The 72,089-nt window shown below is 39.7% G+C and overlaps 1 protein-coding gene across 1 annotated transcript; it reads left to right on the forward strand.

Moving 5' to 3' along the window:
* The first annotated feature begins 3,009 nt into the window (after positions 1-3,009).
* On the forward strand, positions 3,010-44,862 carry sdhaf3 (succinate dehydrogenase complex assembly factor 3). Its single transcript, XM_028461999.1, has 2 exons — positions 3,010-3,329; positions 44,120-44,862. The coding sequence occupies exons 1-2, from the start codon at positions 3,156-3,158 to the stop codon at positions 44,312-44,314; spliced, it is 369 nt and encodes a 122-aa protein (XP_028317800.1). The 5' UTR covers positions 3,010-3,155; the 3' UTR covers positions 44,315-44,862.
* The last annotated feature ends 27,227 nt before the right edge of the window (positions 44,863-72,089 follow it).

Raw genomic sequence — 72,089 nt, forward strand, 5'->3', positions numbered from 1 at the left:
ACATATTTCTAATAATATTAGTCCTTGATATTCTCGACTACTCTGATCTGGTGTGCGATGATTCATTTATTCTTTTCTTAGATCTTTTAAAAAGCCTTTGACTCAATTGAGCATGATTTCATATTTTTATCTCTTAACAAATTTGGGTTTAATCTCAATCGTGGCATATGTCAAGGCTGTCCAATCTCACCATACCTTTTTCATTTTATGTACCCAATTTCTGGCCTTATATATCCAACAATGTGCTCTTCAAGGTATAACCATTGCTGGCAGAGATATGTTGTCATTAGCCAACTTGCTGATGATACTACTTTATTCTTAAAAAATGCTAGTCAGGCAATAAATGTATTTTCTAAAGCTTCTGGCTTGTCACTAAATGTGAACAAATGCCAACTGTTGCCTCTTAAAGAATGCACTGAACCCAGTATATGTAATATCAAGGTTCAAAAGAAAGTCGCTTATTTGGGTCTTATCTGTAAGGATGAAACCACTAGGATGCTTTCAAATTTCCTACCAGTCATTAAAAAAACACAAACCAAGTTAAACCAGTGGCTGCAAAAGGGATTTAGCACTTAAAGGGAGAGTTTTACTTTCTAAAGCTGAAGGTTTATCTTGCTTGACCTACGCTGCTCTCTCTCTTCATGTTGATGGGAAAACCTGTAAGGATATCGACAGTATGCTTTTTAACTTCCTCTGGAAAAACCGCACACACTATATCAGGAAGGGTGTTGTAATGAATGATTATGTATCTGGTGGTCTTAATGTGTTAGATTTTACAACTCTAAATTATGCGTTTAAAATTAATTGGGCTAAACATGTCTTGAAAACCCAGTGTCCATTTGGAACTTTATTCCTCGATACATATTCTCAAAATTTGGTGGTTTGGAATTAATTTTAGGTTGCAATTACAATGTTGACAAAGTTCCTCTTAACTTATCTGAATTCCACAGGCAAGTTCTCTTATCAAACACAATTTTTCACCTCATAAATAGATATTATATGGAACAATAGGGATATTCTATACAAAAACAAATCACTTTATTTCTCTGACTGGGTAGAGAAACAGGTTATTTTAGTTGGACAGTTATTTAACAGCAATGGGCAACTTATGTCATATTCAGAAACTTTAAATACTTTCAATTTTCCAATCTCTCCAAAACAATATGCCATTCTGTTTGGTGCCATATCCATAAGTATTCAAATGCTATTTAAAAAACAACTTTTTGCCCCACCCTCTTTCTCTCCCTAGTCCTTTAGAGACAGAAATTGGTATAACCTGCTTTACTCATTCCAAAATCAGCAACAAGAAGATTCAGAATTTATTTCAGAAGGATGTAATTTCTATCCCATACATTAAATCATACTGGAACAGTTTTGTAGCTGATATAAACTGGAAAAAAAGTTTGGTCAATCCCCAATAAGTATCTGATCACCAACACGGTAAAAGAAGTGTCTTTTAAAATATTACATAAGTAATACCCAGCCAAACATTTTGTCATGGGCATGTGTGAGTGCAGACCCAAATGCAGGGACGGAGGTGGAGCTCAGGTGCATCATACCAAGATTTATTGTTCTCATAGGCATGGTCAGTCCAGGGAGGCAGAGGCAAACAAGAAAAAACAAAAAGCAAAACCAAGAACCATAGTCATAGCAAGAGTAATGTCCCAGCACTGAACTGCAGCAAAGCCTCCACCAAAATAAAACCCCATCGTGACACATTTCATGACCAAGTTTAAAAGAGACATTGATGTGAGTTGTTGTTTTTGTGGAACCGACCCGGAAACAGTGCAATACCGCTTCTGGTCCTGCTCACACTCAAGGACTTTCTGGAAAGACTTCAGTCAATTTATCATTATCCATCCTTTGCACTGAAATGGGAGGATATTGTCTTGTGTTTTTTTTAAAGAAAATATTCTGTCTGTGACACCAGTGGTCCTCAATCATAACACTTGGTTGATCACGCTACCATAGTCACTGCTCCTCCACTGACAGCTGTTTCCTTTTTTTGCTGACTCATTACATCCGTGCACTCTGTCAGTTTCAGGGGTGTCCAAACTTGGTCCTGAAGGGCCTGGGGTCCAACAGGTTTTCAATGTGTCCCTGCTCCAACACAGCTGGGAGACTCGTTAAGCAAAGCTGCTTCAGGATATCAGAAGTGTTGGAGCAGGGACACATTGAAATCCTGGTGGACCGTGTTTGGACACCCCTGGTATAGACATAGGAACTGCAGATGCATGAGGTGTGACCACACCCCCTCCCATTTGCACCCCTACAGCCCACAAGCCTTGAATCCCTACTTAATTATGCTTTAAAAAACATAAAAGAATCTGAATTAAAACCCAATTTTTCTGAATAATTAATATTAAATAATGAATGCATTTATCTATACATTCGATATGATTTGCCATCTTGTTTTAATAAATGAAGCAGGTGATTAATTATAGCTATAGTTAGTGTAGTGGTATTGTCCTAAAGATCTCATGTTCATCCATTCTAATGCTCTTATAAGTGATGCTGATATAAAATACATTTAATGAATTATGAAAAATAGAAAATGTTCTTTGCAATGTATTAATATAGAGCTGTATTACTGTTCTAAAATATGTGATTGCAAATTGTATAATATTGTATATTGTTTTCAAAAAAGGTTTTTTTTTTTTTTTTAACCCTTTTTTTTATTTATTTATTTTTAGCATTTTTTTTGCAATGGGGGGCCCTGAGAGTTTTTAATTTTTCTAAGGGGGGGGGGGTACAGCAGAAAAGGTTTGTAACCACTTGGAAGTCAAATCATAAAGACTCATAAGATAATATAGAAAGTAATTGCCATCATTTTTCCATAAAACAAAACATAAAGTTACGAGTATTTGCACATTGAGTGTTAAAAGCAGCTGCAGAAGGACATAAACTGGGCAATACAGCGTTAACTGGCTGTGCGCGCTCCCGCGGACCGCACTCATTTTCCAGCAGCTGATCACTTTTTGACACCACACCAGATTTGTGTGAACGTTGCTCAGGAAGCTCCGGTTCAGCAGGTGGCGGTATTGCAGCTGTTGTTGCGTTTACCATAAATTGTAATGAATATGTGTGAATATCCGGGATAAACAAAGGACACATGTTGAGTAACGCTTTACTGACGGTCATTACGTTTTAATGTGATGGCCTCATCTCACGTCTCCACAGTCCGTGCTCTGTACAAACGGATCCTGGTGTTGCACCGGTTCCTGCCAATAGACCTGCGGGCCCTCGGAGACCAGTACGTGAAGGACGAGTTTAGGAGACACATGCAAGCCTCACCGGAGGAGACCAGGGGCTTCATGGCTGAGTGGCAGGTGAACACACACACACACACACACACACACACACACACACACACACACACACACACACACACACACACACACACACACACACACACACACACACACACACACACACACACCAAATTGACATTCTCTGATGTCATAAATCTGGTTAATTTAATGGGTAAACATAAAATGGATCCCCGACTCCTTTCTGTAATATGTTTATCATCTGGTTCACTGATTACTTGTTCTTATTATGTCACTGCCTTTTATCTGTCCTTTTCAGTTCTGTCTGTACTTAGCTTTCATACTTTTTTTTCTCTTCTCTTTTTTAGAACTTTATTGTAAATTATGTTCACTTCTCCAGCAAGTGCCATACAGTGTTATTGTGCTTATGTGCCCTCATTTAACATGTATATATGTATTATTGCTGCATAATAAATAAATAAAAACTTTAGATCGACTGAGAGTATAGGCAGGGTGGACTGGATTGGATACAAGTGTCAGGTGACAGCAGTGAGAGCAGCAGTGGTTCCAATCAGGGGTACGTGTACACTTAGTGGTACCTGAACACATCTTACGAGTACACCATGGAAACATTTTGTCAATTTAATTTCTGACATTGTAAGACACATTTACATGCACACATGTACATTTTGATCATCTACTGACAATACATTGTGATACACTTCTTTAAATTAGATCAAAAGGTGAAGTTCCAAAATCTAAAGAACAGTAGTGGCCTAAAGGTTAAGGAAGTGGCCTTGTAACACTCTGGGACATTAAACAAGTGCCTTAACCCTAACTGCTCCCCAGCCAATACACCGTGGCTGCCCACTGCTCCTCATTGATTGGTTAAAAGCTGAGAACACATTTTGTGTATGTACCACTACCTGTACATATGTCACAAACATATATTTAAAGTGGCCAAAACATCAGAAATAGGGTGGATCAGGGGTGTCAAAACTAATTTCAGTTTGTTCTTAGATGGGCCACAGAATTTGGGCCCATCTCTATTTTTTTTTTATTTTTTTTAATTTATTGGCTGTTTTTTTAACATCAAAGTGTTTCTCATGTGCTATTTGTGCTTTTAGCCTCTTTTGAAAATTGAAATGCTTCCGTATTGAAGAAAGACCACAGTTTTAGCTTTTATATTTGTTCAATTAAATGTTAGCTAAAATTATCATCAGGAGGAGCTGTGATACCAGCATCAAATGTGGTGTGGTTGTCCAGATGATCCGTCTGCCCTTCTTCTAAAGCCAAACTGAAGAAAAATCCTAATAATATGAAACGCTTTCACCACATGGTGGCAGAGTAACATCAGTTGTACACGATCAAAGGGGGTTAAGTAAATTGTATTCCTATATATTTAAATCCTGCTTTGGTTATTAAATTAACTTTCAAAATTAGCTCTTTTAAAAAATGAATAAACAAATAAAAGAATGTTTTCAACTCAAAGCCCAAGTTTTTGTTCTACCTCCTCCTCCTATTCCAGTCAGGGGTAAAAATTAAAATTCATTTAACTGTCACTCTTTAACTTTTAAAAGTTTATCACAAAAAAAATAACACTTAATTTCATTGATCTCAGAATTTTTGCAACCATTTCTTGTATTTATATAAATTTTTTCAGGATATTCAGAGGAGTATATAATATGAAGCAGATCGGGCGCTAAAAAAAGTATCCAAAGTTAATTAAATTAAATTAAACTGGGCTGTAAGCCTATATTTGTCATGTATATATGTTGTTACACATATATATTGAAATTTGTCCTCTACAATTTAACCCATCCCTGGGGAGCAGTCGGCAGCCATTTTACGGCGCCTGGGGAGCTGTTCGGGGTTAAGGGACTTGCTCAACATCCCACAGTGATGGCCCAGGTGAGGCTTGAACCTGTTCCTCATCTACCAACTATTCGTACGCACTGTATGGTATTTGTAAATAAATAGATAAAACGCACAGTAAGGGGACAAAGACCAAAAACACTGTTGCTGCGGTAAAAGCAAAAAGTAAAAAATACAGGAATTGATGAGTGTTAATGCTTAAATTAGTGAGATTATAAACGGAGAATAAACAGACTCTCTCATCAGTTTCCCTTTCTCTTTTAACTTGTCTGTGGCTCTGATGCTGCATTCATACATATCAGCCTACATTATAAGGTGGAATATATTTATACTTTATGTTTTCTTACAGGACTGAGGCTCTTTGCATCACCCTAGCATACATGAATGAATGAATGAATGAATTTATTGGTCTGAAAGTTCCTGATGCACGTAGGCTTTATCAGCTGACTTATTTTACTTTATCAGTCCATCAGATAAAAATCTCTGTTTCCAATAGAGGGTTTTCACGGCACGTCATCAACCCGGAAGTCACCATTTTGGAGATAAGCAGCAGGTTTGCAAACAGCACACAAACGAGCAAATGCCGAATTTTAAGAGGAGATGATGAACTATTGCCGTGTTTTTGGCTGTACTAATTGGTCAGATAAAATCCGATATTCGTTTTCTGGCTGATATCAGACCGATATCAATATCAGATCGGGACACCCCTATTTTATTTTATTGGAATAAAGTTTGATGAAGTTGGAGGTGAACCAGTTTTTCATTTCTGAAAGGCAGTATGTAAGGGAGGGAATAAATAAAAGCGGAGGAGGAAATATGTATCACTCTCCATAGGAAGAACGTCTCTTCAACAGGTGGAAGAAAGAGCGCACAGGACCTTAACCTCACAGACAAAAAGCTGGAGGATCAGTGGGGAACCCCTCTGTGTTATATATGAAGACTGAGGATGCACACAGATGCACCATATGTACCAGAAACATGGTATTAAATTATATTTCCTTGTTTGAAATGATAAAAAAGAAGAGGTAATTAAACACCTTTGGTACTATACGTAATTCAAAATATTTAATTTCAAGTAAAACATATTTTTCATCAGTCCCAGGGTGTTTACTGGTCGATGGTACTGTGGCTGAGGCCGGCCCCTCCGCAGCACCTCGTCTTCCTTCCTCCCACAGCAACTCGTCCTCACGGGGGTCCTGCCTATAGGTCTCGCTGGTCTCCGTAGATCCTCTCCCTCTGAAGTCTCCCGTGTGCCACATCCTTCAGCAGTGCCAGATAAGTCACTGTGCGTCTTTACGCATTGTGTGCACATACCGTATTATAACAGCTACAAGTGTTGCAGCCAATTTATCAGCAGTTTTGGCAATGATCATGTCATTTTGATTACTAATATTAATGTAAAACTGTATTTGTAGGCGCGCATACGTCACTCACTCCCTGGGGTGTCGGTATAATTATTTCCTCTTTGTTTTTGCAAAGATATCCTTCATATATGATATGTATTGTGAAATGTGCAATATGTTCAATTATTTCACACAAACTCTATTAATTTCACAGAGCTGTCTTTAATTTCATCGTTCTCTGGTTGTGGTCGGAGTTTCCCGTTTCTCATGATTTTGTGCGTACAGCAGGGTCAGAGCTGCCATGGAGATGCGCACATTATCACGCTAGGTTTTTTTTATAAATCCAAACTTTGCTTATATATGGCTAGGAGTGTGACGATATCTCGATATGGCAATATATCACAATATTTTTTCTTTGCTCGCGCTAAGAATCAATTTATTTATTTATTTTTTTAATTTAAGATTTTTTTTCTATTATTTTCAAAACCTTTTCTGATTTTTACTAAACTTTGCAGGAAGGTCTTCACATAAATGCTGTCAATGTTTGTTGAAGGAACCAATATATTGTTTACTGGAATATTGCACTATTATAGTGTCACTGGTAAGAAAGACCCTATTTTTTGTTTACAGAAAGCAATATTGGAGATAGTTATTCGTTTACATTGGTATGTTGACACTTATTTACAGAAATGTTGCACTAAAATAGTGTCACTGTTCATAGGACACTTTTTCAATTTATTGTCTTTCAGAGATATAAAATAAAAACTGTATTTTTTCACATTTTCACATTTTTCACTTTTTTTTTGTTATGTCATAGATTATCGTAGATTGATTTCTGACCAATATATCGATAATTGCAGTATTGTCATATCGTGAGACAATCATTATCGTGAGCTGTGTATTGTGTATCGTATCGTGAGGTACCCACCCCTATATATGGTGTACGCTTTCTTTTGTACGTACGCTGTGTTTATAAATGAGGCCCCTGATCTGGCAACACTTTTACTTGTAAATGGTAAATGGACTTGATTTATATAGCGCTTTATCCCCACACTGAAGCAGTCTCAAAGCGCTTTACATATCAGCTCATTCACCCAGTCACTCTCACGTTCACACACCAGTTGGACAGGACTGCCATGCAAGGCGCTAGTCGACCACTGGGAACAACTTAGGGTTCAGTGTCTTGCCCAAGGACACTTCGACGCATAGTCAGGTACTGGGATCGAACTCCCAACCTCTCGATCAGAAGACGACCCACTACCACCTGAGCCACGGTCGCCCGTGACGCCCACTACCACCTGAGCCACGATCGCCCGTGGCATTTCCACATTTGTGAAGTCACAAATGTAGAAAATTTGAAAAGGACCAATTTTGTCTGTGTTATAAGACTTAAACAGACCACAAACACATGACTGGATGGTTTTATTTTATATTTTGTGTGCTGGTGGACACTGAAGTTACCTCATATGTGATCAAAAAAACTGTCCCTTTTAAAGCTAGAAATCAAGTTAATGCTAAAGCTAAGCTAGCGCAGCAAAGAGCCATTGGGCTGCTATTGCAAAGGGGAGGAATGGGTAAAGAAAACAAAGTGATTTAACAGGGACAAGTGAGTTGAGAATGCAGGTGAGGCCATAATTGTACTGTGAGACCAGTTCATCAGGGGAGGAAGAGGAGTCCGGAGTTCAACTGTTAATGCTGGAGCAGAGGGAGTTCATAATGATGTTTTTATAATTGCAAAAAAGATGACACGAGGTGGCTTGGTGATGGAGAGGCGGAGGGTGATGTTGAATGAGAGAAGGAAATGGTCGGTAATATGTAGTTTATCAGCTTTGACTGGACAAAAGAAAAGAAACTGGAGTTGCATGTGCCATGGCTTATCTTGCAGTATTGGAGGATTTGATGCACTCAGCAGGAGTGTGTATTCAAAGATGGTATTGATTTGTTCAGTAAGAGAACATTGGCTTCTCAGCAACTGTTTTATGCCGTTATTTGCAAATGTTGGCCATCCCAGTTGACCACATATGAGTGTTGACCATAGATTACTAATGCACCAAAATTCCAGCCACCAAAAATTTTCTAAACACTTTTATCACCAAAAAAAGTCGACTGAAACAGGATGTTGTGATGACGCACTCGCGCTTGTCTGGAAATGGACCAATTTATCCGTGGATTCACGGAGCGGCTGTATTTAAATACATCTGAGCACTGAAGCATTTTCTGAGCAGAGTTGACGGAGCACGTCAATGTGTTTGTTTCTTTATACAACGGTTCGATATGACCAAGTAATTTGATTGAACCACAGCCATTCCAAGAGTGCTGATATAGAGTAACAACAGCACTGGGACTTCTTACAACCTCTCACTCTGCTGTACAGCTGATCTGAATACCGTAAATTACCACTGTGTCCTCTCTACTTGTGGAGCAAATTTTCTTGGAGATGTACAAACTTCAATGCTTTGTTTGAATGAGTGAATATATTTATTTTGACTCTCTTTCAGCAACCCAGTCAGTTATAGGCCTTTCATTTTTTATTTTACATTGTGCATTCTTGGGATGTCAATGCTGATTAAAAATTTGTTGAAGGATTAATATTAATTTATACAATTGCAATGTTTTGATTTTAGTGAGGTTAGTACACAGTAAGAGCCATACATGCTATAATAATTTGCATAAAAATGTATTCTGGTGTTTCGTTTTTCAGCCTTGGTTTGGAAGATCTATGATCTTATAAAGGCCCCAGTAGTTATCACATTTTAACCACATTTGTTTCAAAATATACAACAGTTCCGACCAAGTAATTTGATTGGACAAGAGACATTCCATGAGTGCAGATATGGTAATAACAGCAATGGGACTTTTTACAGACACTCCGCTGTTCATGTGTTCTAATAACTGTTTGAAACAGCCTTGTCTCCTTTCTAGTTGTGGACCTATTTATTTTGGCAGTGCCAAATAAATTATTCCATGAACAAATCACATTTGTGTTGCTTAATACTTTTGACTAATAAAAGGTACTTGTAGAACTGTTGTTTAAAAGCAATATCACACAAGAGGGAGTGCTGAAATTGCACTGGTGTGATTCCGTCGTAGGCACGAGGCATTAACTTAATTGTTAATGAAATGCTTTATGTCCTGTGGGGTCGAAAAACCTTTAACCCTACACTGCATTAAGCAGGTTTAGGGATGTTTAGACGGAAGGATAATAATGAAATTTCCACAATGTAAATTACCATACTGTAGTATATTTTTATAATGCATTTAAGAATATAAGTATGACTTCAAAGGAATTGAAAAAGATAACTGGGTCATTGCAGTGCAGTTGCACACTTCTGGGAGGTGTTAAAGTGCCAATCTTCAAACAATTTTACTAATGAAGTGGATAGTGATTGCAGCTGGAATCCACAGAACTTTAATTGTCATTGGGGAGCAGACAGCAGACAGTCACTTTCATCATGTTTGCATCTAACTGAGCATTTTAAACCCATGACCTATTTTCACATTGTGACCACAGGACAAGCACATTTTTTAAAATTGAGAATTTAGCGTAACATCAACAAAGCTTACATCAGCGATGAGCTCACTTCTTGTTTGTGATAAGTTGACAGATGTTGTCAGGCTGGAGTCCCTATGGACAATGGTGTTTGCAGAAGAAACAATAGTGTGGTGAGAGTAAGAACCAGGGAGAGGAGAAGGTGAACAGGAAGAGGTGTCAAGTTGAAGGGAGCATCTGTAATGTACAGTGCATTTTGTTTTGCACTATTCTTTTGACATATTGCTCTTACAAAACACCTTTCCCCTTTAGACTGGCCACCAGGTGGATTAAACACAGGATGCAACCTACCTCAGCATGTCAGTTGTTGTGAGGCAGCAGGTTGGAGAGCCTGTAGGGAATAAGAATGGTAAATAGACGTGAGTTATATAGCCCGTTATAATCACAGAGGTAGTCCCAAAGCACTTCACAGTATCAGCTCATTCACACTCACATTCACAGAGTCGACTATTAAGAAACCGATGAGAGAAGCAGTATGAAAATGAGAGACCTTCTATGCTCTTTTCCCATTGATGGGACTTGGTCTCTGAATGACAAGCCCCAACTTCTAGGGTCTTTTCCAGGTCACAATTCGGACTCCACCCGGGAACAACGCACACATTTTTAGCATTGTCATCAGTGTATGAAACAGGGCACAAGATCCCTGTTTGAACCATTACACTAACTTGCAAAACTGCTAAATTCAATCAAATTTCATAATTTTCCTGATTTCAACATTTTGTCTGTATTTTTCAAGTCTCCTCAGACAATGTAGTAAAAACATAAATGGAGGAAGATGGAACATTTGTGTCTACTATTACTAAGAATATCACTGTATGATACGTAGGGATGGGCGATATAGACAATGACAATTATTCTGATCATTTCTGGTATTTATCACGGTAACGATAAAAAGCACATTAATAAATAAAACAATTCCCAACTTAAAGTGTAAACAGGTTCTTTACAAACACAAATTTGAATACATCAACATGAGACACATAAAAAGGCTACAATAGCTGCTGTCTCGAAGAGCTCAGGGGCTAATATTTTATATTTGTGCATGTGGGTCACGCTATTAGTCTTATTGTTTGCAGTTTATGCAATTTATTTCATCACTTAGAATTAAATTATTAGCGTTAGTGTTTTTACTGCTGCTGAATCTTGTTTATTGTATATTTTATAATGAGTTACATAAAGTTATGGTTGATAAATATCTCTCAAATTTCCTATGGTTAAACCAGATCAAGCTTGATGATTTAATCATTCAGGATATTTTGGTGTAATAATCACAATCGTTACATTACTGTCTCATGGGACCAGCTTCGTCTTCTGAACACGTGAAATATAATTAAAAAATATTGTGTTTCACAAGTTGGGATTGATCAATAGTGACATTAGTATTTATGCTAACATTTATTTCATGTTAGCTTTTATCCATACAAGTGTGAAATCTGACCTTAAACAAATCTGTGGCTCTTTGTAGTTTGATGACAGTAAGCCGTGTACTTTCTACCTGGTCTCTTCTTCCCTTAATGAAGTCGTTAGCTCTTAGCCCAGTCTTGTGTCAGTGGGTTAGCTTAGCTTAGTTAGCGTTAGTTAAGTTTCCAGTTCATAATTGTTTGCTGGCAGATACAGCTCTGTCACTGTGTTTGTGGGAACTTTGGGTGGATGGTTGTCTGGTCTTAACAAAGTAACACTGCACGGCAGCTTCAGGTAAGCCGTGTCAGTGCTCAATCCTTTCGCGGGCCTGATCGTTTCGGATCCTTACAATGTATGCGCGAAACCCGTCTACATCCGGGCTATTTAAAAACAATTAGAATTACATCCAAATATCACATCCCAGGAGCTCTGTCGTAAAGATTGCGAGTGAAGGAAGTGGCATAGTCTATGCGCATTTGTTGAAAGGATCCAAATTGATCAGGCCCGTGAAAGGATTTGACACTGACAAGCCAAAACGTGTATGTGTGTGTGGTAGTGCACCAAGCTCCCGTGAACATTGCTTAGCTCCAGAGAATAATAAGTTGTTGACAAACAAAACTTAGGGTGGAGCATGAGGGCTCTACACTAACTTTTCCAGTGGTGGCACAGAATTTGGTTGCACCCTTTTTGTCCTTTTTTTTTTGAGCAGCATAGCCACACATGCTGAAGAATAGTTGACTTAACTGACATACCATAGTTTTGTATGTAGTAAAGATTGACAATGACTCGAGATATATTTGCTACATGTTTTAATGTTTGTGTCAATATTAAGTTTTTTAATATTTCAATAAGAAATATTTAAGGTTTTTGGCTGAAATAACAGCTCATTTCTTTTATACAATTTTAAAAGAAGATGTAACTATTTTTTTTTCAAATAACAGCAAAGCACAATAACAGGTTACATGTATTCTGTTTTTTTATTTTGCAGAAAGGCTGTACTTTAATTAACTTAACAGTAACATAACCAACTTGGCATCTGCATTGCTTCACGCCATGGAATTCAGAGGGTCCACCTCTTATAGTGGGGTCTCCTAACCCTCTTCCTCTGTTCAGGGATCTGCAACCTTTACTCTACAAGGAACCATTTAATCTCATCTCACCTGGATTAAAGTCTTCCTGGAGCCGAAAAAACACCTTCTCAATGAAGACAATACAGTGAATTAAATTCTATACAGTAAAATTATATAGAATAATGTTTGATTTAATTTAATTTTATTCATATTGATCATGTAAATGGCAACTTAAAAACAGTTTAAAATAAAATGAAATAAATTGACATCAATAAATATAACAGTATCTTGCATCTTCATATTCTTATGCATTTTAGTTTACATGAACACAATGTTATATAAAGAATTTTTTTTTAGTTAATGTATTTTAAAGGCTACAAAAAGTAACTTAAATTTGATAACGCATGATCATGTGGTCAACACATGCTAATTGCTAATTTCTTGCCACACATAAAGCATGCATATTTAACTGGCACATTGGCAGTTAAATGAATCTGTTCCCACACAATTAAAATCTCTATTTTCTTCCAGAATAGTGTGTTTGTTGTTTTAGTTATACTAGTGCAGTGCCCGTCGGAAGTATGTATTCATGTGGGAGCATAAGGGGTATATTTGCGGGTGCAAAATGTGGGTGCAATTTTCCTGGTTTAATTCTATGTGCATGACTTCATCACTTTTATATTTTTTTGTATGGTGTATTTTTCTGTAACTTATGTTTTTTGGAGTCATGTGTATTTGTGTATCTTTCTGTTGTCTTTTTGTGCATAAATGTTTGCTTTTTTTTGTAATGTATGTTTTTTTGGAGTCGTGTATTTTTGAATAATTATTGCTTTCGTTGCTATTGTAGTGTGATTCAGGAGTAATTTTGTGTATTTTTTGTATAAATATTTAGTTTTGTGTATTTTGAGCCATTTTCATATTTTTGTTGTATTTTTCTGTAAATGTATGTTTTTTTGAAGTCGAGTACAGTGCTCATCGGAAGTATGTATTCATATAGTGGGCGCTTAAGAAGAGTTGTCAATTATGGGCATAATAATAACAACATACTCTGTAGCATTATAAAGGGGTATATTTGCAGGTGCAAAGTAAAATAGCATGTGCAATTTCCCTGGTTTAATTCTATGAGACATGCGCATGATAAATGTGGTTTTTTTTAAACTCATTTTTATATATTTTTTTGTTTGGTGTTTTTTTCTGTAATGTACAGTGCCCGTCGGAAGTATGCATTCATGTTTTGTGTATTTTGAGTCATTTTCATATTTTTTGTTGTCGTTTAGTGTGTGTGTGCCTGCCTAACTTTCACTAAACTTGTCTATTTTCAGTAGTTAGATGTAGTGGCAGGTGTGTTGTGAGTGAAGCTGCAGTAATCATCAAGTGGGATTCACTATGTAGCACCGTTTACTGATCTGACTCGACACTGCAGTCACTACCACCCAATGGACTGGTGTCGTGACACAGACTGTAACCGGACTAAATGGTGGTCCGTTGCACACACGTAGACGGTGATCGGTAGTGAAGCGCACCTGGTGTGTGTGTGTGTGTGTGTGACTCTCTATCTTGGACACAAATCTCCTCCGTTGGTTCTCTCTCACACACGCGGTGCTGAGAAATGTGCAGCTTTTAACAGAGCAGCCATTGCCGTGAATAAGTTCCGGGTGAGGTCTGTCCGGTCTAAATAGCGAACGGTCAAACTAACATGAAAATAAACGTTTCGAAATGTCATCACCAAATAAAGAACAGTAAAAAAAAGTATTTTTCCTCAAAAGAGAAAAGAGAAGTCCACGGGAGCTCATGCACGCACCGGAAGTGAGCTGTGCAGTGAAATAGATATAGATGGTGCGCTAGCGCCCCCTCACACCCTGAGGTCAAAAGTTGAATAGGTTTCATTTCGGGGCCATCCAGAAGTGAAATAAAATTAAAATAAACATTTTTGAAATGACCAAATTACTCCAAAATAACAGATACACACACTCGGGTATTAGGAACTCGTTGACCGAGTTTCAGGTCGAACTTGCACCGTCGGGGACATATTTGCTCCACACACACGCACACACATCCACACAGACCTCCCTTGCTTTTACAGGTAGATTACCATGGATTTAAAACATAAGGTTAGCCACAGGTGCAGGAAAGTTGATGGTCTGTAGATGTGAAGTAGGAAGGTGGCTGAGTCATTGCTCAATGTGATTTATTTTTAGGTTAACAAATTGTTATATCTTGATTTGATTTGTCATTAATTATTAGAAGCCTCTGTAACAAAATAAGGTCACCCATACGCACTCGCATGGATGCGACCAGATAAAATTTTCAGTGGCAGACACTGAAAAAATAGTCACATATGCGACCAATTTGGTCGCGGTCTTGAGCCCTGAGCAAGGTGTTAGGGGCATTCTTGGCTAAATTGTGGGTCAAATGGCCCTTTGATCTCGCTAATTTCCGACACGGGTTTTATTGTTTCTATCGTGGGATGACATATTCTTACCGCTGAGAATGTTTTTGACGATATATCTTAAACAATAATATATCGCTCATTCTTATTCGTTACCAAATAAGTTACCAAATAAGCCAACATTTTGTTATTGAAGTTGAGGAGAAATATTGCATGTCTTAAATAGTTCAATATACAATAGTAGCTGAAAACCCCCACAAAGATATTTACTCATTAGTGGGTACATGCTGAAAATATTGTTCTAAATGTTCGGCACTAAATAGTTGCCATTCATCCCTAGATAATTTAAACACTACATACTAAATGCCTGGTTGGAATTTATTTCCTGAAACCTTTCTGGATAATTTTCTCAATATACTGTTTGTGTAAAAAAGAGAATCAATGCAATTAACTTTGAAGTAACCTCTCAAAGAGAGGGGGAGCGAGCTTGTCTCGTATGGGACAATAATGATCATGATTTCATTAGTGAGCCAGTTATTGAGTGGTAACCTGGTGGTAAGTAGAGTAGCAATTTACTGCTTACAATAGATTAAAGTGTTTTACATGTCAGTCCATGTTCATTTTCACTAACACTTAAACGTCTCTCTACCCTGTTGGAGAACTGCATTGAACAAAACCATCTTATATACTGTACATTCACTGTTGAGTATTTTAATTAATGAGATGAGTCACAAAGGTCTACTACACTTACCAAAGGTTACCGCTCAATAACTGGCTCACTGATGAAATCTTGCTCTGTATTGTCCCGTCAGCCCAGCTGGCTCTCCCTCTCCTTGAGAGGGAATTCCATTATACAATCTTGAGTTCAGCTGAATAGAAGCAGCTGCTCTCATATCTCATTGACACTTTTGCAGCCCAGAGGATTTTTGAAGTGAATAGAACATGATAACCTGACTCAAAGTCGGCTCTCTTTCCGGGTGATGGTAAAAAAAACGCATGAACACTATTTGCAGAATTTGTTATTTCAAAATGTAGAGTTCAAGATAAAGCGGGTAGATTACCTTGAGCTTAGATTAGTAGACTATTATTTTTGTAGTCTACTAATCTATCGATTATTTTTTCGATTAGTTGACTAGTCACGATTTTTTTTCTGTTTTGGAAGCACATGTTTTGGACTGCTTTTAACGAACCTGCTGAAATTCTTCCACCTGTGAACGTGAGAGAGCATAGTCGAGCTGTGAGGAAACCTTCCTTATATCTTTTATAAGAGGGGCGGGGCCAACAGTGACAGTTGGTGACACCCAATAGTCCAAATGATGCCAAATAATGTGTCTCAGCCAATAGCAAAATGAAATTGTAATAGCCGGCGTTTAACCCATGGAGGGCAGTCACACTGACATTTTATAACAAAATTTGAATACTTTTACTAAAATATTAAACATTGGACTAGGATTAATCAGCAGCACTACCCAATACCCAAATACATATATATTCAGCAGAAATAAACTGGGTTTGGGGTTTAGTTACTATTTAAATATTCACCTTAAAGGCACACTGTGTAACTTTTGGCCAATAGGGGCACTAGACTGGTAACGTTAACGCAAGCGCCCTTAGTGGCCACAAGCGCCGCAGCACTGTCGCAAAAATCAACAAACAGTCAGTCTGGCCAGCCTCCCCTGTCTTTTGTTTGAGTATGCAGACAGTAGTTGACCTGTAACTTCGGGATAATAATTGGCTCTAAGGGCTGGGGTGCGAAGCATGGCTGGGCTCGCACCACGGCTAAAGTCTATGGGCTGAAGGAGCAGCCACCACCGCCGCCCTCCTCTCCCCGCCGCTGGAGTCCCGGCGCTCGGCCTTCCTTGCTGCGTCGGTGGCGCTCCCCCCCCACTCCCCGGCCTTGCCGCCGCGTCGTTGGCCCCCTTCGCCGAGGGTCAGCGCGGCGGCCGAGGTCAGGGCGGACGGGCGACTGGGTCGTGAGCCTAGCCCTGAGAGCCAATCCTTATCTCGAAGTTATGGATCTGCCGACTTCCCTTACAAAAGAATCCACGTTTAACTGAACTATTATAGGGCTCGAGTGTTCAGAATGTAATCCATTTATTTCACAGGCACTCATGGGAATTCTTGGCTTCAAACTAATCTGCCTTCTCACAGGCCATAAAGGTCCTCTTGAGAAATAAGAAATGATTATGATTATGATTATGATTAAAACCAAAAAAACTTTAGTGATGCACTAAAAATGTATTTATTCTTTGAAGCATTATATTAATTTATACAATTGCAATTTTTTTAATTTTAGTGAGGTTAGTATTCATTCTGAGCCAAAAATGCAATGGGACTAATAATTGACATAATTTATTTTGGTGTTTGGGTTTTCGGCCTTGGTTTTCCCTTTTTCGGTTTTCAGTTTTGGCCAAAAAAAATTATTGCAGCATTTTTTCAGGGTCTAATGCAACAAAGCGCAGCAGCAGCTGCAACAGCAACTATAGCAACTATATCAATGCGACATTGTTATGTTCCACATTGCACATGCAGAAAAGTAGAGGTGTGGCTTCTGGTAGATTGCAGAGGCAGGGGGAGGAACTGGAGCTGTTGAGGGCGGGACATTGAGACATCCTCTCAGAAACTCAGGATATAAGCAAAATGTGCACTTTTTTGTTAAATTTGCTGCTTATAAGGAATACAATAAATCCTTTGCCACTTGTATCATACTGAATTACTTATTTACTATTTACAATTTTGGTGAAAACTCTTTGCATCATGTTGAAACGCATCGTATCGCACAAAATCCCATTATATATAATTTGTAGAACTGAATCGCCATCAATATCAAAATTGTGTCAAACCGTGAACAGGGGTGAATCGTATCACCAGGGGATTCAATGTATCGCTAATATGTGTCGTTTCACTGGTCTTGAATTGAGGTGTGTATCGAATTGTTGTCAGTGATGGAGATTCACATGCTTACGATATACCCATAATACTAATGCACCAGCTACAACAGAAGAACCAGAGGAGAAGTCGTTGTTGTGCTTGCATGAGTGTTATTTTTAGTTAAAAAAAAAAAAAAAAAAAAAAAAACACCAGATGGAAAACACAAACCCAGTTGTGTGCAAATTGTGCAAAAAACATTTTGAGATCACCTGGGGCCTCATTTACAAAGACTTGCTTGAATTGAGCATACGTCTCAATCCAGAGACGAGGTAAACTTGAATCTGTGGGTAGGACTGGATCCACACTCCTATCCTTTGAACATCAGAATCAGCATTGATGTGAGCACATATATACCCCCTCCCTGTCCATGCAGTCATTTGCATAATTATGTAAATCAAATTGAAATGAGATCAGCACTGGGATTCCCCTCAGCGTGATCAGAAGAAGCTGTGGCTCTTACCATCAGTTACACAGGAAAGAATTTTTTAAATTATTAGACCGACAGCAGCATGTATGACGGAGATGATTCAACAGTGAAGATGCACAAAGTTCACTGAATATTTGACCGTGGGTGTGTTAAGAAGTGAGATTAAGGAAGAGACGGAAAATGCTATACTACTACTACTGCTAAAAAACAGCAAAATATGAAGTGTGCGTGTGTGTTCCTCTGTGAATCAGGCTCAGACAAAGCTGAGACTTTCAACATGGCTGCTCTTGGTTCAAAGGTGCGCAACGTTGGATTTGTTTGGACTGCAATGACACTGTTAAAAAATTATTTCATAAAATGTTATGACATTTTAGAACAGATGACATCACTGTGGATTGAGCCTCTGTCACGCGGCTCAGTTGGCCGGGTTAGAGGCAGCCTGTTTTGGTGCACCAGAGCCAATCACTCACTGGGCAGAGGGGCAGAGGGTGGACAGTGTCAGCCGGCGGCAGCCTGTCCTGGGTGGAGGTGATGCAGCAGCCCAGGGTGCCATCCACATGTGTGTATGTGTGACCCTCTCTACTTTGCTTTGCTTGTTGTTTTAAACACACTTCCAGGAGACAGAATAGATGGAGCATACAGTGCTGTTTAATCTGCAACATGGGACAACAAATAGGCAGCGTCTTAATATCAGTTGGTCACCAGTTCACTCCAGCATTAACTAAAAACAGAGTCACACATTAGCAAGTAAGTGTGCACAACACTGCCTGCATCTCAGCTAATTAGCGGTTAGCTTCCGTTAGCATTGATTAAGCTAATAGCTCAGTTTCCAAGTTCACTATTAACTATTAAAGAAACACAGCAACTTAAATTACATGCTAAATTTACCATAAACACTCTGTGATTAAACATCATGGTTTCAACATTCTCTATGCACTTTAAAACACGTTTTAACAGGAATGTGACTGGTGAACAGGAGACCAACTTACCACCAGCAGACGTCACACAGACTGCGCCAAATCAAACAATACGCAGCATTAACATCCGCTGGGATTTTCAAAATAAAACTACATAAATAATATTCGCGTCCCAAACTTTAACGGAATTTAATAACTCATTTACACCATTACATATGTGTGCATGTGTTTTATTCAGAAGTAAATGTGCATTAGGAATTAAGTGTTTTTAAGAAAGAAATAAAAAGTACACTTCCTTTTCCGTCTCCATCTCTGTGCCTGCCATGCTGTCGTCGCGTCTCAAAAACAGGAGCTGGTGAATCTTTTGCAGACAAGTTTCCCATTGTTTAAACCATATAACTGTCCGTGTAATTGCTCACTGTTGCGCTGTTTCACTATAGTCAGTATTGAACTCAACCCGTTCAATACTCCATCAGGAAAACTGCAGATTCTGCGTGGTAACGCATGGAAGTTAAGCTCTGACCACTCGGTTCGAAGGTAAACAGTGATTTTTGGTTTTTTTTTTTTAAAAAAAGACAGCCGAATTGTAGATAATACTTTAATTTACTTACTCACTCATGTAGGTTGGAGCTTTACATTTTGTTTTGCGCAGTTTTGTTTTTCTGATTGGGGATTTTGTTATCAGCGTCTCAAACATTTCATGGGAACACACACGGCATTTATTTATAATAAAAAATATACTAAATGAGTAAAATAAAACAAAAAACTAAACATTTATACAAAAAGTACACAAAATTACTCCTGAATCACACTACAATGCCAACCAAAAACAATTATACAAAAAATACACAAAAAGACAACTGAAAAAGAAAAAAAAATACACATAATGATAACTCCAAACAACATACATAACAGAAAAACACAACAAAAATATGAAAATGGCTCAAAATACACAAAACTAAATATTTACACAAAAAATACACAAAATGACCCCAGAATCACACTACAATGGCAACAAAAACAATAATTATACAAAAAAATGCACAAAAACACAACAGAAAGATACAAAAATACACATGACTCCAAAAAACATACATTACAGAAAAATACACCAAACAAAAAAAATATAAAAGTGAGTTAAAAAAAAAAAAACAAACAAATGTATCATGCACATGTCCCATAGAATTAAACCAGGAAAATTGCAGCCACATTTTGCAACGGCAAATATACCGCTTTATAACACGACGGAGTACAGAGTATGTACATCTCTTTTACCTCCAACCTTCAAACACACTCATTTGGCCATAATTGACAACTCTGCTTATGCTCCCACATAAATGCATACTTCCTACAGGCACTGTACTAGTTCAGTAAAATACAGAAAGTGCTTTTCCAACAAAAATAAACTTTTCTTTTATCGTGTGTGCGTGCGTGCGCGCACGTTCTCTGGCGCCGCCATATTTGTTTTGGTCGGACAACGCATCGGCGCGCATATTTTGCATCGACGTATTTTTTGCGTTGACGTCATCGATTTTGTCTGAGGAGTTTTTCCTCCTGTAAACCTCAAAGCATAAATACAAAGATCAGTGCCATGCTTAGATTTAAAGCTGAACTGGTTTGTCTGTGGTACCACAACATATTTAGATATCCGCTCTAAGAGAATACTCTGATGGACTTTTGAAACCACACTGGCTAAGCCAATAGGACTGTAGTTATCAAGGCTCCCATTCTTTCCAGCTTTGTCCTTAATAACAGGCACCAGGGGACAGCCAACATAGAGTCTGGTAGCAGACCAAGGGACATTAGACTGGTGAAACAAATAGCAGGGGGAATAATAACCTTTGGGGTAGCTAACTGGAGGTGCTCTGCATTGATTTGATCTGGTCAACTTCCCTTATTTTTTGAAAGCTACAATATTGCTTGAACCTCAGTGGCTGTAAACCCCTCATTATCACTATTTGCAATGTTTCACATATTGTATGGGTCGCCACAATGAAATCATGGTAATGCTGCCTCCAAACCTCAGCAATGTTGTGCATAGCAACACCGCTGCTCCTTTATTAAGAGCTCTGTCTATGGTTTTGTTACAGAGCAGTTTTTCAGCCAATGTGTTGGCTCCCATGACCTCATTTTTACTCACAATGCGGGCAGCGTATTTAAATCCAGCATTAGTGAGCTTTTTGTTATCCAGTAAAGGCCCCTGTCTCGGTCGACCTGCCTGATCCCAAGCCTTGAAAGCTACTTTTGCTGCTGCATAGCCACATTATTCTAGCCTGATTTAATGTTAAATGGCTTCTTAGAGCAAGTGAGGTATGAACTACTGGCCTCAAGCATAGCCCCTATGACTCCATTATACAAGGAACAGAGAGCTTTCCCATTAGATGTGTCATTACAGGTTACACTAGAGCCTAGGTTCCCAAAGTGGGGTATGGGTACCTCCAGGGGTACGCAATTTGTCATAGGGTGTACGAATATAAATTGTGCTTTGCGCTAGCCAAATGTGCTTGATGCCTTTTGCCACCACATACTTGTTTGAAGTAATTTTTCAGCTTTGACAAATATGAAAACAAAATATAGAACAATAATTTGTGTGGAGAACAATTTAAGACAAATTCAACATACATTGCAGAGTTCTGCATCCTCTTAAAGGTAGGGTAGGGAATTTTCGAAAGCTAGCATGATTTTGAATGTAGCTTTCCGGTTGGCTCCGCTTTCATCCTCCTCCCCCCTTCCCTCTGTGCTCCGTCCTTCACTCACGTGCACGGCTGCTGCTGCGCATCTAAACTCGTTGTTTGTATTGTGTAGGAACTTTGTCGTCTCATTCAGCAGTAAGTAAACACTAAACTTTCTCATTATATATGTTATAAAATGTGACTAAAAACTCTTTTTAAGTCCATCACCGGTGACACGCTTTGAGTGTGGGCTCGTGCATGCGAGGTGTTGAGAACAAGCATGGAGACAGGGAGACGTTATTGGTTAAAAAAAAACGTTAGTTTTTTCTATTTGTCGAAGTTGTTACAGGTTTACAGCTGCTACAGTTGACAGATTTTCTTTGTTCCTTTTCCAGAGCCCATAAGATCGTAATTCCTATCAGGACATTAAGAACATTTCAACCAAAAACTTAAAAAGTGTATCTGGAGAAAATCGCCTACCCTAGCTTCAACCTCATGCTTCTCACTGAAGTTGTAGCGAGTTGTATTTCATAGTTACAGCATGATTAATATGTTGTGTTACTACTGATATATGTTCAATCAACAAATGTTTTTCCTAAATAAGAGATTGTTTCTCACTGAAAATGCCAGTAGCCAAATAAAGTGAAAATTTTGAATAAGATTTTAAGTTTTATCGTGTGCTTACAAAATATTATATTCAAAAAAATATATATATTATTCCTCAACAGGATAGGTAAAATTCAGAGACAAATGTAGGGCTACATTATATATGACATTACATTATTATGTTTTTTAAGTGTGCAGGAGTAGGGGTAAATGGCTTCAGGTTAAAAAGGTGATTGTGGATTTTTGATTAAATAAAGCAAAAAGAAGAAGAGGAAAAAGTATATACAGCAGCTTTAAGTTGATCAAAACTCAATCAATAAACCTCCTCAGATTAAATAAACCATTGATCCTATATATGACATATAAATAATTAAAAATGAGCAGTCAGAATAATCCACCTCAGTTCATCAGTATCTACCTTTTAATTGTTGCTTACACATGGTTTTAAATTACAGTTTTATTTTTTTTTTACAAATATTTTTGTTTGAGTAGCGTTTTCTTTTTATTATTATTTATTTTGTTTATTCACAGGAATTAAAAACTATTTTTTTCTGAAAAATTATTGTTTTTCAACAGAATTTTCTTTAAATAACGTGGAAAACACAGATATTTGAACAAAAAAAATAGAATTTGGAAAAAAAAACCTAAATATAACAAGAGGTCCTCATTGGTGAGTTTAGACCAGTGTAGTTTAGCACCACAGGTCCCTTTGACCTCAGTGGATAGCTCAGGGAGACTATCACCATCAAGAATCTTAACAAATGGAACATGGTCAGCTAGAGATAAATCATACATAATTCATTGCAGAATATAATATGCATCAGCAGTAGAGATGCAATGGTTAAGCCAAGAAGTAGTGTGCCAGGCTTCACTTACAGTAATTGGTTGGACAATAACAAATTGCTATCTTCACATAATTGTTTCATATGCAGAGCGACTAGTGCATTTGTATCTGAGATGTCAGCATTCATATCACCAACAATGTACACACTTGTGCAAAGATTCTCATGAATAAATGAGTTAATACAAGCAAGACAGTTTAAATAAAAATCTTTGTGTTGTCCCTCAAAATGTGTATACACAATAATAAATAATAATTCCCAAAGACAGACAACGTAGTGGATTCACCAGCCCGTCATTAATAGTGTTCAGCTTTCCCAAGTCATGTTTGCTTAAAGGGGGGGTAGTATGTAAAATTGACTTTTTCAAGATTTTTATCATGTTACTATGTCATTTCCTCATTAAAAACATGCCTGGAGTGTTGCCTTGGCTCATTCATGTATGTTTGAGTAATCTTTAAAAACTCTTAACGGCAGCCATTTTAGGTGGAGTCCTCCTAGGAACCCCCCCACCTCCTGGAGACACCTCGGACCTTTTTTCACCAACCAAGTTACCGCCCACTGCTCCACAGCAGAGGCCCTCCCCCTCCTATGTTCTCTTCCTTAGTTCATGAAAATAAACTTTTTGAAATGTCATAACCTAATAAGGAACAGTAAAAAAGTATGTTTCCCAAAAAGAGAAGTCCACAGGAGCTCTGGCACACACCGGAAGTAAGCTGTGTAGTGAAATAGATACAGATGGTGCGCTAGCGCCCCCTCACACTCTGAGGTCAAAAGCTGAATAGGTTTCACTTCTGGGCCATCCAGAAGTGAAATAAAATTAAAATAAACATTTGGAAATGACCAAATTACTCCAAAATAACAGATGCACACACTCAGGGTATTTGGAAGCCGTTTCAGGTGGAACAGGCACCGCGTCAGGGGGAGCTATTCGCTCCACACACGCGCACACACAGACGTTTTTTTTCTTTTATAGATAGATAAATTACAATTTGTGCATTTTTGTTTAAAATAATCAATGACAACAATTAAACTTTGTACAACTTTTGTGGTAATGAAAATCTCACATTTAAAAGACATAAATCCAAAGAATAACAAGACAAGACCATTGTTCAGAGCAGCAGCTGTGAAAAGTCATATTGCAATGAAGAGATGTTTGTGCCAAACAAATAGATAAAATAGATCAGCAGCAGTTGGTGCATTTACAACACTGTTTAAATGTGAACATATTAGAAATGCTGAGGGTCAATCTTTTAGTGAGCTTGAGTTACAACCCCCCCAGATTTTAAGCCACCGGGAGAATGCGCATAAAGCCAGATTTGAATGGGAACGCCCACATTTCAGGGCCGCTCCACCCAGAGTGCATAACTGGGATCAAGGCGCGCAGTGACTGACTTAAGTACAGGGGGAGAATAGCGCGCAGCCAAAAACAGTGTAAACAGAGTAATTACTGCCGGTTCACTGAGAAATTATTAGAACTGACTTGAGTGATCTGCTGTTTTATATCCGTTGCTAACGCTAACCTCTGCAGCAGCAGCCGACAGGCGCGCAGCCAAATACACATGCATATGTCAATATATCGAGGCCGGAAAACTTCCGCGTTCATTTTCATTTATCTTGCGGTTAATTTATGTATTTATTGATTATCGACCCAGGCCTAAATTAGCGCTACATTACCTTGTTTCAGCGATGCTTGTTGAAACAGCATGCTGATGCTTTCGGTTCAGATGCTGCATCATTGAAGTCGTTCTGCTGTGGTATGCCAGGTATTGTTTGCAGTAAAGATCCTTACACTTATAGTGCGCATCATAGGAATGTAACAATGCTTTTTGTAATCGAGTACCGTCGTCCCTCGCTATAACGCGGTTCACCTTTTCGTGTTCTCTGTGTTTTGTGGATTATTTTTTACAGTGCAATTTTGGATGCATTTTTTTACAGCGTATGAATGCGCATTGCGTTCTGCGTTCTGCGTCCTGATTGGCTAATGCTGCGTTCACCTACCAGCAACACATCCAACTCAGTGAGTTTCACTGCCTGCTGAAGCGAGCAGCTGCACTCCTTTTTCTCCTCTCATAAACATAGACGACCAGTGAAAAAAGCCTGTGTGATTAGCGGCTAATTCTATGCTAGCTCAGTGCTACAGAAAGAACTTTTACCTGCTACTACCACCTCCTCACTGATTCACCTCCACGCCAAATCCTTCCTAGTCCATTCCCAGTTATAAAGGCCGTGTCACACAGCTCCAGGTGATCACACACAGCTTCTACTCCATGGTTGAATGGGTGAACAGACCGGTGTCAGTGTTGACAGCCTGATATCATCGTCAGCAAAGAATGCGTTCGGCATCAATGTCTGATTGCTAGCCGTGTGACTCTGAAGTGCTGTATGTTTGAAAACAGGTTTATGTTTTAAAATTTACAAAGGTTTGAACTTTGAGAGTTTTTGAACAAGAGAGAAATGTTAATTCCTGTCTGAGAAAAGTGTATAAAGTGTGTGGTGAGGGGTTTTACAGCCTTAAAACATGTAAAATAATAATATCAATCAATCAATCAATCAATCAATCAATCTTTATTTGTATAGCGCCAAATCATAACCAATGGTATCTCAAGGCACTTTACAGTAGAGCAGTCTTAAGGACGGACTCTTCATTTTATGGATACACACATATGCATATATACGTATATACACATACATATGTATCCCACACCCAACATGAATTCATCATGGCGGCAAGGAAAACCTTCTGTTAAGCAGCAGGAACCTTGTGTGGATCCCATTCCTATGATGAACAGCCATCCACGTTATGCTGTGTTGGGTGTGTGCAGAGAAAAGGGTGGAGACAGAGCCGCTGAGTCTCTGTAACTCCACACTGAGGATCCCACGGACCTGCAAGACAAAAGCCAGAAGGAGTACAGGAGCAAACACACAAGGGAAGAAGCAGACATAGAGGGAGTGTTTGAAAGAGGAATGGGACCCTCTCCGGTCCCTCTCTAACCTAAATGACCTCTCTCTTAACGCCCTCTCCAACCTCTCTCCAACCGAGCATGCCAGACCCCCCCCCACCCGGCAGTCTATGCCTATTGCATCTTAATTATGAGCTATGAGCTGGTTCCTAACTAAAAGCTTTATCAAAGAGGAATGTTTTGAGCCTAACCTTAAAGGTAGAGAGGGTGTCTGCCCCCCGAACCGTGGTTGGTAGATGGTTCCAGAGAAGTGGGGCCTGATAACTGAAAGCTCTTCCTCCTATACTACTTTTAGAGATGAATGGAACAACGAGTAGTCCAGCATTTTGAGAGCGTAGTGTTCTGGGGGGATTGTATGGCACTACAAGCTCCTTGAGATAGACTGGTGCCTGTCCATTTAGGGCTTTATAAGTGAGAAGAAGAATCTTGAATTCTATTCTATATTTTATGGGAAGCCAATGCAGAGAGGCTAATACAGGAGTAATGTGATCTCTTCTCCTAGTTTTAGTCAGTACACGTGCTGCAGCATTTTGAACCAGCTGAAGTGTCTTAAGCGACTTGCTCGGGCAGCCTGCTAAAAGAGAATTACAATAATCCAGTCTGGAGGTAACAAAAGCATGGACTAGTTTTTCGGCGTCGCCCTGAGACAGGATAGATCTGATTTTAGCAATGTTACGGAGATGAAAGAAGGCAGTTCTTGAAGTTTGTTTTATGTGAGAGTTGAAGGATAAGTCCTGATCAAATAGAACCCCAAGGTTTCTAACAGTTGTGCTTTGTGCCAGAGTAATGCCATCTAGGGCAGTTAGGTTAGCATAGGTTTCTCTAAGGTGTCGCGGGCCCAGTACAATGACCTCAGTCTTGTCTGAGTTGAGAAGAAGAAAATTTTGGTCCATCCAGGCCCTAATGTCCTTTAGACAGGCCTCAAGTTTAGATAGCTGATTTGTCTCACCTGGCTTCATTGATACATACAGTTGGGTATCATCAGCATAGCAGTGGAAGTTAACAGAGTATTTTCTCATAACATTACCAAGGGGGATCATATAGATACAGAAGAGGATTGGACCTAGCACAGAGCCCTGAGGAACCCCGTAGCTTACTTTAGTGTACACAGAAGACTTATTATTCACGTGTACAAACTGGTACCTATCAGATAGGTAGGACTTAAACCAGTTTAGGGCAGTCCCTGTGATTCCAAGTAATTTCTCTAATCTCTCTAGTAGAATATAGTGATCTATAGTGTCAAAAGCTGCACTAAGATCTAATAAAACCAGCACTGAGAGTCGTCCTTCATCTGAAGCCCAGAGTAGATCATTAGTTACTTTAACTAAAGCAGTCTCTGTGCTGTGTTGAGCTCTAAAGCCTGACTGGAAGTCCTCGAACAGGCTGTTGTTTTGAAGAAATTCACAGAGCTGAGCTGCCACAACTTTCTCAAGAATCTTTGAAATAAAAGGAAGATTAGATATAGGCCTGTAGTTTGCTAAAGTGCTGGAATCAAGAGTAGGTTTTTTGAGAAGGGGTTTGATTACAGCTACTTTAAAGGACTGTGGCACGTAGCCTATTGATAGGGATATATTTATTGTCTCCAACAAAGATGGGCAGACTAGGGGAATAACTTCTTTAAACAGCTTAGTTGGGATCGGATCTGAAAGGCAGGTTGATGGTTTGGAGGATGAAATAATAGAGTTAAGTTCCTGAAGTCCTATATGTGTGAAACAGTTTAGGTTAGGCCTATTTACATTTAATGGTACAGCAGGCCCAGGTGAAGGCAGGGAGTGGCTAATTTTATCTCTAATCTTGTGAATTTTATCGTTAAAAAATGTCATAAAGTCCTCACAGCTGAGGGCTAGAGGAATCATGGGCTCAATAGAGCTCTGACTTTGTGTTAGCCTGGCTACAGTGCTGAAAAGGTACCTCGGATTATTTTTATTTTCTTCAATTAGTGAGGAGTAGTATGTAGATCGACTATGTCGTAAGGCTGTCATGTATTTACTATGGCTTTCTTGCCAAAGTATCCGTGACTCCTCTGTTTTATTGGAGCGCCACATTCTCTCTAATTTACGGGTTGTTTGTTTGAGTGTGTGAGTTTCAGAGCTAAACCACGGAGCTTTCCTCTGACGTTTAATAGTTTTTTCCCTCAATGGGGCAATTGAGTCCAAGGTGGATTTTAGTAGACTAGCAGAGCTATCGACAAGCAGATCCAGTTGAGAGGGGTTATAATTAATATCATAGTTATTTATTGGATGGTGCACTGAGTTTAAGGCAGCAGGAATGGGCTCTTTAAATTTAGCCACAGCACTGTTGGATAGATTTCTACTTGTAACTATTTTATTGCACAGTGCGAGATCCTCTAGGATAATGTTAAAAGATATTAAAAAGTGATCTGATAGCAGAGGATTTTCAGGGTAGACTTTTAGTTCATTAATATCAAGGCCATATGTTAGAACAAGATCAAGAGTATGATTTAAACGATGAGTAGCTTCATTAATAGTTTGAAAAAAGCCAACTGAGTCTATTAGGGACATAAAGGCTGAGCTCAGGCTATCACTATCTTTGTCCACATGGATATTAAAATCTCCTACTATCAGTATTTTATCAGAACTGAGGACTAAGTTTGATATAAACTCAGAGAATTCTGATATAAATTCAGAATAAGGGCCTGGAGGACGGTAAATTATCGCAAATAAGACTGGCTGGCAGGTTTTTGATTCGATATGAGATAAATTTAGAACCAGGCTTTCAAAGGAAGTGTAATTGGCCTTTGGTTTAGGATAGATTAGGAGAGAGGAATGATAAATAGCTGCTACACCACCTCCACGGCCTATGTCTCGTGGCATATGAGTATTTAAATGACTGGGAGGAGTGGCTTCATTTAAACTAACATAGTCATCTTGATACAGCCATGTTTCAGTTAAACAGAATAAATCAAAGTTATTTTCTGAGATAAGGTCATTTACTAGTAGAGATTTGGATCTCAGTGATCTAATATTTAATAGAGCACATCTAATGGTTTTATGTTTTGGTGTTTCTAGATTTGAGATTTTAATTTTTTTCAGATTTTTATAATTGATAGCTCTTTTATTTGATTTTATGTTAAAATCATTGTGAAATATGGGTCGGGGGACTGACACCGTCTCCATAAAATAATATTCATCACCATCACAACAGTTGTCATGGCGATGAACACAGCTATCCTGATAGCAATGGGAGGGAAACTGTCCTAAGGCAAGCGCAGAGGGGCGTGGAGGACTCCACCTCTGTAACATGGTCTAATAATAATAAAGCTGACTACTTTGCGGATTTCGCCTATTGCAGGTTATTTTTAGAATGTAACCCCTGCGATAAACGAGGGACTACTGTAACTCGATGAATTGTTTCAGCCCTAGTGCCGGGACAATCGTGAAGGTTTTGAAACATGTTGGGACAACATTCATGTTGATGCAAAATGCAAAAACACATCCTAAATAGTGCATCCACAAAATAGTTTACTTTATGTCCATCTTAATGTTAAATTTTACATTTAAAAAAAAAAAAATGTGAGGGAAAAAAAATTGCATTTTACTGTTGCTTTTTGTGCATTTACAGTCTGCTTTTTAGAGTTTGACCACCATACAGTATGGGTTTGTTGTGATGTAGCAAAGAGGACCGTGCAAGGCTCCCTTCAGCTTTACTGCAGTGTGAAAGCTCCCACTGATGACACCTTTGGAGTTAGATAGCATCATAATTATAATAATTACAACAACTACTCTTAAAGCTGCCTCCATACCGTGTAGCAGTTCATGTAAGAAGACTTCTGCAAATGGGGTTTCCTCATTTACACACAGCTTGATGTTCTACAGCCGAGCACATACAGCTGGGCTGCTTTCTCATCATATTGGGTTCATATTAGAATGCTGGTTCAGCCCCAACCCAACACAGTTAAAATATAATTTTTTCCTCATACTAATGACACATTTACGTTTGTTTGTGTGGAAAGCAAGTGTGGGAACTCCTCAGATTAACGCATCGGCGTGCACGCACACTTTGTTCTGTAATATGTATCCATTTGAATAACATCAGACGTCTTTCACTACAGTGTAAACTACATTGTTTGCACGTTGTAGAGCACCAGCTGGATGAATCCTTCGAGCGAAATATCTGTCGGCAACCCCTGCTTAGAATTATCTGAGTATGAAGGGCAACCATTTTCAAAGTGAACTTCTCCAGAAGTCAAACTTTCACATGCTTTGGATATATGACCCACGAGCTAAGTATTTCCAAGCTGATGTCACAGTTAGACTGCTGGATTTCAGCAGCGGCGCTAGGCGGAAATGGAAAATACGATGGTAAATTAAATTAAATTATTCTTCATAGATGGCGTTAAAAACGTAAGATGTCAAAACTGGTGTCATGTGCCCTTTAAAAACTCTGTAAGCTGGTCAGCCCATACCTACATAGCCCACCCAGGCACTCCATCTGGACCAACTGCATTATTCACAGCGACTCCCTTCAGATGGTCCTCACCTGATGGACTCAAAGACCAGCATTTGCTTGTCATCAGCTTGGGTGAGGAGCTGATTTGTGGTTTTGTAATCTGTCAGTGCGTTGATGCCATTCAATGTGGTGGGGGAGTTATTGATACTGAAGTGTCATTCAATCTGTTCTTTACATTCTTGCTTAGCACTCCATACTTGCACTGTTGGTAGGTGTCATTCTGAAGATCTGTTGTCTGTGCAATGGTGTCAGAATGAGGGAGATAGGATCACTTCCTATGAGGTCGTCTTCAATGTTCCAGGAATAATTGTCTTCGCATTGTCGTTTATTTGTCCTCTCATGTGGCAAATGACACGTTCTTGTGGCATTTAAGCATGATCAGTTTAAAGTCAACATGATTCAAGTTCCCGGCTGCATTGACAAAGCTGTCTGGGGAGCGGATTCACTAAGATCTGAAATAAAGGGTGGTAAACCAGTTGCGTCCTTAAATCCTTTGGTGACGCAACTGCTGCGAGGAATTCACTAAGATTGCAGCAATGATTAGTGCGCGTACAGAAGTGCTGCAGACCGCCCGATTAAAATGAGCGTTTTGCTCATTCAATGTGGAGAGGTGAGGGGCACAGAAGCACACAATGACATTTGAGGAAGGTAAATTGGAGGCAGATGGACTTCTGTCTGCTGCACAAACAATTAATAATGACATCCATATAGGTCCGCGCACAGCATTCTCTGATCTGCTCCACAGCGGACACACACACACCGGACTCCACACGGGCTTAAGGCATCCCGCTTTTTCTCTCCCTCACACACACTTTACTTACACTTTATTTTCTCATTCAGTGGATGTTAATATTGACTATTATTTTATTTGAATTATTTTCTTATACTAGAAAGGTTAACTGGAGCCTTTTTTCCCATCTCCGCTGTGCTTTGTAGCGATGATCTCTGCGTGTGTGTTTGCACCTGCTTGTCAGCCATACTACTTTACTGTGCTAAAACAATCGCCGCAAATGGTTCCAGATTCGATGAATTGCTTTGCACCAACTACATTAATTTATTTGCATGTCCTCCTCCCATATTTTTGCTCGCCTTGTGAGCTTCGCTTACTATACATATACATCAGAGGGAAATGTGCTAAATGGATTCAGGGATACATACGTGCAGCAGCCTTAAACAATGTTGTCAATAAAAACCTGAGCACATCTGAACATTTTCTGGGTTCCTTTTGTTCTATTTATGTGTGCCTATCTGTCTATCTATCTGTCTGTCTATCATGTCTGATGTTTATTACATCATTCCTCTATAGATATATTGCACTGTTGGAGCGATTGCCACCGTTCCAAGATGGCCACCCTGTAGACACTGCTTTACTGGGCTGCAGCAGCAGACAAAAAAGAACATATGTATATATATATATATAATCTATACAATAAATAAATAAATTACTCAACTTATCATCTTAATTATCTTTATCTCACATATCCATGCACATACATACTGTATGTAGGCACATACAAAGACAATCTCAAGGTTATACCAACAAATAAAAAAAGAGTAAATAAATACCCACATAATTAAATAAATCATAAGCACCCAGTGATTGTTAAACACCCTCACTCTTATATATATATATATATATATATATATATATATATATATATATATATATATATATATATATATATATGATGATGATGATGATGTCTGGACATTCTTTTAACCCCACATTCAAACTGTTCCATAATTTAATTCCACATATAGGAACACAAAAGCTCCTTGTTGTGCTCTGAATTTTGCAATTTAATTTTACCCTTGAGCTATAACCCTGTTCACTTTTAGTGAATGTTTTTTTTATATATTTTGTTGGCAATTAATTGTTTTTTGCTTTGAATATAATTTGTGCTGTTTGTAGTCCCGCGAGATCTTTGAATTTTACTAGTTTTGATTGTAAGAAAAATGTATTGGTGTGATCTCTATATCCTTTCATATCAATGACCCAGATTGCTTTTTTTTGCAGAGGTATGAGTGAATGCATTGGAACATTTTGGTATAAAAGTGTAACACTGTCGTGGTAACATGTCTGCTCTCCTCTGGCAGGCTCCGCAGCATGTCAGTCATGGTTTGCTGTTAATATAATACACATAGTCTGTTTTAAATTAAATGTACATTGTAGGTACAGAGATATGGCAGAGTATTAGTAATAACTAGGCTGTAACAATTCATTTTAACAATGATTTGATTTGATTCACAATTCATTGTTGCCAATTTGATTCAAAGATGATATTGGTTAATTTAGATTCCATCTGTAATGATTCAGTGACTTGAAATCAATTCAGTAACTTTTTATCCAAAATAATAATTCAACCTGTTTGACTGTGAAATAAATACCTTGATACTGGACAGTACAGGTGAGGTTTTTTAGATTCTTGTTGTTTCTTGTAAGGGAATTGTCTATACATTTATTATGAACATACAGTAAGCAAAGAATATTTAATGACAAATGTTATCACATTTTATTTGAATAAAGTCCAACCAACACTTCAGTTTAAATTAACAGGATGTTAACTTTTCTGCTCTCATTTTCAATACTCATTATGTCCATCTATCCATCCATCCATCTTCTGCCCCTTATCCATAGTCAGGTCGTGGGGGCAGCGTCCTTAGCAGCGAGACCCAGACTTCCCTCTCCCCAGCCATTTTGTCTAGCTTTTCCTGGTAAATCCCGAGGCATTCCCAGGCCAGCGGGGAGAAATAGTCTCTCCAGCGTGTACTGGGTCTTACTTCGGGTCTCCTTCTGGGGGGACGTGCCCTGAACACTAGGGATGTAACGATTAATCGTAAGGCAGTTAAAAATCGATTCATATGTATTACGGTTCACATCGATGCTCTGAAATCGCAGTACTTTTTTTAAAACAGCAGAGGGCGCAATATATATATTTATCCTTCTCGTCCAAAAGTGTAGGCTGCGGGCGGAATCTGCTACTACTTTCTGTCTGGCCACTTTCTACTCTTAAACATGTTCATAAATAATTCCTTTAGCACCAAAAGAATATCGGTAATATTACGTGAATATCTGTAAAAGTTACGTTTTTCTATTAGCTCTGTCTGCTAGCATAGCATCTCTTCTTCACTGCAATAATATCTGCACGCCAACCGACCACTGGGTTACCAGCACCCTCTGCTGGTCCAAACAAATATCCGACGTAAATACAGTGCAGACTGTTTTTTTTTTTTAAAGTCCAATTGTTAAGGCACAAAATACATTTTCAGTTGCACTTTTAAAAAAGAAAAATAACTATTATGCAGTTTTGCATTGTTTACTATAGAACCAGAATTTAAATGAATAGGCTTCTTCTTCATTTGTACTATTCCTTTATTTATTTCATTCAACATTTATTTTTAAATTGCATTGTTTGGAATAGTTTATCAAGGGATTTTTTTGACAATGAAATAAAAAAGGAAAATAGTACAGTATTTTGTATCCCATTTTGTACAATAAATCGTGAGAGAATCGTATTGGGAATCAAATCGTATCGGGAGTTTAGTGAATCGTTACACCCTACTAAACACCTCACTAGGGAGGCTTCCGGAGAGCATCCTAATTAGGGGCCCGAGTCACCTCATCTGGCTCTTCTTGATGCGGAATAGCAGCAGTTCTACTCCGTGCCTCTCCCAGATGACTGAGCTTCTCACCCTCTCTCTAAGGGAGAGCCCAGCCACCCTATGGAGGAAACTGATCTTGGCCACTTGTACCTCTTTCTTTTGGTCATGACCACAGGTGAGGGTAGAAACAAAGATCAACCGGTAAATCCAGATGCCGCACCAATCCGCCAATCACTTGGTCCATCCTTCCCTTATTTGTGAACAAGACCCCTCCTCCACTCAATAAAAATACATATTAGGTTTACCTGACTCCTCTGCTTGCTTTTTCAATATAAAAATCATACAATATTAATATCAAAAATGAAATGCATCCAAGATCTTTTCACATTAAATATGCAGTGGTTGAACCTACTACTTTTCATTTTAACATGACAGTTATCATCAGGCTCCTGCAGACGCTAATGCTACTGCTACTGCTGCAGTGAACACTGCCAGTAGGGCCTGGCGATCGACAGTGGACACAGTGAGTGACTCCTTTAGAATCTCTGTGCAAAAGCCAAAGTGTTTCCACACACGGGACCCCAAGGGGATTTATCAATTGCTTGGTTTCCATTACAGATTTTCGCAAAATAAAAGCAATATTTAAAAATGTCGACAAAGTATAATTGCACTTTGAACGTGTTTCCATTGAAGGTGGTTTTGGGCAGGAGCCTAGTAACTCCCGTGAAATCTCATCCCGCGAGACTTCGCTGCAGAAAGACGGACGCTCAGAACCTCCTCATAACATTCTTTTGTTGTTTCACGTCTAATGTGGCAGTAAAAATTATAATGCTAAGAAATGTCCCGGTCTCCTCTCACATTTCCAACGGTAATAGAAACGCAGCTAGTGTCTCGCCCTCAGCTTCCCCGCCATGCTCTTTTGTTGTCTGCTGGCACATGATGTCTTTTCTCGTCATTTTCTTGTATTGATACAAATGATTGATTACCTTTTAAAACTATTTTAGAATGATTAGTTTCATCCGGAAAGCCAACTTGCCTTAGTAATAACAGAAAGCACGTTTTCTCCGTGATCATATTTTGTTTCGAGCTGCTTCATGTGTGGTGCAGCCATGAAAGCAAATAATAAAACAATGGCGCTCTTTGACTGTCTTGATTCTCTTCGACTTGATCCATTGTAGATGCAAAATTCAAGCCACTCCGCAAAAACTTGTAAAATGGTGGCAGGGTCAATTATAATTGCAATTGTGTAATTGATAATTAATTACAATTATGACATAATTATAATTGTAATCATAATTGAAAAAAATCTGTTGCTGTTGTAATTATAATTTAATTGTACTTGGCATTAAAAAATTCTATAAAAACTATCAATTGCAATTTAATTAAACTCGTACAGTGCCCGTCAGAAGTATGCATTAATGTGGGAGCTTAAGTAGAGTTAATTATGGCCAAATGAGTATGTGTTTGAAGGTTGGATGTACAAAGAGGTGTACATACTCTGTAATGTTATAAAGGGGTTTATTTTTTGGGTGCAAAATAAAACAGCATGTGTGATTTCCCTGGTTTAATTCTATGGGACATGAACATGATAAATGTGTTTGTTGTTTTTTTTTTACTCACTTTTATATTTTTTTTGTTTGGTGTAATGTCCTCTCTGTAATGTATGTTTTTTGGAATCATTATGTGTATTTGCGTATCTTTCTGTTGTGTTTTTGTGCATTTTTTGTATAATTATAGTTAGACTATGGAATGTATATGTGGCCAGAGATGCAAGAACCGACATGGCCTGCGGATCCACCAGGCCAAGATGAAGTGTGTGCAAAAGGAGTCAGAGTCACAGCGCGCAGGAACTACGCCTGGTGAGACGCCGGAGGAGCCTGGCCCGGAGTCACCCCACAGTGCCCGGAGCCTCCACGTGACGCTGGCACCAGATGTGCATGGGACATCAGAACATCGTCGGGTGAAGTGGCCCCAAGCTAGCAAGGAGAAGGAGTGGCTCCAATTCGATGAAGTTGCAGACACCATTCTTGAAGCAACTGTTAAAGGGGAGGCTGATCGACGCCTCAAGGCGATGACGACAATCATCATCAGCTTAGCAGCAGAGAAGTTTGGGCTAGCAGAGAAACGAACAGTAAAGCTCCCCTACATCATGAACAACAGAGCTAGCAAGATACATCAGCTCAGACAAGAACTAAAGAGATTAAAGCAGCAGTTCAAGGCAGCAAGTGAAGAGGAGAAGGAACCTCTTGCAGAGCTGCGCAGCATAATCCGCAAGAGGCTGATGACCTTGAGAAGGGCAGAGGGGCACAGGAGGAGGAGGAAAGAGAGGTCTAGGAAGCGAGCTGCCTTCCTTGCAAATCCGTTTGGGTTCACAAAGCAGCTGCTAGGGCAGAAGCGCAGTGGCCAACTTACCTGCTCCAAAGCTGAGGTTGACCACTACCTCAAGGAGACCTACAGCGATTCCTGCAGAGAGCAAGACCTGGGCCCCTGCAGGTCCCTAATTGATCCACCTGCACCAACTTGGGATTTCAACGGGAAGGAGCCCGCTTGGAAGGAGATTCAGGAAGTGGTCAAAAGGGCCAGAGCGAGCTCTGCTCCGGGGCCCAGTGGAGTACCTTATAAGGTGTATAAGAACTGCCCCAGGCTACTCCACAGGCTTTGGAAGATCCTGAAGGTAATCTGGAGGAAGGGCAAAGTGGCTGACCAGTGGAGACAGGCAGAGGGTGTGTGGATCCCGAAGGAGGAAAAGTCACAGAACCTCAACCAGTTCCGAGCCATCTCGCTGCTAAGTGTTGAAGGGAAGATCTTCTTCAGCCTCGTCTCTAGGCGACTGACAGACTTCCTCCTGAAAAACTCCTACATCGACACCTCGGTCCAGAAAGGAGAGATCCCTAAGGTTTCCGGGTGTCTGGAGCACACAGGTGTGGTTACCCAGCTCATCAGGGAAGCCAGAGAGAACAAGGGCGACCTGGCTGTGTTGTGGCTGGACCTTGCAAATGCCTATGGATCCATACCCCACAAGCTGGTCGAAGAGGCACTAAACAGGCACCACGTCCCAAAGAAGGTCAAAGATCTGATCCTGGACTACTATTCCAACTTTAGCCTGAGAGTCTCCTCTGGATCAACAACTTCAGACTGGCACAAACTCGGAAAGGGAATCATCACCGGATGCACAATTTCTGTCATCCTCTTTGCACTGTCCATGAACATGCTGGTTAAGTCTGCGGAAGTTCAGTGCAGGGGGCCCCTCAGTAAGTCCGGAGTCCGACAGCCACCAATCCGAGCCTTCATGGATGACTTGACGGTGACAACGACATCTGTCCCAGGCTGCAGGTGGATTCTAAGTGGCCTTGAGGAGTTGATCTCGTGGGCTCGTATGAGCTTTAAGCCAGCTAAGTCTAGGTCCTTCGTGCTGAAGAAAGGGAAGGTCACTGGCAAGTTTAGTTTCTCCCTTGGCACCACCAAGATTCCATCACTAACAGAGAAACCAGTGAAGAGCCTGGGAAAGGTGTTCAACTGTAGCCTGAGAGACGCAGCTTCCACACAATCAACGAATCAGGAGCTGGAGACCTGGTTGGCCGCGGTGGACAAGTCTGGCCTCCTTGGAAAGTTCAAGGCCTGGATTTACCAGCATGGCATTCTCCCTCGGATCCTCTGGCCCCTCTTGGTCTATGATTTCCCCATTTCAACAGTGGAAGGCTTCGAGATGAGGGTCAGCAGGTTTCTCCGCAGGTGGCTAGGACTGCCGCGAAGCCTGAGCAGCATTGCCCTATATGGGCAAAGCAACAAGCTGAAGCTCCCTATGAGCAGCCTAAGTGAAGAGTTCATGGTGACCCGGTCCAGGGAGCTGCTTCAATACCGGGAGTCTAGTGACCCAAAGGTTGCCCAGGCTGGGATTGAGGTCCGGACGGGATGGAAGTGGAGAGCTGCTGTGGCCGTGGACGTTGCGGAGTCTAGGGTACGGCAGAGGGTACTGGTGGGCAAAGTGGCACAAGGAAGAGCTGGCCTGGGTAGTGGTAGAACTCACTTTAATAAAGCAAAGAAGAGAGAGAGGAGGGCGCTGATCCTCGAGGAGGTGCGAGCAGGACTAGAGGAGAAGCGGGCCAGCCAGATGGTGGGAATGCAGCAGCAGGGAGCCTGGATGAGATGGGAGCAAGCGCTGGAGCGTAAAATCACATGGACCGAGCTGTGGAAAGCTGAGCCCCACCGAATCAAATTCTTGATCCAGGCGGTTTATGACGTGCTGCCTAGCCCATCCAACCTTTGCATCTGGGGGAAGGCAGAGACACCGGCTTGCCCCCTCTGCCAGAGGAGAGGAACCTTGGAGCACATCCTCAGCTGCTGTTCGAAAGCCCTAGATGAAGGGCGCTACCGCTGGAGACACGACCAGGTCCTTAAGGCAATAGCTAATTCCATCTGCTGCGGGATTAGCCACAGCAAGAGCCTTCGCCCAGTGAAGAAGAGCATCACTTTCGTCAGAGCTGGGGAGAAGGTTGCAGTGACCACCCAAAATACCTCCCCTGGCCTGTTGGCAACGGCGCGTGATTGGGTGCTAAAGGTTGACCTGGGGAAGCAACTAAAGTTCCCCGAAGAGGTCGCAAAAACAACTTTGAGGCCAGACATTGTGATTACTTCAGTAGCCACCAAGCAGGTAGTTCTTCTGGAGCTTACTGTGCCGTGGGAGGACCGAATGGAGGAGGCCCATGAGAGGAAGAGGGCTAAGTACTCCGAGCTAGTGGAGGAGTGCAGGAGCAATGGTTGGCGGGCAAGATGCCAACCCATCGAAGTAGGATGCAGAGGATTTGCGGGCCAGTCTCTCTGCAGGGCCTACAAGATGCTGGGTATTGCTGGAGCCAGCCAGCGAAAGGCCATCAAGTTGGCTACAGATGCTGCAGAAGTGGCATCAAGGTGGCTGTGGATCAGAAGAGGAGAGGAGTGGCTCGTAGGGTAGCGCTACCTGGGCACAAGCTGGGGCTTGATCAACCCCAGTTGGGTCGCCTGGAGGAGGGGGTCTGATTGTTGAAAGACCCGAAACCCCCTGTGATCCCAGGTTACATCACTGATGATGTGTCCAGGGGCACCACAAGGTGTATCTGAGAACTTTGTTGCCATTGTAGTGTGATTCTGGAGTCATTTTGTGTAATTTTGTTCATTTCTGTTATTTTGTGTATTTTTTGTATAAATATTTAGTTTTGTGCATTTCTGTTGTCATTTTAGTGTATTTTTTGGATAAGTATTTAGTTTAGTGTATTTTGAGTCATTTTCATATTTTTGTTGTCGTTTGGTGTATTTTTTTTGTAATATATGTTTTTTTCTCTCTTGCACGCGCTGCAGAGAAATGTGTAGCTTTCAACACAGCAGCCATTGCCGTCAATCACTTCCGGGTGAGGTCTGTCCGGTCTAAATAGCGTACGGTCAAACTAACGTTTTGATCACCAAATAAGAAAAGGGGTTTATTTTCGGGTGAAAAATAAAACAGCGTGTGCGAATTCCATGGTTTAGTTCTATGGGACATGAACATGATAAATGTGTTTGTTTTTGTTTTTTTTTACTCACTTTTATTTTTTTTGTTTGGTGTATTTTTCTGTAATGTACTGTATGTTTTTTTTTGGAGTCATTATGTGTATTTGTGTATCTTTCTGTTGTGCTTTTGTGCATTTTTTGTATAATTATAGTTATTTGTTGCCATTTTAGTGTGATTGTGTTGTCATTTTGTGTATTTTTTGTATAAATATTTAGTTTTGTGTATTTTGAGTCATTTTCATATTTTTGTTGTATTTTTCTGTAATGTATGTTTTTTGGAGTCATGTGTATTTTTTATTCTTTCAGTTGTCTTTTTGTGAATTTTTTTGTGTTTTATTTTACTCATTTAAGTATATTTAAATAAATAAATAAATACTGTGTGTGTGTGTTCCGTGAAATGTTTGAGACGCTGACAACCAAACTCCATAGACATTGTAGCGCCAATCAGAAAAGTAACAAAACTGCGCAAAACAAAACGTAAAGCTCCATACTACATGAGTGAGTAAGTAAATTTAAGTATTATCGACAATTTGGCTGCCTTTTTAAAAAAAACCTTCGAACCGAGTGGTCAGAGCTTAACTTCCAGGCACGGCATGACGCAGAATCTGCAGTTTTCCAGATGGAGTATTGAACAGTTTGAGTTCAATACTGACTCTAGTGAAACAGCGCGTTATTGAGCAACAGTTATATGGTTTAAACAATGGGAAACGTGTCTGCAAAAGACTCACCAGTGGCTGACGGTTTCAAATGATCTATTCAGACTATCTCGCTCTCTGTCATTCGTGTGTTTACACTCTGTGTCTGCTTGGCTGTGTGCACAGCGATTGGCTCTGGCCGCACACGTGACTCTTGCTCGGTTGAGGAACTGTGCAGTGAAATAGATATAGACGGTGCGCTAGCGCTCCCTCACACCCTGAGGTCAAAAGTTGAATAGGTTTCATTTCAGGGCCGTCCAGAAGTGAAATAAAATTAAAATAAACATTTTGAAATGACCAAATTACTTCAAAATAACAGATACACACACTTGGGGTATTTGGAACCTGTTGATCGAGTTTCAGGTCGAACTCGCCGGGGAGATATTTGTTCCGCACGCACGAATGCACACACACAGACCTCCCTTGCTTTTTAGTTTGATGCAAAATTGGGGAACTATGTTCTATAGCTTACATACATACGTAGTTAATAATTATTAGAATATGTTTCATATCAACTTTTTCTACTACCTGTCACTTCTCTTTAGGATTAGTTTACTGTTTAAAAGAATTAAAATCGAGTGTTGTACTGACAGAATAACAAGCCTAACAAGATAACCAAGCGATGAGAAAATGTTTAGATGATAGATAATATTTTTTACTATATTTTACAGCTGATTTAAGACATTAGTCAAAATGGACTCCTTATCATTATAATGCTAGCAGAAAGCAAGACACACAAAACACAAGAGGAAGGTTATGTTTTCTGGACTTATTTATTAAAGGCTCAGTAATTGTGATCAATTGTAATTGAATTTCAGTAATTAAGAATGTAATTGTATTCGACATTCAGGAGGAAAATATTTGTAATTTTAATTGTATTTGAAAAAAATGAGTCACCTCAATCATAATTGAATTGTAATTTAAATTGGTTTGAAGCGGCCCAATCACAGTCCTTGCAGTCCGCATCGCGTTGTCAGGATTTTTAAGAGGCGTACATCAAGGCGCAGAGGGCTCCTCGTAGCTACGGTGTTCACGTGACAGAATAGCATGATTTAGGCTTAAGTCACTAAGCAGACCCTTCAGATGCCTTCTTTGTCTTCACAATTCAAAGGTCTGTTGTGAAGTGTGCTCAATATTTCTGGGAATATTGTCACGTTACGAACATGCACACGGGAGAAAGAGAGGGACAGAGGGGTAAAGTACATGGGCAGAAAAGGCAGAGACGATAATCAATTATTCGCACGTAAATTAAAATTAACTTGTCATATGGCAGCTCTGGATTTACATGAGCTTTTAAAGCAGAACTAAGTAAATTTTTCACCTTAATAAATCCTTCTCATAGTCCCTGTGAGGATAATACAAGTGATTGGGGGGTCTTTCATCCCCCCCTGCTGCCTCTGGCCAGAAAACCGCACTTGCAACTTTCCCTGCCTCCGACCCGGTGGCAAGACGTACTGCTTTACGGCAGCCCAATTCAAACTAATGCTAGATTATGACCAGCTCTGTGGCTGCACACGGTTGTCCACAAATTCACTTTTCTCAAACTTATATCATGGTGGAGCCAGCAACAAAAAGGCAGAGAAGACTTTTGTTTCGAGGAACGGAGCAACTCCATGCAGTGACAGCTCAGCAGAAATCATGCTGCACACACACTTGCAACCCAGCGCTCATCAGGCAGCACACACACAAATATCCATCCATCTATTCATCCATGAATCCAACTTGTCTCTCTTCCTCATGCTGTTCACATGGTCACAAGGAACTATATGTGTGAAAGTACCCTTATTGTCACTGTTGTAATAGAATTTGTGATCATTTCTACCGTCTTGGGAGAGCAAAGGTGCGCATGTAGCTGTAGGGTGGGGCAGGCGGCGGTGGGTGCAGAGTTTTTACGACAGTGACACAACCAAAGGGGACTTTTAAGGGGAGAGCTAAGCTCAAGTTACTTAGTTCTGATTTAATGTTTTGACTACCGTTCACCATTTTAGTTCTGTATAAGAGGTTAATGGTGTCTAAGTGCCCTCTTAAAAAAATAAAGATCCGTGGATGTAGAGATTTGAACCATTATAGAGGCAAAGTTGGGACAGATCAGAGCTGATCTCAAAAACTTGTTTTTAGCCAAAATAGGTAAAGTGATTTACAGAGCAAACACAGTCTCAAAAAATACACAGTGGTTCTTGCTTGTGGTTGTGATCAACCACACTTTATTAATGGATCAGACAAAAGCTTAAAGCAGCTATCCGGAGTTTCTGAGAGAATGTCTCAATATCCCGCCCTCAACAGCTCTACTTCCTTCCCTGCCTTTACCAATCTACCAGAAGCTACGCCTCTACGTTTGTGCACATTGCATAACATAACAATGTTGCATAACTACAATAACTACACATTTATTGTTAGAGTGCCATAACTTTTAATTAAAACATGTCCATGAGAAATGTCACGAATTCCTGGTCCGTTCGGAATCCTTTTAAAAGCAGCAAGTCCCTCCACCTTTGAAAAGCAGCTCAAAGATAAATTCTGTTGCGGTTACGAAGATGTTGATCCACAAGCTTTGTACCTGGACTTTTCTTTTGTCTTTTAGTAGAAGCTTTATAGATTGGCAATCGTGGAATGGGTAACTGGAGTTTCGGAGTGCTCCTCCATGACGCTATGCTGCTCAGTGATACCTGGTTGCCGAAGTCGAAGCCTATTGGCTGGGCGAAGTCGGCACTTTCTTGCATTTGTATAGGGGTCTATGGACGAAGGCGGGACTTATATACATTAATGTATTTGAATGACCACCGGCAGTAGACCATAGTAAAAGACTATATAGGTATTTTTTTTCATATTTCAAAAGAATGATTCAAAAACATAGATTTCTCAGAAACTCTGGATGTCAACTTTAACTTCTATCAATGATGGAAGTCAGCAGATAGAAAGAGGAGGAACTGCTTATGATCCAAAGTCGATTACCTCATGACTGAAGCAGCATAGTGGTAATGATGTGAACATAGATGGCTAAATAATAAAGACGAGACTTGTTCTGTAATATTTACTGATGATGTAAAACCTAACAAAAACATTTTTTCAGCAAAATGCTCTCCTCATGCACATGGAAATACATAGAACTCTGGACAGAGCTTTACAGTGCAAATGGACAATGCACCAAAGCTTAGTGGGGAAAAAATTAGCACAACTCAAAAATCTGACTGAAATGAAATGCAAATGGCTAAGGAACCTGCAGAAAGTGACAACAGCTCCAGCAAATGCAGATTTTTATGGGCTCTATACTTTGTTCTGCTTTGTATTTGTAGCTCTTTTACAGTGTTGAATGATAGTGTGTTTTGTAGGTGAAGTAGTAGTAGTGTAAATGTTTGTACTACTGTACAAATTACATAATGTTTCTTGTTTTCCTTTAAAAGGTTTTCAAACTGAGCCTATACGTCTTGAAATAAATTGCACAGGTCTCACTCTGTCATGTGTTTAATGATTCTGAATAGAGGAATGGATGTGGAACTCCAGGTACTAAATGCTGCTTGTAATCTGGTCATGTGCTGATTTCATGTCATGTCTTGTTTTTTCTACCCACCCTCACAGAACTACAAAGTCACCCTGCAGACTCAAGTCCTGGATTCAGTTGGGAAGCAGATCAGCTCAGTAAAGTTTGGGGCCAACCTGTCAGAGGAAAAACTCCGACACTTCCAGGATGAACATATCGGACAGCTGTATGAACTTATGCTGGAGTCCACCAAACCCAACAGACAGTTTGACATCCAAGATGATAGCAAGTAATGCTGATGGCTCAGAGATGGAGAGAAAAATGTATACCTCATAGTATTTAATCTCTAAGCTCTCAACACAACGTGGTACTCAAATGCCAAGCAGAGGCTTTGATATCTGAATATGTTAAAATGCAGTATATTTTTTTCTGTGTGCTTGTATTCATCCTGTCTGATGTGATTATCAAATTGGGTTATCGTGCCCTTTCTGACAGTGCGTTAAAGTGGCACTAATTACCTTCTTTTCTCAACTTTTTCTTTGCCTGACAGTCGCAACTTCATGGATGTGAGAGGCAGTGAGCTGCGTTTCCTCCTTTAGGGCTCACATCAGCAAAGCATTCAGCCTCACTGGTGATAGTGCCATTTTTAAGAGTAAAGATCTCATTATCTGTGCATATATGAACAATGGAGTTCAACCATAGCACAAAAGCCACAAAATGCGTGGGAGTTGAGTAGAAAAGGCCAGAATGTTTGAGCTGTTAAGACTCCCATCCGTTGTGGTTGATGCCCAATGAATTTACAGACTGATAATGTTCTGTGGCAATAAATGCACTGCAGCAATGTTCTGATTACTGACAGTTGTTGTTTTAATTCTGCACATGTTTTCCACACACAACTGATGTGAATTGTGCACACATTCCACTTAAAAGACCATTTCATAACTCAATACATAAAATTAGAGAACCCGGAACTAAAAATGAACTATTTGATCCAGAAGAAATTAATGAAATATTCAGAAATTACTACAAATCTTTATATTCAGAGGGAAAACAAGTTGATGAAATGGAAATAAAGAAATATCTATCTGCTCTTGATCTCCCTTCATTGGGAACTTTGCAAAACAATAAATTATTAGCCCCTATAACACTAAAGGAAATACATAGAGCCATCACACATTTGCAAAATAACAAAACCCCCGGGAGTGATGGTTTTCCAAATGAGTGGTATAAAATCTTTAAGGAGACCCTTGGACCGGTTATGTTGAAATCCTTCAATTGGACACTAGATAAGGCAGAAATTCCACCATCTTGGAAAGAGGCTACCATCTCTGTTATTCCCAAGGAGGGTAAAAACAAGGAATACTGTGAATCTTACCGCCCAATATCAATGTTGAATGTTGACTATAAAATATTTACATCAATTTTATCAAAAAGAATAGAACACTTTCTACCTGATTTAATAGACGAAGACCAGGCAGGCTTTATTAAAGGGTGCCAAACTCAAGATAATATAAGACGAACTTTAAATATAATAGAACATATTAACAAAGAGCAAATCAGTGCAGCAGTGATGAGTCTAGACGCTGAAAAAGCCTTCGATAAAGTGAGCTGGAAATTTTTAAGCAACGTACTAGAAAGAATGGGCTTCAACACCAAATTCAACAAGTGCATTCAGGCGCTGTATAGTGAACCAACTGCTAGAATTAAAATCAACGGACACCTTACAAATAATTTTAGACTGTATAGAGGTACTCGCCAGGGTTGTTGCTTAAGTCCTACTCTTTTCGCAATATTCATAGAGCCCCTGGCCCAGGCCATTAGACAACATAAAGATATAAATGGAATCAATTTAGCTAAAGAGGAACACAAAATTGGACTTTTTGCTGATGATGTAATTTTATACCTTCAAAACCCTAATGAGACACTCCCTAAAGTGATGGAAACGTTAAATGATTTCGGCTCTCTCTCAGGTTACTCTCTAAATATCTCTAAAACACAAATACTCTCAATCAACACGTCTATAAAGAAGGCGATAAGGAAAGAATACAGACTGAAAAAAGAAACAAACTCAATTAAATATCTGGGAACTTGGATTACACAAGACACAAACAAACTTTATGAAACAAACTACACTAAAATAAATGACAAAATACAAAATGACTTATCATAATGGACGGCACTATCCTTAGATTTCAGCGTTAGAATTGAAACTATAAAAATGGACGTGCTGCCAAGGTTATTGTTTCTTTTTTCAGCATTACCAATCAAGATACCAGAATCTCAATTTATAGCCTGGAATAAACAAATCTCAAAATTTATTTGGGCAAGAAAGAAACCAAGGGTTAAATTCACAACTTTACATCTGAACAAAGATAGAGGCGGACTGTCACTACCAAACCTGAAGGAGTATTATTTAGCTGCTCAGATGAGATATATTGTCTGCTGGTGTTCTCCAGATTATCAGGCTAAATGGAAACAAATTGAGTTAAACACGGGCCAATCCCAACCACAAACCCTGATAGGTGAGACAGAAATAAAATTAATGGGTGCTAATGGTATTGTAGAACACACACTAAAATTATGGAAAATGATAAGGAAAAAATATAACTTGAAAAATGACTCTAAACTACTAATCTGGCCTTCCCAAACACTTCGATTCACAACAGCAAAAATAGATGATACTTTTAATAAAGGGAGAGCTAAAGGGATAACTGCGTTATGCACAATGATGGAAGATAAAACACATAAAACATTAAAATCATTTGACAAACTTAAAAAAGAATTTGATTTAGAAAATGGCGATTTCTATAGATATCTACAGACAAGAAATTTTTTTGATACTGAAATCAGAAAAGAGCTTTCAGCAGGAAACGAATTAGTAGAAATCATAATACAAGCATACATGATGAATCCATGTTGGGTGTGGGATACATATGTATGTGTATATACGTATATATGCATATGTGTGTATCCATAAAATGAAGAGTCCGTCCTTAAGACTGCTCTACTGTAAAGTGCCTTGAGATACCATTGGTTATGATTTGGCGCTATACAAATAAAGATTGATTGATTGATACAAAGCCACTCCCTTTAAGATAGTCTCAAAACTGTATAAAAGCCTAAAACAAAATGGATCCAACACTTTTTATATAAAACAAAAGTGGGAAAGGGAGTTAAATATGACGATATCTGTGGATGAGTGGTACAGCATGTGCGATACGCAGCACACCTCCACCAGCTCAAGGAGATGGCGGGAATTCGGCTGGAAGAACTTGGTACGTTTCTTTATAACACCACAAATTTTAAAGAGAACACTGAAATGTGAACAGCTGTGCTGGAGGGGCTGTGGGCAAGCAGATGCTGACCACTCACACATCTTCTGGTTATGTCCAAAAATAAAAGCATTTTGGAGGGAAGTTATACAAGTATAATGGGAGATGTACTGTGTTGTACCTGTGGACCCTGTCGTTTACCTTGGCCTTGTACCGGTTGAAGTCATCTCCAAAATCGATATCTATCTTTTTAAAATAATGACAATTGCAGCGAGAAAGAACATTACCAAAAACTGGATGAAAGTTGACCCACCCCACGGAAGGGGGTAAGAAGAGGCTTTTCTCAGTCGAGGAAGCGAAACAATTCATCGCTTCCTTTTGGCCGGATAATGATTGACTATATTTTATTTACCCACCTACTACTTCCTAAGAAATGTTGCTTGCTGTGCCTTGTTTACTGAATGCAATGGTGGGTTGCTACACCGGCAATGGGCCTTACGCGGATAACACGCTAAAGGAGCTGGCAGCCCTTCATGACTGAGGTATCACTGCTGCTTGTTCTGTTCCAGCGGGATCCGTTTTACCTGTTCTGCATTGAGGATTATTTGCACTGAGGGGTTTTTACAGCCTTAAATATTGTTTACGTTGACCTTTTGGCCAAACATTCTTGTTATTTTTCATATATTATTGTTATTCAGTTTACCTAGTTCAGTGACAATGCCGTCAGTAACCTCTTTCTTTTTTCTCCCTTCCTTTGGTTGCTTTCCTCCTTTTCCCCTCACATCCACATTTTGAAAGCTATTGTGTTAATGTTTAAACTGAATACTATTGCTTCCAATCGTTATTTGGTCTTTTCTGTCACAGTTTTCCTTTTGTTACTGTCCCGCATACTAATACTTTTTAATTAAGAGGGACTTTGTTTATATAGTTATTATTTTTTTTTTTTTTTCCACAATCGGGTAAGCGAGATTTTTGACTCGCCAGATGCTCGGAAGTCTTGAGCTATGTTGCTCGGATATGGTTTGTATCGAGATTTGAGTGTTGATTTGGCCTTAATCAGGTGTGTGTGTCTCATCTCTTTGTTGTTGGTGTGTGTGTGTGTGTTTATATTTTATTTCTTCTTTCACATCCTTCACAGAAGTGGGGCAACGGAGCACACATCATCACTATTATCTTTACTTTTGGGTGTCTATCTCCATGACTCAGCCAGGTAACGGACTCCGCTTGATCTCCTGGAACACAAAAGGCATGAACAGGCCCACCAAAATAAATAAGGTACTAACGCGTATAAAAGGACTCAAAGGAGACATAGTTTTTCTACAGGAGACCCACCTCAAGTCATCGGAGGTCTCCCGGGCCAAGAGGTCATGGATGAGTCACATATTTCATTCAAGATTTTCAGATAGGTCGAGGGGGGCGGCTATCATTATTTCTAAAAATGTCATGTTTGATCACTCTTCAACTATTTCTGACACGGATGGACGCTATGTTATTGTGACAGGCATGCTGCAGAACCTCCCAGTTATTCTAGCTTGTATCTATGCACCAACATGGGATGATGATAAATTCTTTTCTATTTTTTTTTCTAAAATCCCTAATTTAGATAATCACCATTTACTGATTGGAGGTGACTTCAATTTAGTGCAGAATGTCAGTTTAGACAAATCCCACCCTGGCAATCTCTCACTTTCTAAAGCAGCCAGCAGGCTACAATTTCACGCGACACAGTTAGGTCTCTCAGACCCCTGGAGATTTAGAAACCCTGATGTTAAAATGTACTCTTTCTTCTCACATGTTCATCACACCTTCTCAAGGATAGACTTTTTTCTAATTGATAACAAATTACTGCACCAAATTAGTGACTGTAAATATCATCCTATAGCAGTGTCTGACCATGCTCCCACCTCCTTAGACATTAATTTTCCCACTCCCAGGCTCTCCCCAGGCCCCTGGAAATTCCCCTCCCAGAATTTGACTGATAAAGAATTTAAACATTTCATGAGTGAGCAAATCAAATCCTACCTTGAGTTCAATGATACAACGGCTGTTTCCGATGCAACGCTATGGGAGGCCCTTAAGGCTGTAATCCAAGGCCAGATAATTTCATATATTTCTCGGTTGAGAAGAGGTGAGAGGGCAAGATTACAGGCAATTGAGGTTGAGTTAGGGAATATCGATACACTCTACGCATCTTCCCCCACCCCAGACATGTACAATAAACGGGTCTTATTGCAGGCAGAATATGATATTCTGACCTCACATAGAGCAGAAAAACAGCTGAGGCAAACAAAACAACTCTTCTTTGAGCATGGCGACAGGGCGGGGAAACTTTTGGCCCATCAGGCTAGGGCTGTGGAGGCCTCTAGGCTGATAACTAAAATCACAGCGCCCTCAGGGAGCGTGGTGCCCAACCCGATTGATATTAATTCAGCTTTCCGTGAATACTACTCCAAACTCTATGCTTCTGAATGCAGTTCGGATCTGTCTCTGTCTTCCAGCCCTCTCTCATCACTTTATTACCCTAAAATCAACGACTCAGTGGCAGAGGAAATGGGTCGTGTCATCTCCCCCATAGAGATTCAAACTGCCATCCAATCGATGCAAAGTGGAAAGTCACCAGGCCCAGATGGTTTTGGGATCGAATTCTATAAAACCTTTTCTACCCTGCTAGTCCCTATACTAACCAGAGTTTATAATGAATCTTTTTCCACAGGTAAATTACCCGACACCTTCTCACAGGCTTCAATATCACTACTGCTTAAAAAAAATAGGGACCCGACTTGCTGCGGCAGCTACAGACCAATCTCTTCGTTAAATGTGGACTTTAAAATACTGTCCAAAGTTTTAGCTACTCGTCTCCAGCGAGTGATGACAAGTGTCATCTCACCAGATCAGACAGGTTTCACTCAGGGCAGACACTCATATTCTAACACTAGGAGGCTTTTTAATGTTCTGTATGCAACCCCATCACACTCTCCAGAGATAATTGTATCGTTAGATGCAGAGAAGGCCTTCGATAGGGTGGAGTGGAATTATCTTTTTTATATTTTGGGCAAATTCGGGTTTCATCCTAACTTTATCTCCTGGATTCGGCTCCTCTACGCATCCCCATGTGCTTTTGTTCGAACTAACAGCACCTTTTCTCAACCTTTTCTGCTTCAACGGTGAACACGCCAAGGGTGTCCCCTTTCTCCCCTGTTATTTAACTTAGCCATAGAGCCCTTAGCCATTTGGCTCCGTAGCGACGACAAATTTGAGGGTATTATCCGGCACGGCCTGATACATAAATTGTCATTATACGCAGACGATCTCCTCTTATACGTCTCCAACCCTCTCTCTTCCCTTCGTGCAGTACTTGACATTTTAAATTGTTTCGGAAAGCTATCTGGCTATAAACTTAATTTACAAAAGAGTGAACTACTACCTGTTAATCCTTCAGCCAGAGCCCTCTCACTGACGTCCTTTCCCTTTAAAATAGCCGTGGACGGCTTCAAATATTTGGGCATATTTATTTCCACTTCTTTTAAAAGCCTTTTTATTGAGAATTTCCAACCACAACTCGAGAGGTGCAAACTGGATATCTCCCGGTGGGCTTCACTCCCCTTGTCTGTTGCTGGTCGCATTAATCTGATTAAAATGGTGGTGTTACCCAAATTTCTGTATCTTTTTCAACATGTTCCTCTCCTGATTAACAAAGCCTTCTTTACTAAGCTGGATCAAATACTCAGTGCCTTTATTTGGGGTGGCAAGCCCGCCCGTATTAAGAGATCGACGCTCCAGTTAGCGAAATCAGAAGGTGGCTTTGCCCTGCCAAATTTCCGCACGTTTTATTGGGCCTGCAATATTGTGAAACTGCCATATTGGCTATGTGTTCACTCCATTCCCGAATCCCCAGCATGGGCCCTAATGGAAGTCTCTTCACTCAGGTGCTCTCCTGCCTCAGTGGTCTGCTCACAACTACCCACCCAGACCTCCAACACTGCGGACAACCCAGTGGCCCTACACACCATTAAGATCTGGCTTCAATTTCGTAAATACTATGGCCTGCATAGAGCCTCATTGCATGTACCTATTCTGAATAACTCTGCATTTCCTCCCTCTCTCACAGACTCTGTTTACCGTGTTTGGTCAACTAAAGGCCTTGTAACCCTTGACAACCTGTACGAAAGGGTTGTCGTACAGGTTCACTCTCCGCTAAATTTAATTTACCCAACAGCCACCTTTTTCGTTATTTCCAGATTAGACATTTTGTGCAGCGGTTGTTCCCCCATTTCCCCAATCGACCTCCCGAATCTGAAATTGACCAGTTTCTTCTCCTCTCACCGAACCATAAGCGAATCATCTCGGTTGTCTCAGGCAAAATTAACTCTCTTAACCCTTCACCTGTGATCTCTCTTAGAGAGTCCTGAGGAAGCGATCTGGGTATCTCTATTTCAACTGAGCAGTGGAACAAGATTCTCTACCTAACGCAGTCCTCGTCCATCTGTGCCAGACATGGTTTATTACAATGTAAGGTCCTTCATAAAGCACACTACACCAATGACAGACTAGCTAAGATATTCCCAGGTAAAAGCAACGCATGCAATAGATGCAACCAAACCCCAGCCAACCATGTACATATGTTTTGGACCTGTCCTAGGCTGACCAAATTTTGGTCAGACATATTCAAAACCCTCAGCCAAATTCTTGCTGCCCCTGTCCCCCCTGATCCTCCTGACTTGTCTTCTACAGCGAAACGTCTTATAGCTTTTGCGACTCTCCTGGCCAGACGTGCCATTCTTCTTCAATGGAAGCAAGCCACCCCCCCATCACACAATAGGTGGATCCGGGAGGTCTTAGCCTGTGTCCGTCTTGAGAAGTTACGATATTCTTTAAAGGGATCTCCCGAAGCCTTTTGGGAGATCTGGAATCCCTTGCTGAGTCATGTGAAAAATATTGACCTAACCCCTGAAGTTAGTGATGTGACCCTTTGAGGTGTCTCTCTTTGCCCCTTTTTCCATTATTTTGTGGTGTGTGGTTTATTTTATTTTATTTATTTATTTTTTAAATGTATTTATTTTTTCCCTCTTTTCTTAATTTCTTTTTTTTTTGTGTGTCTGTGTGTGTGTGTGTGTGTGTGTGTGTGTGTGTGTGTGTGTGTGTGTGTGTGTGTGTGTGTGTGTGTGTGTGTGTGTGTGTGTGGTGCTGTGTTCTGGTGGCCAATAGGGGGTGGGGTGGGGGGCTTGGGCCCAAGGGGATTAAACTACAGACACTTTACCTTATCGTTTAGACATTGTGTCAGGCTGTCAGTATTTTGCTTTCACCAACATTTTGCCTTGACTCCTGTAATTTTGTTTGGCTCCAATTGTAAGTGTTTTTTTTTCTTTGTCACCTTGCTGTGATGCCTATTTTTTGTCTGTTGAAAAATCTAATAAACACATTTTGGAAAGTTGACCCACCAACAGTGACTCAATGGACAAATACACTGGAGGAAATATACGTAATGGAGAAATGGACTCATTATCTAAGAAACCAGTCGAGACATTTTGGGAAACGCTGGACAAAATGGATCGATTACAGGATAAAGGACTGAATCTTCACAAGGAGCACTACCCCCCTAATTTATTTATTTTCTTTTTCTTTATCTATTTAAAATTATTATTATTATTATTATTATTATTATTATTATTATTATTATTTTTATTTATTTATTTATTTATTTTTCTTACTTGTTGTCCATGTAATATAAAATTGTAAATAAAAAGTATACAAAAAAAAAAAAAAAGACCATTTCATAATAGGTGATGTTTTTTTTTTTATCATGGATAAATTCTTACTATTTAAAATAAAGTTAAATACAACTACATTTGTATTTGTTAATATGTGCTTTAAATCAATGAATGTTCTTGATCTTACATACAGCTAGCCATTTTCTGTAGTGTAGTACCAGGCTTTTAAATGGCTCCCAGTGATGATAGCATTAAAATTACTGGTTTAACATTTCTGCTCCTCCACTTACCTCTTCAGGTAGGTTGTACGTTGGTTCAGGTTGAGTCAGCTGTACGCCCTTTACGGAAAATAGCTTATTAAATCACTAAAGATCAGTATTTCTTTGCACCTGTTGAAGTGTGCACATTGCTGCTGTTATTTTAGTTAACAACAAACACAGAACAACGTCGCCACCAGCTACATCAAACACAAGAAATAAACAAAATTGCTTCATACCAATGAACATTAAATACATCAATCTGTCAATGAGTTTCACTTCCCCTTTAAACTTGAGATGTTAAAGCACATCGGAAAGCAAAAACAAATCCTGAGCACCAAGCGCTCAGTCTCTTAATGAAATTAATGATTTATATCTGGTGTGAAGAGCCTTGGGTGTAATTAATATAGAAATAAGTGCACTACTCTAATTTTTTTGACATGACCTCCATCACTTCCCTATTGTGCCTGGTAATGACTAGAACACATTTCTTTCAGTGGATGAAGTTTGGGTAGGCCACTGAAGACCTGAGGTTGAATTAAAGGTGACATTTTTACCTGTTATACTTGACGGTCATGGATGGAATTTGCATTTTCACAACAAAATCCAAGAATATCTACTGAATTTTCTTTAGCTTATTTACACAAATATAACTGAAACAAGTTTCTTGCCTAATTTCAAGAACTATTTTGCAATGGTCATACATGCTTTAATGATTCACCTGTTGTGTATCCACTAAAATGATACTGGACTCTGAAGGTACAAAAGCTTCAGAGTCCTTTCCCATAACATTACATTAAATGCACAGTAAATCATGAGGGTGGCAGCGTCAAGCTCTTTGAGAGCTTCTCAGAAGCAAATGACTCACTAGATGTGTAGGAAGGAAACGGAATCATAAAAGTGCTCCTCAATACACAGCCGATTACAAAAACGGATTGGCTAAAAGACAATGATCCTTTAGTTTGTATTAACTTGAATTATTTTGAAATACAATAACTGTTTGAAACCTTGTTTTTTTTTTGGTTTTTTTTTCCACTTGTCTGCACATGCTGTCAAAGGTCAACACTACAAGAAGTCCAATCATTTTGAGACAGCAATGCATGTTTTGTTATTGCAGTCAAATAAATTAATTTATTTTATTGCTTTATTGTGACCATCACCAGCCCTCCCTAAGGAAAGGTAAGAAACATTTTATTATAGGGAGGATATAAAAAGGGAGAGCAGTGTTACACCTAGGTGAAGGGGTGGTGGGCGACGGGGAAGGGAACAGGGAGCAGGGAGGAGAGACTCAAGGCAGGAAATAGAAAGGGTGGGGAAGAATTGATTATTTTAAAGTGAGAGTGAGATGTGAAATTGTAGTAGAACATATTGTGCTTATTACAGTATGTTGTGTAATCAAGCCAGTATGCTGACAAGTGTGAAGCTTAGGCATAATTGTGGTGGCTGTGGACAGAGGGCTGCTCGGCAGCTCGGCAGCCACCGCCCCCCACACACACATTCGAGAAAGCCCCAAGGAGCCGAGCACCCAGCGCACTCCCTATCCCCTGAGTGAATGTGTGTGTTTAGTGAATGTATGAAGTGCTATTAGAAAAGATGGATGGAGGGGAGCGGTGCTCCCCATCCAGCCTATGTGTATATATGTGTATGTGGTGCAATAGCTCCGGAGGGTGGAAGTGGTGGTCCCACCCTTCGGGGGGTGGTGTGTTGAGGTGTAACTAAAATTGGAAGGATTAGTACCCACCAGAGGTGGGAGTGCCACCCCCGCGCCACTACTTAGTAGCACAGGCGGCCTCCTCCACCCCTAGCTCCACCATCCAGCCACCCAAGGGTTGGATATATGTGTGTGGTGCACCAAGTGGGTGAGCCAGACCAGCTGGGAGTGAGTGAAGTGTCCATGTAGGAGGCCTGTCTGGTATGAGCCCGGCCCGTCCACATGGAGGGCCACCGGAGAGGGTAGATGGGCAGCACAGCCGGAGACCCACCCCGCAGCACCTCCCAATCCATGCCGGAGCACACAGAGCACGGTGAGACCCCCCACGCCCCAGGCTCAGCCAGGCACCAGCCACATCCCCCAGCGGTCCAGGGTGCGACCCTCGCTGCCCGCCGGCCCAGATCGTCCCGCCCCTCCAAAGCAAGGAGTAACCGAGCAGGAGAGAGGCCAGTGCCCGCACCAGGGCCAGCACAGGCCCACACAGCACCACGATACAACACCCTCCACAGGGAGGTGGCCCCGGCCCTTTCGAAGAGAGAGAGTGCCACCAACCGCCCAAGCAGGACCATCCCGCCAGCCACAAACCGATAGGCAGGCGAACCTAAGCACTACCAGCCAGGCACCGCCACCCCACATCAATGCCGCCAGCAGAGGCCACCCCCAATCACCCACGCACCGACACGAGACACCCCCCGATGCCAGCACAGCCCTGAGGACAGCGGGCTGTGCTGGCCAGCCCCACCCTGCCCAAGGCAGCGCGGCGCCACACTGAACTGCGGCCAGACGGCAGGGGAGCGCACCCCGAGACGCCCAACCCAAAGACCTATCCCCGGGACACCCCCACCCCGACACGGCGACCACGCTGCCCAGCGCCAGCAGACCAACCACCCCCGACACGGATCCACCAGGCCAGGAGACACAGGCCACGCCCCCACATACACCCACCCAGCACGACCCCATGTCATGTTGTACATGAGGTCCCTGGACACTTTAGTTTATAGATATTCTTTCATTTCACAATTAGAGTATTAGGGGTTTCTTCTCACAGAGGAGATAAAATGCACAGCACTGCATTGTGCTATTACTAGATAACTCAACTTTATCTCACAATGTTGTGATTTTGAATGCTTTGTTTTGTATGTGTAAAACATGTGTTCCATTTCTCCTGCTTATTGCTGGCAATAAATACATTTAAATGGATTTCTTTTCAACCCAACAGAGCAGCGCGGGGATTCGTTAATATAACTTTCCCTCACTCTCACCAACTGTAAAGAAAACAGAGTTTGCTTCCTGGGTACAGATCTGTGGACCTTTGCATTTTATATTGATGTATTATCATACCTGATATAGAATGATACAGATCATATAAATCATGCTTGATTTCACAGCTTAAGTTTTTCATAACAACGTCACAGGAGGAACAGAATGAAGAGATGTCCGAATAACATGACATCTTACTTTAAAACAAAAATGAAGTGAATGCACATGTCGGTTCTTTATCGCTTTATTGAATATGAAGATATCTAAACTGATGACTGAAAAAGTAAATGTGCAAATATCTGAAAAATTCTAATGAAATGACAGCTTTTTAAGCAATACCAACATAAACTATTTTATAGCACATAACATTCTGTTATCATCACTCTCCCGTCTTCCTGAATTTCAAAAACAGTTGAAGGTCTTTTGCTTTCTCTCTGGTTCAACCCTTGATCAGCTGTTTTAATTGCTTGCACTACTTTCTAGTATGCTCTACTATTGGCACGCTTATCAAAAGCCAGATGACTGAAGTTTATCGTATCTGTTTCTGTTTGTAACACCAGATTTCCACTGGATGCGTAACTGCTCTGTAATGTCTTTGCTGCGTAACTGCAGAAATCTAATTTTGTGTATGTACTTTATCTGTACGTAGGTCAATAAAGGTTGATTATAATTATTATGATTATTAAACCTTTCGGCACTTTCTGCTGATATCTTCAGCTTTTTCCTATCTTGCACTGTTTGTGAGATATGGCTCTTCAGATGGTGTTGTTTAAGCAACCTTTGCCCTGAAGTGTTCAGCTTTTGTATTTGCTTATGCATTTCGGCATTGGGAATAGCCTTTTCTTCAGGAAATGCAGCCTTTTCTAGTTATCTTTAGCCCAGTGTTTTTCAACCTTGGGTGACCCTATGTGGGGTCGCCTGGAATTTAAATTGGGGCACCTGAAATGTCTGGTAATTGATAAAAGGAATTCCTGAATAGAAATATATTTAATATTCTTTAAAAAAAAAAAAAAAATGGTAGTATTCTTCTTTAAATTAAAATAACACACAATTTTGTGAAAGCTGTACTTTCAATTTCTCAAATATAAATCTAGTTTAAATAAAATAGAGTACAAAGAAAAGAAGAAAGAGAAAAATAAATTAATAAGTTATATACAGTATGAAAATATCTGTGCTGGTACATCTTGTCACCTTGTGCACAAATCCTGGTTTGTAACACAATACAACAGACATGAAAACTAATTATAGGGGAAAAAGTATTTAGGGTCGCAAGAAATTAGTGATATAAAAATCGAGTCACGCTCCAAAAAAGATTGGGAACCGCCGCTTTAGCCTGTGTATTATTGCCTGTCTTCAACTTTGTTTATTCTTCAACCGCCTAATTTCACACTAATAAAGGAAGATATTTGCCATTGCTAATGGTTTTATCAGTGGTTAACAGAGTGGATCTGGCCCTTTTAAGATAACATCAATGAGTTTGTGCTGACCTTTACATCTCTGCTTTCAAACATTTTATGACTCAAATTGATTTTATGCCATACATTTCAAGGATTCAGCGAGCAGCGAACAGCTGCGTCTGAAGGGAGACAAAGACAGCCTGAGCCTGAGCCTGAGCCTGGGAAAACTGGGCCCAGATCATGCCTTCAACAAAAAAAGCAAGTCAAATGCCACCACCGGATCCAGAACCTGATCCGGCTATGGAAGAGCTTAAAGAAATGATTAAGGAAATGAGACAGGATCTATCTACGAAGATAGAGAACATGACGAATGCCCTGGAGAAATCATTGAAAACCGTGGAGAGTGACGTCAAGGTACTGAAGGAAGAAAATGTAAAGAATGTTGAAAAGATAAAAACGCTGGATGCAAGGGTTGAAGATCTGGAAAGAAAAGAAAAAAAAAAGGATGTCATCATCACGGGCCTAAAGATTAGGCCAAGGAGCTACGCCAGCGCGACAAGACAAGCAGATGAACCGACCATCGAAGACACAAAATCGATTGAAGAACAGGTGATTGATTACCTGGACTCGAAAGGCATTGAAGTGAACCCTGACAACATCAACTACTGCCAGCTGCTGCCAAAACGCAAAGATACCAGAGATGTGAAAATTACATTCACCAACGTGAAATTCAAAGCTGAAATAATGAAACAAGGAAGAAAACTTATGGGAACGATGGTGTTTATGAACGAGAACCTGACGAAGCAGAATGCAAGTATCGCATGGAAGGCACGACAATTGAAGAAAGGAGGAAAAATTGTGAAAACTTGGACCAGAGGCTGCAGGATCTACATCACACCCCCAGGAGGAGAAAATGGAAAACCCATTCTGATCGAAAGGATGGAAGACCTGGAAAAATACGAATGAGGTACCTAAAAGACAAGAAAACTGATAAAAATCATGGATATGGAAAGAATCACTAAAAATCATCCACAACATCATCAACATCAACAACGGGAGATTAAGAAAACTACTTCATTATTTAGAATGGCCTAAAACAGCTTCAACACGCTGAGAAAACGTCAGTTTGGGCCCTCTGAAGTGATTTTTAACATTGCAACTTGAAACTTTAAGAGAAGAACCTAATTTTTTAATATGGCCTAAAACAGCTTCAACACGCTGAGAAAACATCAGTTTGGGCCCTCTGAAGTGATTTTTAACATTGGAACGTGAATCTGTAATAGAACAACTTCACTTTTTAATATGGCTTAAAACAGCTTCAACACGCTAAGAAAATGTCAGTTTGGGCCCTCTGAAGTCATTATTAACATTGCAACTTGAATCTTTAGGAAAACAACTTCATTTTTTAATATGGCCTAAAACAGCTTCAACACGCTGAGAAAACATCAGTTTGGGCCCTCTGAAGTGATTTTTAACATTGCAACTTGAAACTTTAAGAAAACAACTTCATGATTTTTAGTATGGCCTAAAACAGCTTCAACACGCTGAGAAAACGTCAGTTTGGGCCCTCTGAAGTGATTTTTAACATTGCAACTTGAAACTTTAAGAAAACAACCTAATTTTTTAATATGGCCTAAAACAGCTTCAACACGCTGAGAAAACATCAGTTTGGGCCCTCTGAAGTGATTTTTAACATTGCAACTTGAAACTTTAAGAGAAGAACCTAATTTTTTAATATGGCCTATAACAGCTTCAACACGCTGAGAAAACATCAGTTTGGGCCCTCTGAAGTGATTTTTAACATTGCAACTTGAAACTTTAAAAGAACAACTTATTTTTTTAATATGGCCTAAAACAGCTTCAACACGCTGAGAAAACATCAGTTTGGGCCCTCTGAAGTGATTTTTAACATTGCAACTTGAAACTTTAAAAGAACAACTTCATTTTTTAATATGGCCTAAAACAGCTTCAACACGCTGAGAAAACATCAGTTTGGGCCCTCTGAAGTGATTTTTAACATTGCAACTTGAAACTTTAAGAAAAAAACTTCATTTTTTAATATGGCCTAAAACAGCTTCAACACGATGAGAAAACATCAGTTTGGGCCCTCTGAAGTGATATTTTACATTGCAACTTGAATCTTTAAGAAAACAACTTCATTATTTAGTATGGCCTAAAACAGTATCAACACGCCGAGAAAACATCGGTTTGGGCCCTCTGAAGTGATTTTTAACATTGCAACTTGAAACTTTAAGGGAACAACTTCATTTTTTAATATGGCCTAAAACAGCTTCAACACGCTGAGAAAACATCAGTTTGGGCCCTCTGAAGTGATTTTTAACATTGCAACTTGAAACTTTAAGAAAAAAACTTCATTTTTTAATATGGCCTAAAACAGCTTCAACACGATGAGAAAACATCAGTTTGGGCCCTCTGAAGTGATATTTTACATTGCAACTTGAATCTTTAAGAAAACAACTTCATTATTTAGTATGGCCTAAAACAGTATCAACACGCTGAGAAAACATCAGTTTGGGCCCTCTGAAGTGATTTTTAACATTGCAACTTGAAACTTTAAGGGAACAACTTCATTTTTTAATATGGCCTAAAACAGCTTCAACACGCTGAGAAAACATCAGTTTGGGCCCTCTGAAGTGATTTTTAACATTGCAACTTGAAACTTTAAGGGAACAACTTCATTTTTTAATATGGCCTAAAACAGCTTCAACACGATGAGAAAACATCAGTTTGGGCCCTCTGAAGTGATATTTTACATTGCAACTTGAATCTTTAAGAAAACAACTTCATTATTTAGTATGGCCTAAAACAGTATCAACACGCCGAGAAAACATCAGTTTGGGCCCTCTGAAGTGATTTTTAACATTGCAACTTGAAACTTTAAGGGAACAACTTCATTTTTTAATATGGCCTAAAACAGCTTCAACTCGATGAGAAAACATCAGTTTGGGCCCTCTGAAGTGATATTTAACATTGCAACTTGAACCTTTAATCAAGTAGACGAAGTGGACCCAAACAACTTTTCACACTGGAAACAATACACGAACTGCCATTACTACACAGAGAATGAATTCAAAGTGGAAACAAAGAAGGAAAAAGGTCTGTCACTTATTCACTGTAATTGTCGGAGTATGTATGCAAATTTTGAAGACATTAAGGATTACATCTCCACATTGTATAAGTTTGACATAATAGCACTGTCAGAAACTTGGCTGAAAGAAAAAAAAGGCATGGAGTTTATGATAAAAGGATATAAATTTGTCTATAAGAACAGATTACATAAGCCAGGAGGAGGGGTAGCACTATTCATAAAAGAAAATATAGAGATGGAGATTATAGAGTCGATGAGTTTAACCGTGGAAGAAGTGATGGAATGTATAACAGTGAAAATTACAAGTCCAGAGGGACGTAAGATAATATTCTGTTGTTTGTATCGTACACCTGACTGTAAAATAGACATATTTAATGAGAAACTAACTAAAATGATAGAAGAAATTAAAAACAAGAGATTACTGATATGTGGAGACTTCAATATAAACATTTTAAATCCTTTAAAAAATACACACATTGAAGACTTTACTAACTACATGTACACAAATGGATTAAAACCTCTCATAACGAAACCAACCAGAATAAATAAACACAGCTCAACACTGATAGACAACATCTTCACAAACATACAAAACACAGATCTAAAGAGTGGTATATTAATAAATGACATCTCTGATCATTTACCAATATTTATGATACTAAACACAAAAGAGAAGAAGAGCCTTGAAAATCATAACACACAGACATACAGAAGACTGGAAGGAGAAAAACAACTAGAAAACTTTAAACAACAGATAAAAAGACAGACGTGGGAGAGTGTTTTCAAGGAAGAAGACGTGAATGCAGCATATGACACATTTACAGACACAATAACGACAATTTACGATGCTGCCCTTTGAAACAAATAACAACCAAAAGTAAAACAAACAACGTACCATGGATTAATAAGAAAATAGCCAACGTATGCAAAAAGAAAAACATATTATATAAAAAATATATAACAGAAAAAACAGTAAAAGCAGAAGTACGTTATAAAAAATACAGAAACAAAGTCAATAATTTACTAAGAGAAAAAAAAGAGAATACTATGAAAAACAACTAAAAGAGAATAAAAACAAAAACAAAAAGTTGTGGGAAATTATAAACACCATAACAATGCGCAAAAGTAAAGAAAAAAATGCAGACCATTTTATAATAAACAATGTAAAAGAATACAATAAAAACATAATAGCACAAGAACTCAACAGTTTTTTCATAAATACTGGAAAAAACACAGAGAAAAGGATTAATAAACACCCAACATTTAAATGGAACCATTATGACAATGAGAAGAAAGACATTGATAAGTACCTTGTACTTGAAGAAGTAACAGAAGCAGAGGTGGACAGAATAATCACAACCTGTACCTCAAAAAAATCCAGAGACACTAATAATCTAACTATGAGTCTAATAAAAACCATAACAGCAGAAATAACCCCGCCATTAACACATATAAGTAATCTCTCATTCAAGAATGGTGTTTTCCCAGAAAAAATGAAAATTGCAAAAATCAGACCGATTTACAAGGGTGGAGAAAAATGTAATTTCACTAATTATCGACCTATATCAATATTACCACAATTATCAAAAATTCTTGAAAAACTGTTTATGAACAGACTCGACAAATTTATAGAAGACAACAATATATTACATGAAGGGCAATACGGATTTAGAAAAGGACATTCAACAGCAAAGGCTATAATTGACATCACGGAGAATATAAGAGAAGCATTAGAAAAAAAACTATTTGTATTCGGAATTTTTCTGGACCTAAAAAAAGCCTTTGACACAATTAATCATGATATTCTAGAAGAAAAACTTCAAAATTACGGAATAAAGTACAACGCCTTAAAATGGATTAAAAGCTATATGACAAATAGGAGACAATATGTTGACTTTGAAGAACACACATCAAAATGCCAAACCATACAATGTGGTGTCCCACAGGGTTCAATTTTAGGGCCAAAACTGTTCATTTTATACATAAACGACATTTTCAAAGTCACAAATTGCCTCAAACTAACATTGTTTGCAGATGACACAACCATACTATGCTCAGGCAAAGACATTAAAACTCTAATAGAGTCAACAAATGAAGAACTATCAAAAATTCAAACATGGTTAGATGTAAATAAACTAGCCCTAAACGTCAGTAAAACAAAATTCAAAAATAACAGGAGACATAAGACTGAAACTAAACATGGAAATAATAGAACAAGTAAAAGAATATAGGGCACTAGGAGTTTGGATGGACGACAAGCTGACCTGGAAAAAACATATACAAATAGTGAAAAACAAAGTTGCCAAAAGCAGTTACATCCTATGGAAGCTTCAACAAATCCTACATACCAAATCACTTAAAACAATCTATTCTTCACTCATAGCATCGCAGTTAAATTACTGCTCCGAAATATGGGGTAATAACTACAAAAGTATCTTGAACCACTATTTAAACTACAAAAAAAAGCTATAAGAATTTTGCATAAAGCACCACACAACGCACACACAAACAAATTATTTGAGAAGGCAAAATACATAAAACTGCAAGAAATAATACACTACAACACACAAATACACGCATTTAGGGCTTCATCTAAAAAACTACCACATCAAATACAAAAACGTTTCACATACAATCAAAATTCCTACGACTTCAGACATAATAATGTGTTCAGACCAGACAGGGTCAAATCGAATGTTGGCAAACATAGTACTGTGTATAGAGCCATGAACCTCTGGAATAGCCTTGACGCAGAGACACAACAATCCGTAAATCTGAAAGGATTTAAGGAGAAAACACGGAGGACATTTCTACACGCATACAGTTCTCAAGTCAACTCTTCATCGAACTCTACAGCGACGACATGGAACTCATCAACTGGTCATTGAGCGCCATTGACAAAATCTTCACGACGAGGCAATTGCTACAGCATGAACCAGCGTGTCCAAAGGACACATACCCAAGTGGATATGTCATGGATGCACGAGGGAGAAGCCAGATGCTCTGTCTCTCCCAGCTGACAGTGGAAGATGTGGAGGACATCTATCTGCTAGGGGTCATGATCTTTGGCCTGTTAATGATGTGGGTATGTGTATGTGCATGTGCCTTTCTGATGGATCTTAAGCTGAGGCGACTTTCAGAGGATATGAAGGTACTCCGAAAGAAGAAGAACTTTTCGTTTGGAGAGTTGGAGGAACGTAAACAACGACTGGAAAAGAAAGCTCGAGGAGATACGGAGAAAAAGGACAGTGAGGAGGAGTAACAACAGGAACAATGACTGCAGACGAGAACGCATCACATAAAAAAGGACAAAAAAAAAAAAAAAAAAAACGTTAATGAAAAGATGAAATTATGAAGAAGATGAGAATGTTTGACAAGGGAAGAAATGCGGACTGATGTAAAATTATCTGTGTTCAAATCAGGGGACGGATCTGGATAAGCATAATGCTTTTTTCCGTCGCCCTTTCCGGCATGCAAAAGGACAAAAAAAAAAAAAAAAAAAAATAATCATGTGATTTTGCTCTGAATGTCAAAATGAATTTCTGTGATTGCAACCATGTCGGAAATGAACTGAATAAATAAAATAAATAAATAAATAAATAAGTTTCTATTTTGCTCACCACACTGGATGCCACAAAAAAACAAAAACAAACAAACAAAAAAATAAAGAGAAAATTATAGTAACAATTATTATAATAATTTAAAAAGTAATAAAGATTAATATGTACAAGGTAGAAAAGATATCAAATATAAAGTATGCATTGTGCATGGTGAAATATATCCAGTTCTATTGGCTGTTGAGGAGTCTGATGGCTATCCTGAGGGTAGAAGTGTGAACAGATCGTGTTGGGGGTGTGTGGGGTCTTTAATAATGGCGCCATCTCTCCTGTGAACTCTGCACTTGTAGATGCTCTGCAGAGAGGGGAGTGGAATCCTGGTGATCTTTGATGCTGTCTTCACCACTCTCTGCAGGCATTTGCGGTCCATAGCTGTGGTTGTTGCCACACGGTGATACAGCTGGTGAGGATGCACTCAATGATGCAGCTGTAGAAGTTGGTGAGGACTTTTGGTGGCATGTCAAATTTCCTCAGCCTCCTCAGGAAATACAGATGCTGTTGAGCCAGGTGAAGTCCTCACTGATGTGGACCTCCAGGTATTTTATACTGCTCACTCCACTTCCTGTTCCCGGATAGACAGTGGCTGATGAGAGCGCCTCTCCTTCCTCATGTCCACTATCATTTCCTTGTCCTTGGTCTTGTCCATGTTGAGGGTGAGGTTGTTCTCCTCACACCATGTCATCAGACTGGCCACCTTCCTCCTGTAGGCCGGCAGTGATACATCCTTTAGTTAGTGTACTTTAATTATTTAGTTCTTTATGTTAAAAGGACAATTAAAAATGTACCCGGCACGGCGCTGGAATTTTTTCTCTCCCGGTGCTAAGGGGGGTGCGGGATTGATATGTGGGGGTGCTGAGATTTTTTTCTTTTCAATACTTTTACTTTATAAGGAGGTTCTCTTTTTTTTCTTCAATAAAAGAAACTATATGCAAGACAGCATGTTAGATATAAATGTAGTTTCAATTGAATTTGGTCAAAGAATATTTAACAAAATAGTTCATTATAATACAAGAAAATACTAACACAAGTCAATGGCAAAAAAAAACATGTTAAAGTGACCTATTAAACACCTGACAGCCAGAGGCGTTGCAACAGGGTAGGCAACACAGGCAATTGCTTCGGGCCCCGAGCTGAAGGGGGGCCCCGAGGGACGGCTGACAGTCAATTTCAATGACAAAATAATGTAACTGCTTTGAGACACTGCAGCGACAGCGCATTGAAAATCCCCTGCATGGGGCCCTTTCTGAGTATTCACTAGCTAGTTCCTAGTAGGGGCCCCGACAGACTTCAGGTATCAGTGACACAACTTGAAACCCCCCCCGGACACATAATAGTGATACATCGGGAACCTCCCTAATGGGGCCCCACTACTACCGGTCCCTGCATCAACGTGCTGATGTTATCGAACACACACCGATAAAATGAAGCGGACATATCCCACAGAGCTCATGAAAAGAAGAAAAAAAACAAGAAGAGGATGAAAAGAAAAAACGTGATAGTGGTAGGTGAGAATGTGTTAGCTATGTGTGTTACATTATAAAAAAAAGTTTGTCCCAGTTAGTCCCAGGCACTTTGTCCCAAACTCCCAGTCATCCACCCAGCACCAGAAAAGTTAACTGCATTTAAGTCTGTGTAAAGTGAATTCAGCCATTTACTTCGAAACACATTCATAAAGTGTGTTTATTTGTATTTATTAATCATTCAAATTTGACAGTGTGGTGTGGACAACACACTTCTGTGGTATGACAAACTTAGAGCACATATTTATTCTTACTTTACACCAATTTTAACAGCTCTATGTTAAGAAGTAGTCCAGCTTTGCTTACACATCATAAGTCTTGTTGCCAGTGGCTGTGTACATACTGTACATTCATAGCCACATAATAAGTTAGACCTTTGCTGCCAATGATATTTTCTCCCAGAATAAAGTGTTTGTTGTTAAATGATAAAACCGATACATCCATAAATGTTCCGCAATAGCCTAAATGTTACATTAAATAAAATGTTAACATGAAGCATTAAAGTTGTTACTGCAAATTGATGTTCATTAATTATTCCATACATATGTCAATTGTTTAGTGTTTGTGTAGCATGTACATTTCTTTACCTTACTTTATGCAAGCCAACCAAATACATTGTGCTCTTTCCTCGAGGTGCTTTGTTGAAGTTTTTTGGACCATCACAACATCAACATCAGCAGCAGCAGCAGCAACAGCAGACCTCTCTACATGAAAGTAGGAACTTATTTAGTTTAACTTTTTTAAATACATTTTAAAGATAAAAATATATCATGGGGGCTTTCCTGATTTAATATTTGTTTTAAACAATTGCTTCTTATACTATTTTCTTTCTAGCAATATCAACCTCAGATCATGAGGGGGGTCTTGAAGAAGAAGAGGACATGATGGCACCTTCATGCAGCAGCAGCATGGCAGCACAGCATTCCATCATTACCTCCTCACCACCCCCATGACACCAAATCACCAGAATAGAAGGTACTCAAATAATAGTAAATCAAATAGTATCAGATGATCCTGCGCTGTGGCCAAAAGCTATCGATGACAATGCTCTGTATCAAATTGTGAGAAAAGAATCACTCCAAATAACAGACATGGACTTCTCCAAAGTTCAGAAAACTCACCTCGGGAGATTCACCAAAGAAAGTTACAAAATGACAATGAGAAATGGTTAGAAAATCCAATGAGAAATTTTTGCTTGGTTGCATTTTTATACTTAAAATTTTGCACATTTCAGTTGTGTTTGTTTTTCTGGCATTTACTGTACATATTGTGTGTAAAGTTTGCATTTAGTTTAGATAGCAGTTATTTATTTAATTATTTAATAAAGTATTTCTTTACTGATCCGTCGTCCTGGACTTCATTCATCATCAATCAGGGCCTAGTCCTTCTTGCCTACGGCCCCCAGGGGGTCTAGAAATGCACCTGCTGACAGCCACTCGTGTGCATGCCAATAATCAGACATTAAATCCATAATGCGAAACGTCAAGGAAAAACTTACTCATACTAGTTGTTTTATAGAAGAATGATGCATCTGTTCTTGTGGTTCAGTGCAAATTAATCTATAATATTCTGTACATCCAGGGCCTTGGTTCCCTCTGCATATATGGACGGACAGGTAAGACTACTGAGTCGAGGGTTTGCCATTTGGTTTCTCCAGTTATGTTTTTACGTGCCGCATGCAGGAAAACTGTGCTCACATGAGTGAAAGTGACAGGCAGCATGACAGAAATGCATAAAAGTTTGTAGAGGTCCTCAAATGAGTCTTTGTACATGGACAGAAAGTAACGATCCTGTTGTCCAACTTTTGTGGCTGGACAACGCAGAAGAAGAAGCGTTATCATTTAAGCCAGTCAACAGGTGACTGTCTGAAATTGGCGGGAGCATTGTCCATGTCAGCAGTGAAGCTAGTGGGCCCTGTGGAGCACGAAGCAGCAATGTCAGATCCATTTTTCCGATCCCACTCTTCGTCTTTGGCTCCCTTAGAGAATGGCTCTTGCTCTTCATTTTTTACGTGCACTCTTTTTTTCTCAATCACAAAACGATCCATTGCAATGGACTGCTAGCTAACCCTAAAATGATGTGCAAAGAAGACTCCTACACCCCTCCCATCTCCTCACACTCGTATGCCAATCGATGGGCCCCATTGAATGGTTTACAAGTAGGGATTGGATTGGAACAGAATGGCTACTTGTGATCTTTTTAAAGTCAAGAAATTAATAATGAAAATAAGTTATATAATATTAAATAAAATGCTCAAGGGCCTCAACTGAGGCTCTACAAATTATTGACGGGGCTATAGCGCCCCCTAGCCCCGATGTAGCGCAGTCAATGAACTATATCGAACAAAATATAAACGCACATCCAAAAATGCTGAGGTAAATTGATCTATAGTGAAATATGCTCACAAATAGTGTTTGTTGGTGTACTGAATGATTTGTTTTGCTAAATTCTAATGACTCACTTCCCATTGACCACTTCCTGCGAGATTACTCACACACTGATTATTCCACCCCTGAGCTACATTTTACAGAACTCGTTGGTCAGGAGAAAACGTGAGTTACCAGTTTGTTGCCCCCAAGTCTCTTAGACCCACCATTCTCACATGCCTGCATGAAGATATGGGACACATGGGTTTAGAAAGAACACTGGTTAGGGCAAGGTTTTACTGGCCAAAAATGGCTGGGGATGTAGAGAAAAAGCTCAAGTCATGTGGACGTTGTGTCAGAAGGAAGACACAGCCAGAAATATCGGCACCCCTTGTGAATATTCAAACAACTCGTCCCATGGAGCTAGTGTGCATGGATTATTTATCCCTCGAGCCTTATAGTCACAATACTAAAGACATCTTGGTCATAACTGATCATTTTACTAAGTATGCGGTTGCTATACCAACAAAAGATCAGAAGGCTACCACAGTTGCAAAGACTCTCTGGGAACAGTTCATGGTGCATTACGGGTTTCCAGAACAGCTGCTAAGTGATCAGAACAGAGATTTTGAGTCTCTACTCATCAAGGAACTGTGCACCCTGGCAGGCATCACTAAAGTGCGCACAAGTCCCTATTACCCAAGAGGAAACCCTGTAGAGTGGTTTAACCAAACACTTTTAGGCATGTTGGGAACCTGAAAAGGCAAAGAAAAAAGTCACTGGCAGGATTAGGTAAAACCGCTAACCCATGCCTATAACTGCACCTAAAACAATGTCACAGGGTTGCCAGTGGGCATTGCTTTCTGCTTACCTGTAAAAGATGGCACTCTCAGTCTGTCAAGAATTTGAAAGCACGCCTAAAGGAGAGTTATGAGATTGCCACCAGGATTCCACAAAAGGTTGCTTATCGAAATAAATGCCGTTTTGACAAAACCGTAATAGAGTCAACACTAGAACAAGGTGACCAAGTTTTAATGAAGAACCTGCGGCTACGGAATTAACACAAGCTTGCAGATAAGTGGGAGTCAACTGTGTGCAAAGTTCTACAAAGAATGGGAGACCCCTGTGTATAAAGCCTACCAGTGGGGACGGACCCGCCCAAACTTTACATAGGGATCTCTTACTCCTTTGTGGTGACCAGGCCGAGGTGGAGGAAACTGAACCAGCTACACCCAAAATCCGTCATATTCAGTCATCTGTAATTCCTGAGAAAAGATTTGTCCAGGTGTGTGAAGTTCCAAAGAAATAACAAATCCATGTAAATCGAGTAGCGGACGATAGATGCTTGTCATTCATGCCAACAAACCCTTCAGCCTCCAGTCCTCAGGATGAACCTAATGACAGCAGCCTTCCTGTTAAACCTGTTGGAACACCTTTTGAGATGGTTGAAGGTGAGGAGCTGAGGGTCATGGGTGAGCAGTCCTCTGCAGACAAAGACATAAATCAACTGGACATGAGAAATGAAAGTGAGATTGCAACAAATGAAAATGAAATGAAAAGTCAAATGAAAATCCAGCCCTTGCTGATGAAGGAAATGATCAGTCTTCTGGTGATATGGAGGAGCCTGCAAATGAAGACACAAGGGACTCTGCACGAAAGTCAGAGAGGCCACGACAACCCCTGACCGCCTTCACTACATTCAGTTAGATAAACCCTTAATCTCCTTTGCACAAAGTCTCTTTAAAAGCTTTAACAAAGCTCTTGACACAATCAGTGACTATGGTAATTCCCCTATGAACCTCATTACAACATGAAGAAACTCATGCAGATTCAGGAGGGGAGGGTGTAACCCACATGAATAATAGGGTTATAAATCTGCGTTGATTAGAGGTGTAATCTTACAGCCGAACAGAAGGTGGCGCACTACTCTGTGTCTATGATAGTGTGCACTCTGTGGTTTCGTCCCTTTCCGGTTGAGACGTTATACCTGAAGGCCGCACCTAACAAGCTATGGATCCCCTCATACGGAGATATGATATAAAAGTCATAAATCCATGATTAATATTCCCATATTGATTATTAACAAGTTGTTTGTTTATCAGGCACAGATTCTTTTGTGAAAGTGAACGTGAGGCGCTGCATGTGTCTTGTTGGCCCTCTTGTTGTGAGCTCCGGTAAGCAAGGCCTAGTCTATATTGCTTTAAGCTAATCCTCCATGTTCGCTTGTTGAAGTTTAGTTGACCACACAATGCCTTGTTTAGATACTTTCTTTAAAACCAATCGGAGTTATGGCACTGATGCCTGATGTTTAACATTACTATGGAGCGGACTGTATCACTGTCATTTAGTTGTAACTAGTACAGTGCCCGTCTGAAGAATGCATTCATACAGTGGGAGCTTAAGTAGAGTTGTCAATTATGGGCATAATAATAACAACATACTCTGTAGCATTATAAAGGGGTATATTTGCAGGTGCAAAGTAAAATAGCGTGTGTAAATCCCCTGGTTTATGAGACATTTCTTTTGTTTGGTGTATTTTTCTGTAATGTATGTTTTTTGGAGTCATTATGTGTATTTTTGTATCTTTCTGTTGTCTTTTTGCTCATTTTTTGTATGATTATTGTTTTTTTTTGCCATTGCAGTGTGATTCTGGAATCATTTTATGTATTTTTTTTTTTATTTTTTTTTTTGGTGTAGTTTTGTCCATTTCTGTTGTCATTTTAGAGTATTTTTTGCATAAATATTTTTAAATCACTTTCATATTTTTGTTGTCGTTTGGTGTATTTTTTTGTAATATACGTTTTTTGGAGTCATTTTGTGTGTTTTTGGAGCCTTTCTTTTTTTGTGCATTTCTGTTGTCATTTTGTGTACTTCCTGTATAAATGTTGTTTAGTTTGTGCATTTTTTGTATAATTATTGTTTTTTTGTTGCATTTGCAGTGTGATTCTGGCGTCATTTTGTATCATTTTTTGTGTTGTTTTTTTTTTGCATTTCTGTTTTCTTTTGTGTATTTGTTGTATAAATATTGCACTTTGGTATTTTGAGTCATTTTCATATTTATGTTGTCATTTAGTGTGTGTGTGTGGGGGGGTGAATCCATTCTAAATATATGCGCACCAGTCCATCCACGTGTACCTGCCTAACTTTCACTAAACTTATCTGTAGTGGCAGGTGTGACGTGAGTGAAGCTGCAGTAATCAGGTGACCTTCACTTTGTAGCACCGTCTACGTGACATGTAAACACTTAGATCTGACTCAGAGCGTAACACTACAGTCACTACCACGCTAAGAACGGATGTCGTGACACAGACTGTAACCGGACTAAATGGTGGTCCGTTATACACTCAACACTCACGCCTGCACGCATGTCACGTAGACGGTGATCGATTGTGAAGCGCACCTGATCGACGTGTGGCGTTATGGAGCGTGGCGAGTACCGCCAGTTGGGTAAAAGAAATAAAGAAAGAGTAAGCTCCCTTCAGCAGCAACCGGGCCTACCATCAACGTAGGAGGAGGGTCCAAATAAATCAAATCAAATTAAAGTGACACACTCACGACTATGTGGGGGGGGAGGGGGAACGCCCAAACACCTACACCAGGACTGCACCGCACACGAAGAAACCACCACCTCGGACCCACCACCACCGATGGCTGCCGCTGCTGCCGGGAGGAGAAGCACAGAAGGATACAATATAACAAAATTAAACACCAATATAAGCGGACATTCCATAAGCAAAAAGAAAACCCAAATATGTTTACAGGTCAGGTCTGCAGTTGGGGATATTATGTCACGAAAACAAAACATTCAACAACTTTTAACCAAATACATCTGACAAAAAAACAATATGCAA

Source organism: Gouania willdenowi, chromosome 11 (genome assembly GCF_900634775.1).
Source record: "Gouania willdenowi chromosome 11, fGouWil2.1, whole genome shotgun sequence".
Lineage (NCBI taxonomy): Eukaryota > Metazoa > Chordata > Actinopteri > Blenniiformes > Gobiesocidae > Gouania > Gouania willdenowi.

What these genes read in the sequence shown, in the direction of transcription:
- sdhaf3 (XM_028461999.1), top strand. Translation starts at nt 3,156, where the DNA reads ATGGCCTCATCTCACGTCTCCACAGTCCGTGCTCTGTACAAACGGATC. An exon ending in GCTTCATGGCTGAGTGGCAG is followed by an intron (nt 3,330 to 44,119) that starts GTGAACACACAC and finishes CCACCCTCACAG; the next exon opens with AACTACAAAGTCACCCTGCA.